The sequence below is a fragment of the Schistocerca cancellata genome, chromosome 9 (genome assembly GCF_023864275.1).
Source record: "Schistocerca cancellata isolate TAMUIC-IGC-003103 chromosome 9, iqSchCanc2.1, whole genome shotgun sequence".
NCBI classification, from domain to species: domain Eukaryota; kingdom Metazoa; phylum Arthropoda; class Insecta; order Orthoptera; family Acrididae; genus Schistocerca; species Schistocerca cancellata.
In genome coordinates, this window is record NC_064634.1 from 449,346,671 (window position 1) to 449,418,759 (window position 72,089).

The following is a 72,089-nucleotide window of genomic DNA, read 5'->3' on the forward strand; positions in this document are numbered from 1 at the left end:
GCCGGTGATAGATTTGAATTGTCTATCGCCCAATCATACTTTAACAAAACTGAACTCAGGTAAGGCCAACAATGTACAATAGTCAATTTTGGCTAATCATTTCAGTTCTTACTTGCAGTGAAACTTAACGTAAGTGCTGCCATCTACTATTATTGTGCTGTGTGTGATGTGACATAATTTAAAAATCAGGTTATATAAATGCACTTGGATTTGCCTACGTCGCCCAAAAATCGCGTTGATGAATAAAAATATCGCCGAAATGGCGATGGTGGCATTTTTAAAAATTATCCGAAATTCTACCGTTACTAGCCCAAATTGCAAAATATGGCATAATCTGGTCACACGTGGGCCGTACTCACTTATGATAACCATTTTTGATACAGCACGATGAGAAAGGGTTTATGGAGAGCGGAAGTGATATGTGATGACAGCACATTCTACAGTTCGTTGTCTGGAAAAGATTTTTTATTTTTCAGTGGGTTGCTTGATTCTGAAAAGACAGAATAAGAAAATAACTAACAGACAGAATAACTAAAATATATTTGATGTTACGGAAGAGCAAGGACGCCTAATTCATTTCCCCTTGTTCAAATGGTTCAAATGGCTCTGAGCACTATGGGACTTAACATCTATGGTCATCAGTCCCCTAGAACTTAGAACTACTTAAACCTAACTAACCTAAGGACATCACACAACACCCAGTCATCACGAGGCAGAGAAAACCCCCGATCCCGCCGGGAATCGAACCCGGGAACCCGGGCGTGGGAAGCGAGAACGCTACCGCACGACCACGAGCTGCGGACATTTCCCCTTGTCTTTATTTATGATGTTACATTCGCAATCTGAGCACACTTACTATCCATAACCACACTTCAGCGCCAAATCATAGTCACAGATATGCGAATACAACACATTGGCTTATACTTCAGGTATTTCGTTTCCCACGAACTGTTGGCAGACGATGCTGTGGCGTCTTCGGAGCGCGAGCTTCGCCGGTGCTATTTCAGCACATTAGCTGAGCGAACGTTTTCTTCCTGCTACTCGTGTAATGGACAATGGCAACACTGTAGAATACGTTTGACAACTATGTGACCATCGATTTACGTTCTTGAGTGGTTCATAATTATGTTAGTAAATCCACTCGATATTTTTATGTCCTTTAAATTATATTTGCTACATGATTCACACTGAAGATGTAGGAAATGTATGTTATTTGCTCTAGGAAGCACGTTCCTACAGAAATTGCTGCTTACATTGACATTTATGTTGCGAATTAGTCGTCTTATCCATCACATGGACAACGAGGATGCTCTGTTTCCCTGCAGTTGTTTCATAGCTTAGTGGTATTGTGTGTTGGTGGCGTTGCCAGTTTACATATTGCGCATGTAACACACAATAAAAGCGTTGGATGTTTACAGTGATTAGCCTACTTGAAAAACGTTTGTTGTCATCGTAATTTATGTAACTTGCGCTTCGACTGTCAATTTGACAATTTGTGGAATAACGTTTTACCTTGCTAGTCCCAGTTTCAAACATTGTCCGACTGAGAAAACGTAGGCATGAAGGAGTCAGTGAAAGCAATTATTCGCTGTTATACCAAACTTTTGAATCCACTGGACACGAATTCTCTATATTGATTCGGAGAGTTTTGTTATTCCTCTTGTTATTTACTGTCTCAATGCTCTTGTTATTTCCTGTCTCAATGCCATCCGTGAGAATAAAATTAAAGGCAGTGGGATTAGGTTCCTGATCTATATACTGTGTATTAATATTCTGCGCTGCTACATAAATGTTGAAGGTTATATTCTTTACGTAAAACAGAGTATCGGTTTCAGTCCTACGATCGACGATGAACTTCAGAAAAAAAAATTACAGAATAGTGGCATATCGATTATGGTTCCTCACCATCAACAATAGTTGTTACCCATAGTTTTGTATTTGCTACTTGACCTTCGTCACCGTTTAGAGACCAACCTGATCTTTCCACAATGCCATTTTTGACTTGCTTCTTAATATGTCATATAATTTGGGTTGTTATAGTAGTTCCCTAGTGGGTTTTCGGAGTTGCGCGGGGTTCGGTAGAATGCGGCCGCGAGTTCTCGAAATCTTTGTGTTAGCAGTTTCATTCCCGCGGCTTCGTGTGTGTCTGCCGTGGGTAATCGAGAGGGGACGTGTAATGCCCGTCGCAGTGCCCTATTCTGAGTTCTCTGCAGCCGCGCTATGTGCGACTTGGCTGCATATCCCCACACCGGACAGGCGTACTCGAATATCGGTGTTACTAACCAGCAGCAGAGCGTAGCTCCAGTTGTCGCTGCGAGGCTGCTGCTGCTGTTTAGCAGTGGATATAGCTCATTCAACCTGGCGCTTGCCTTATTGCGGAGATCGTTTTATGCGTTCTCCAGGCAAGGCGTTGGTCTAAAGTGACCCCCAGGTATTTTGCGGGTTTTTTCCACGGGATTTCACGCTGTGGAGCCTGAGTGTTGTGTTCTGTCTTAGACGGTTTGCAATGGATCGTTTGCCTTTTCTTTGGGTAATCATGATCGCTTGTATTTTATCGCTGTTTACTGTTATTCTCCATTTCTTGGCCCATGTTTCAGTGTTGTTGAGGAGGTTTTGTAGTCTTCGTGTAACAAGTGTCCTGTTGGTGCTGGTGGCAAAAAAGGCCGTGTCATCAGCATACTGGGCTGTGTGTGTGTGGGGGGGGGGGGCTGTCGGTGTATCGGCTATGTACAAGTTGTACATCACGGGGCCTAACACCGAGCCCTGTGGGACACCAGCTCATATGCCTCGTGTGCTCGACTTAGCAGTGTCTACTTTGACACAGAAGGTACGATTAGCTAGGTAGCTGCGCAGTAGCTTAACGACTTGGCCGGGGAACCCTAATGTGTAAAGTTTGTAGAGTAGTCCAGTGTGCCACAAGCTGTCAAATGCCTTGGCTACATCGAGTAGCACTAGGCCACAGTAACCTCTCCGGTTGAAGGCTTCTGTGGCGGCTTCGACTACTCTCATAAGATGTTGGGGTGCTGAGTGTTTGTTGCGAAATCCGAACTGGAATTGGGGGAGCATTTCTTCTCTACGTATGTATCGTTCGATGTGAACCCCAAAAGGAGGCACTCGTAAAGTTTACTGAGAGTTGCGAGTAAACTTATGGGACGGTGGTGCTGGGGAAAGAGGGGGTCTTTTCCAGGCTAAGCGATAGCGACCACTTCGGCGTGTTTCCACTGCTTCGGGAATTTTTGTGTTCGCGTGATCTCGTTGAATATTTTTGTGAGTTTTTCTATCGTAGGCTGGAGCAGGTGTTTTAGCAGTTCATTGGTGAGAAGGTCGTGCCTTGGGGCTTTCTTTGTGGGTAGAGATCTGATGGCTTTTGCTACCTCCTCGGTTGAGAAGGCAGGTACATCGTCAGCGACGTCATCTTCTGCTGCGAGAAATGCAGTTAGCTGTTCTCTCATGTTCTCGGTCTTGCGCCTCTGCTGGGGTGAATTGTTTCTCGAAGACGTCGGCGAGTGCGTTGGCTTTATATTGGGCGCTGAACACTAGTCCTCTCTCGCCATGCAGAGGCGGCATCCTAGCGCGTCTTTTGGTGAACTGCTTGGTGGCTTGCCAGAGGCTGTTGTCCTGCACTTTGAGAGCCGTGAGGCGGTTCGACCATTGCTGGTTTCTGTGCTCAGTGAGCGACGCCTTAAGCTCTCTTTGTAGGCGGTTGAACAGCCTCCTGGTTATCGGATTTCGCGTCAGTTTCCATTCCTTCGCGGTCCTGTTCTTGTGTCTAATCTGGGCAAGCAGCTGGGGTGGCAATCGCTGGGTGTGAGGTGGACTGGGAGAGGGGTTGGGTGTAGCGCCCTTTGCTGCTTGCAGGATCGCGTCGGTGAAATTTCTCAGCGTTTGTTCGATGTTGTCCAATGGGAGTGGGGTGTTTGTGAAGTCTACTGCTACTCTTTCTTTGAATTGTTCCCAAATGGTACTTCTGTGTGTGAGTAATCGCTCGGTAGGCGGCAGCCATCCGCCCATGTCGATTTCAAAGATTACAGGATTGTGGTCGGATGACATTTTGTTCAGTGAACTCGGGGCCACAAAACCTGCGAGACCTTTCGTAACAGCTATGTCGAAGACGTCCGCTCTGTTTCCGTTCAGGGGGAAATGTGTGGGTTCCTCAGGGCCCCACACATGAAGTTGGTGGATGCGCGCGATGCTTTTCAGTTGTCGACCCGCTCTGTTTGCACACATGGAATGCCAGTTTGTGTGTTTTGCGTTGAAGTCTCCCCCAACTACGAGCTTGCCCCTGATTTGCCCTAGTTTTACGATGTCGTCTTCTTCTAAGGTGTGGGTGGGAGGTCGGTATGCCGCAACCACAGTTACCGGACCTGTGGTTGTCGCTACCTCGATTGCTACTGTTTCCAACTGCTTCATGTCAGGTAGGTGTACTTGGTGGTGTGGAATCCCCCTTTTAATGTAGATTGCTACCCCGCCCCCTGCAGTTGGTCGGTCTCTTCTGTAGCTCAGGTAATTTGGTGCCTTTACTCGAACTCCTTGCTTGAGATGAGTTTCAGACACCATGCATACGTCGATGTTTTCGTCCGTCAGGAACTGCCTGAATTCCAGTGCCTGTTGGACGAGGCCGTTGGCGTTAAACGTACAAAATTTGAGTCCCTGCAGAGCTGGCGTAGCCATCGTGGGGTTTCGTGCTACCTGACTTCGCAGCTTGCTATGAGGGCCTAACTGCCGAACTGATTTCGGCAAACAGTTTTTCGAAGGTCTGTGTCATCTTTTGCATTTGTCTGTCTATGAGTATGATGACTTCGGTGAGGGCTGTGGTGAAGTGTGTCATGGGTGAATTTCCATCTACGTTAGCATGTGTTTTGGGAGCCTGTTTGGTTCTGGTGTTGTTTTTGTGGGGCTGGGTTGTGGTGTTAGTGCTTTTGCGTATGACTTGTGCCTGTCAGTTTGGGCTGTTTGTGAGTGTTTGTGTTTTGGCGCGTGGTCTGGTGACTGGAATGTTTTTTTTTTTAGTGTTTGTTCGGTGCTGCGGTGTCTGGGGTCGGTTAGTTTGTTGTGTTGCGTGTTTTTGTCCTGTTTTGGTTTCCTGTGGAGTTGTTGATTTTGCCTTGTCTTCTGTCCCATGCTCTTTTCTGGACGGGGCAGCCGTGGTAGCTGGCTGTGTGGCCGCCTCCACAGTTCGCACACATCAGTGGGTCTCCTGGTTGCCTAGTACAGTCCCTGGATGCGTGGTCCCCCGCACAGCGGACGCATTTCGGCGGCATTTCGCAGTCAGCGTTAACGTGCCCTATAACCTGGCAGTTAAAGCACTGCACTGCCCTTGCTTTCTGCTTCAATGTTTCGGGCGTGAGTGTGAGGGACATCAGGCGTCTTTCATGGAATAGTTTTCGATGTTGGGGCGTGTACATGAGTGTTGCTAGGTACAACGGGTTACGGACGCTTGACCCATGCTTCTGCACTGACCGCACGTCGTAGCCTTTTGTTGTTATAGCCTCTTTGATATCAGCAGGGTCTGTGCGGGCGGGGAAGCCTCTGAACACGCTTTTGAGGGTCTTTATTCCTCCTGTTGGGAATGTGTAGTGTGGTATTTTGTTGTTCTTGGGTGTCTCTTTGATTTTGGTGTAGTTGTCTAGTGTTTTAGTGGTGATTTTGTCACCTCCCGCTGATTTGGCTTCGAATTGGTTTTCTCCCACAGCGGTTGTGATGAGGTTGTACAGTTGTTTGTAGGTCTCTGTGAAGGTCGCTACTATGGGGGGTAGTTTCGTGTGTTTTTCTTGTTGTTTGTGTGTGTTTTGAGGTTGGGGGAGGTCTGGGGTTTCTTCTGCGTCTCCCAGTAGGGAGAATCTGTTCTCTGTGGCGCTTAGGCCGACCGGAGGCGGGGTCGCCGTGACGCGAGCGGTTTTCCGCGCGAGCTGGAATTCCCCGCCCTCGGTCAGCACCTCTGTGGCTTGTGTTGCGTGTTCGCGCTCTGTTTCGTGTTCTACCTTGTCTTGTGGTTTGGGGTCGTTGGGGGAGTCTACGTGTTCTGTAGTCGTGTGTGTGTGGCTGGTGTGTGTGTCTGTGTTTGCAGGGGGCTGCTTGGGCCTGGATTTGGCTTCGCAGTTTCTTCATTGTGGCTCACCTTGTAGCTGGGGCCTGCTACTGGGTGGTCTGTGGGACTTGTCGGCGCGTCTTGCGGCGTAAACAGGGGGAACAGAGGGGGCATTTCGGTCCCTCTGCTGCCCCTGGTCGCGAGTTTCGGTGATTTTGCGCGCCGTTTGGTTTTCGTGATTTTGTCAGTGGGTGGTTTCGGGAGGATTTTGCGTTCTCCCTTCCTTTTTGTCATCTGTTCTTGTCTGGCCCTTTCCCTCAGTTTCTCTGTGCGTATTACCCTAGCCATAATCTTCCTCTCCTCTGAAGGGCCTAAATGAGGGAGGACGTTCTGGATCAAAGGGTTGCTCAAAATCGAGCCAAGCCCTTGTGTGTCCATACGTTTTATGGTGAAGCCAGTCCCTTTGGTTCTGTTTACCTCTAACCTGACACTGCATCATTTTCCCGTTCGGACATGGACGACAAAGTCAAGAGCTGCCAGAGAGTGTCGGTCGTCACCTTCGTTGGCACCGTTATTCGTATCCGGTGCCGAACCGACCCTAACGCCTACCACGCGCGGGTATCTGGCCAGTGACCAGGCCCTGGCGTGTAAATGCCCTACACCTCGGGGAGAGCAGGTGGAGCACCTGCGGCAGCGATGGAGTACCCGAGCCAGCCGGAAAAACGGCCCGCGAGAGCAAGGAGAGGCGCACCAACCCACAACTCGCAAAACGCAGCGACAATTTTGCCCACAAGCCGCTGATAGATCAGCCACCTGTGTTACTGCAATCTTCTTGTAAGTCCGCTCCCGATTTGATAAAATCAGGAGCTCGGAAACCTCAGAGCGAGTAAATGTCCGGCAGGTCTGCGCGGACAAACAAGCAACTGATCCGGCAAGCGGGTTCCTGTCTTGGTACAGTACTGTATGCGCTCCTGCAGCCCAGCACGCAATCACCGCACAGTACGGCTGTCACCAAGCGACTGCCTGGCAGGCTGAGCGACAGGGAGGCGCTTAAGTACTCTATTGGGGACGCTGCTATTGTCTGCTGCAACCACGTGTTCCACTGTGGCGCCCTCACTCTAAATGCGGGCCAGGAGGCACGCGCCGCCTCAGCTTATGGCGCGTGCGGCCTCATGTCTTCTGGACTGGGTGTGGAATAGCCCAGTCTATGTGGAACGTAGGGTTTACCGAATGGGCATTTCGTACCACTGCTGTGGGTTGAGGTGGTGGTGGACATCTTTTGTGATAGCGTAAGTCTCAGAGAGGAGTCGTTGGTGGTGAAGCTTCGATGCTGACCTGACTATTCAATCAGGGCAACGGGCCGCCTATAGTGGTCGTGATTTTCATTTGGTCGTCCTATCTGCTGGACGAGTGGGTTGTCGAAAGAGCAGGTGGTATTATAGAACCGGCGCGCCGCTTCTTGAAATCGCTCCCTTACTAGGGGTTCTTCTGCTGCCTGGTGTGGGAGACGGTGAGGAAAATCGTTTGGTACATGGTAAATGCGTCACAACATCTTGTTTTGAAGTTGTAGCTTCTGAATGTGCGAGGGGGCAGCGCTGTCCCAGACTTCACATGCGTAGTCCATGACTAGACAGATGCAGGTGTGGTAGAGACGCAGTCCATTGTCGACTGGGAGCGAGGAGGTTGTGTTGAGCATGGGGTATAATGCCCAGCCCTCTGAGACGTCTTCTGGCGGACAGCGGTGATGTGAGCCTTCCAGGTTAGCTGGCAATTGAGGAGGACTCCAAGGTATGTGGCAGTCGTCGACCACCTGATGCGCAGCCACTGGTTCCTTGTAACCAGCCTATCTGGTGGGCGACGGCGAGTAAGGATCAGCCCCTGCGTTTTGGTGGCGTTGAAGCCGATCGTCTAGTCGGCAGCCCAACGCTCGAGGTCTTGCAGTGCGGTTTGTAGACGTCCTAGGACGGCATCAATGTTCCGATGTCGTGGGTAGAGGGCTGTGTCATCTGCGTAGATGGCGCGACAGACTCTCAGGGAAACTGGCAGGTCGGAGGTGTATAAGTTGTACAAGCTTGGGCCAAGAACGCTCCCTTGTGGTTCTCCAGCAAGGACTTGGCGAACAGAAGAAGTCTTGGTGCCAACCTGGACGACAAAAGTACGCCCCTCGATGTAGCTGGCAAGTAGGCGGACGAAGCACCATGGGATGCCAAGGTGAAACAGCTTGTAGAGTAGACTTTGCCATACAGTGTCAAAAGCTTTTGACACATCAAGCAGGACAAGGCCGCAAAACTCCCGGTTGTTAAAGGCGATTGTTGCCTCCTCGATGACGCGGAGTAACTGCTGAGTGGTTGAGTGATGCTGACGGAATCCAAACTGCTCCTGTGGGATGATGATGTCTTGGTGAAGCAGCCGGCCGAATCTGGAGAGTAGGATTCTCTCGAACACTTTGCTCAACATCGGGAGGAGGCTGATGGGGTGATAATTCGCCAGTAAGGTCCTGTTTTTCCCCAGCTTTGGGACCGCCACAATGACAGCCTTCTTCCAAGCTGCTGGGAACTGCATTTGTTCAAAGATGGCGTTGAAGAGAGCTACGACATACAAGATGGCTAGCCTGGGTAGCATGCGGAGGACTGGTTGTCGTGCCCTGGGGCCTTCTTCTGGGGCAGTCGTCTAATGTGTTCAGTGACCTCCCGTTCCGACGTCGGTACAATGGTGACGTCACCATGGTCTCCATCGAGGAAGGCAGCAAGTCTAGTCTCAACAGTTTTGGAACCAGTCAACCTGGAGAACGTCCAAAGTGGCCGGAAGTTTGCCTCAATAGTTGTCGCCAGGGCCTCTGCTTTAGGGGCAGGCATGTAGGCAGGTCCGTCTGTGGTTGTGAGTGGCGGCAGTTGTGGGCGATGCCGAGTGAGGGAGCGGACAATCTCCCACGGGTCAACCCCAGGATCAACTGAGGTGGGCAGCAGGTGCAGCCTTGATGGTGCGGCGTAGATGATTGATGCGACGCTTCAACTGAGGCTGGCATGTGTCATGCCAATCTCTGTTGAGGCGATTGCATTCCCGGATAAGATCCTGGATGTCTGCAGGGAGAGCTGGAGCTGCCACAGAGGAAGTCCTTGTAGGCAGAGTGGAGTCAACGACAGCTGTTGTAATAGCCGCGGTGAGGGTGTCGAGCGCAACATTGACATCTGTGTCTAGCGATGGTGGCTCTTCTGGAAGGTGATCCAGAACAAGCTGCTGGAAACGTGGCTGGTTGGTCTTCCTGTTGTCGAGCTTAGCTGCTTGAGGAAGTGGATTGACATGGAGTCGGAAGAGCATCGGCAGGTGGTCAGAGTTCATGGTATGGAGAACTTCGGTTGTGACAAACCAGTTTACAGCTTTGACAAGACAAATGTCCAAGACATCTGGAGCGTTGCTGTTTGGAGGATAGTGCGTCGGCTCGTCAGGTCCGTAGAGGAAAGCTCGTGCCATCTCAGCAGCATGATAAAGTCGCCTCCCACTGATGTTTCATGTCCGCGAATTCCAGATCTGGTGCTTAGCATTCATGTCTCCAGCGAGGAAGAGCTTGTCTCCAACGCAGAGAAGAGTGTCAGCGTCGTGAACGGCGAGGTGGCCTCTTGGTGGTCTGTACACTGCAATGGTCGTGGCTTCACAGGACTCCAGTCGCGATAGGGGGACTCGATAGTGCTGGAGTGTCCACTTAACAAATGTAGCTGTCCCACCGCCAGCCGTCGGCCTGTCATTGCGATAGCAGACATAATTAGGGGCGTTTGCTCGAAGGCCAGGCTTGAGGTGAGTCTCTGTGAGGAGACACATGTCCACGTTGTTGTCCCAGAGAAACTGCCGAAATTCGAGAAGCGCAGAGAATAATCCATTCGCATTCCACGTGACAGCTGTGAAGTTCTGGAGGCGTCTACAGTTGTGGTCCATGGCTCTAAATGGTTCAAATGGCTCTGAGCACTATGGGACTCAAGTTGTGGTCCATGTCCAGTGGTAGTGATCGCTGTGGTGGTGGGGAAGCTTCTGAGGGCTGCATGGACTGCAGCAGTGATTGCGTTCGGCAGCTGGGCCAGAGCAGCGGAGACAGCCACAAGGGTGGCCTGTACTTCTTTTAAGACCGTGATGAAGTCATCAGCTGCAGCAGGAGGAGCAGGTGTGTCTTCAGTGTGTCTCGTAGGCTGGGCAGCAGGGGCAGGAAGAAGGCGTTGTCCGGCCCCAGAGGACGTCTGCGTAGCCGAGGTCTGCCCTAGCAGCAAGCAGTCGCCGTTGGGCAGGTTGTCGCTGAGTAGCAGCAGGGGGTGCAAGTGATGGCGCAGCTCGCCGCCGCATCTGCTGGCCGTTGGAGCGTGACGTTTGGCGCAAGGGAGGTTAACCCTCGCTGGCGGCGGCTGGCCGCTTTGTGAACACCACAACCACGGTAGCTTGCAGGGTGAGCCCGCTTGCGCAGGTGGCCGGTTCTTCTCGTTTCCGCGTGCACTGCTGGCTGAGGTGATCGTTGCCGCATTTTACATATCGTGGCTTCATGCGACACAGGCGAGAAGTGTGGCCTGGCTCTTGACAATTAAAGCATTGTGTGCGGCCCTTTCGTGCACGTAATTTCTCGACAGACACCGAGAGGTCGGCAAACCGGGTGACCTGGTATATTTGCCTGTTGTCAGGTGTATCAGGCAACACTATCTCCATCAAAGGAATGGGTCGCTGCGTACCAGGCATCTTCATCCGTGTGGTAGCAGTAGCTGCAAAACCCATATTGATGAGTCCGTCCTTAAAGACATCAGCTGTCATCATCTTCAGTGGTATGCCTTTCATGGCAACCTTGAGAACCTTTGGGCGTGCAGTAGGGAAGGTGTAGTTGGGTATACCATGTGCACCAACCGTGACCATGACAGCCACGTAATCCTCAGTGGTGGTGACTGTTAGCTTCAAACGTTCTTCTCCACAGTGTTTGGCTGTAAAGGCATTCTTCAGGTTGTTTTTGAGCCATTCTCGATGCGTCATATAATCTTCGGGATATTCGCTGACAATTGGTGGCAGTTTAGGGCCAGAACCAAGGGCGTACCCAGGATCTGAACTGGGGGGAGGGGGGGGGCAGGTCATACTAGTCTCAATAAACAAGGACTCGAGACAACATACAGCACTTCTTATTAAATAAATTAAATAAAAAAATTAAATAAAACAGTAAACCAGTGAAAAACTGCTTTTAATAAATATTTTAAATACAAGAATGCACTTGTATTATCCGAGAAAACATGCAGCATTTCTTATTAAATAAAACAGTAAACTAGTAAAAAACTGCGAATATCTTCTGGGGGGGGCAGCTGCGCCTCCGCCCCTCCCCTGCCCCTCGCTTCGCTGGGTACGCCCATGGCCAGAACGTTGTGTATTGTCGTCTGTGGCCGTTGGTGTATGCTTATCTGCATCGTCGGAGTCGGCGCCATCTTGTAGTGCGGCGTACTGGTTAGCAGTAGGTACAGGTGCAGCGGTTGCGCGCTGTCGTCGAGCCGCCCTCTTCTTTGGCGGCGGTTTCTTAGGCGGGGGCCACACGAGCGGATTGTTTCCGCAACGGTCGACGGCCTGCGGCTAGACGCAGAGTCCTGTACCCATGCGGCTAGCTGCGGAATGTTCGTGCGGAGAGCCAAATATCTAGTCATTTATTTTGTCTCGAAAAAAATTGTTTCATGTAAACGAAGGAAAGCTACATCCGTCCATGTAGTTAGTTTCTCATTACAACTTATACTTTTCGTGTAAAAAATTAAAAACCACTGTTTTGGAATTCGTCTGTGTTCTGCGCTACGCAATCTCTCTCATTCGATTGTGAGGAAACTATTCGACGAAAAAAATTTATTTTTACGCGTGTTATAGCCTGATATCACAGCTTGATAACGAACTGGTTTTCTTTTCGCTGCTGCCCATGGTTATCGTGATACATCATAATTAAGTAAAATACAGCGCGTATTTTGAAAAGTTTGCAGTAAAAAATGTCGTCGCTGGCTACTTTGCGTTTGGTGCATTTGAGGTCGTATAATGCTGCGTACGAATTGTAGCTAAGATATCGAAATTGTTTTTAACATTGGAAGGAGAGCCATATCTCTTTCCAGTCTCGAGTAATCGAGTGATATATATTGGCGCTTGGCCGCAGCTGCCTACGGCGCGCCACGCTCGAGGGTATTCTCGCTCACAATGCAGAGTTGTGCCGCGTTTATTTTCCGCATGTCGTCTATGATTTGCTTTATGTGTCATTTTTTCTTGTCTACACTGTTTCATTCACGAAACATTAAATAACTATTATCAACACAATTTTTAAGAAAGTAAGTAAAGTCGACCCGGTAACTGTTTACCTTGCGATTAAATGACAATAGAGACGAGAAAAAAATACACTTTTCATTCTAGTACAGCGCGAAATGTTCTTAGAATGAAGATAGTTCCCTTCGTAGCCGCGAGGAGGCCAAGCAAATAGACTGAATTGTTCTCTCCTTCTTTTCTTTTTTTTAATCTGGTAGTCGCGATGGATGCTCGACACTGTGCAGTAGTGGCATACGTAGGGTTAAAAATACTGAAAAAGAGAAAAATACACCGAAAGTACTGGGTGCATCCAGTGGTGAGTAGTCGGTTGTTGCAAGGAGCGTTTCACGTTATATTTAACGATCTACGAGAGGATGAAATTAAATTTTTTAACTATTTCCGAATGTCTTTCTCAAGCTTCGATGAATTACATCACACGCTTAGAAACGCTTTACAGAAGCAAGACACGAACATGAGACTCGCTATACCTTCAGTGGAAATGCTTGCTATAACTTTAAGGTAAGTGAATTCTAATGTGTAGGTATCCTGTCTCAGCAAAAAATTATCTCAGCTAAAATTAAAGAAACCCAGTAATGTCTATCACTAGTTTTAACAACACTTTCACACTTTCATTTCAATTTAAAAAAATTATAATTATTAGGTCAATAAACGAACAAGTTTAATTCTCTTTTCTTTATTAATGAAATGTTAGATGTAAATCTGTCTTTTGAGGATAAGAAACATCAATTAACTTTAAATGAAGGTGACAAGAACCCCAGCTGGTCAGCGTACACGTATTTTAATATTCTTACTGCTTCTGAACCAGATTTCTTCACTTTCCTTACATATTTCCGATAATAGTCCCTAATGTTACGCCACTTTTGTTGTGCCTTCTGGCCTACAAAGGAGAAAAAAGGAAACGGAAATTTAACGTAACTTTAAAATCTTTAACATCATTAAATAATGACTAAATATTGAACGTAATTTTTATACATTTACATCTTTGGTTTTAGGTATTTGGCTACTGGTTGTCACTTAGTTGATCTGCACTATACATACAGAATAGGCAAGTCAACAGCCAGTGACATAGTGAGGAAAGTGTGCTGTGCGATTTGGGGCTGCCTGTGTGACAAGTGTCTGCCTCGGCCGACAGAGGAGGAGTGGAAGAATATTCCCAATGGATTCCAAATCCATTATTCTAAAAGTGGACGAAAAACTTACCAACGGATTTTTTCTCTGTGCTTGAATGATCTGCGAAATCATCGAATAATGCACAGCAGATTTCATGCCATGCTGCATCCTTCTTATGACTGTCTTTGTATTCCTCGGTCCTTACATCCCAAATACAAGGCCTTTTTTCCATTTCCATTATCAGAATCTCCATATCTATTTTCTCAATGTCTAGTGGGCACATCGTAGGAGTCACTTTGTAGTCACATGGAACGGAGCACGCAACTGCCTGCTGCAAATGGCCACTCTACTCCGCTCTCAGCACTGACTGCTGTCAGCTGGCCCTTCTGCGCACACCTGTCGCACCGCCCGTGTGAAATGCCCAATTGATTCTCATGGCCCATAGCGCTGCGTGTGCCGCAGCGGGTTTTCCGCCTCGCTATGGGCGATGCGGCTGGCAAGCGGCAAAATTCCGCAGACGTTCCGCCCCGTGTGGACTGCTGCATCTGCCCCATGCGCCATAGCGGTGCGGTCATTTACCGCGCGTCTGACGTTCCGCAGCTATTCCGCTCGTGTGGCCCCGGCCTTAACCCTAGCATTACCAACGTATTTTTTGTTACATGTAATACCAACGGGGGGGCCTCAAAGGCCCATAAAGAATACCACAATTTATTTTATCATAAATCAAGTTTATTTACTTCTGATACCTCTAATAACAATTCAAAATGCTTAGACATTGTTTTTGTATACTGGATAATAAAAGATGTTATTATAATAGGAATAAAATGAACAAATCACGAGATTCAGTTTATATATTTTTTGGAATAATGTTTCAAAATAGTGTTTTCTTATAAAAACGACTTTTTTAATTCGATACACTACATGAAGCAAACAAAATTTACTGTCTCATTCTGCAACGCATTTTTCACACAACACTGTCTTCCTGCAGTGTTTCCCACAGACGTGTTTGTGGCACTGAGAGCAGGTAACAGTTGACTTTCCCAGCTTGTTGTACTTGATCTTTTTAGATGCAGCTTCTTGGCAGCATAGGTGGCACCGTCCACGTGTTCCTGGTTCTGCTGTTGAGGATGATGGTTCTACAGAGCAGCTGAGCTTCCGTTGTGTGATGCTTTCCATTGCCATTATTACTGGCTTCTGAAGTCCATACAAATTTTGTGCCCGTTTATCTACTTGAGATCTTATTAGTTCGAGACCTAAGTTAGTGATAAAAACTCTTCTGCGGTTTAGCAAATTCTTTTTCCAATTCGGAAAGTTGAGGAGGAAGAGTGAATATGCATTTATTGCTGCTATGTCAATGAGTGTGTAGAAGAGGGACAAAGGCCATCTTCTTGTTCCTCTCTTTGTGCTGTAGTGTCTTGCCATCTGGTCTATGGTGTCCACGCCTCCCTTTGTAGAATTATAAAAAAGATTTATGTTAGTCTTTTTTGAGTCTTCATTCAACACCCCTTCTGAGTGATAAGTTGAAAGCATCAACAGCAGTCGTTTTGGCTTCTCGCGGACTAGCGTTGATGCAAGAGTAACTGGTGGCCTCTGTGTCTGACGATGGAAGAGTGTAAACTGCGGCCAGTTGTAGTCTTCAGCTCTTCAGGTATGTGTCGTCTGTTAGACTGTAGGGTGCCAACAAGTGTGAGGTGAAAATCATTCCATAGAGTCTCAGCAAGCTCCACTGAAGTATAGTACCGATCTGTGGTAACATTACGGCCTGATTTTTCAATAGGTTTTATTAGTCTCTTTACAATTTCCATCGGTCCATTTGAATGCTGTGTATTTCCTGACTTGCCTGTATAGATGTCCATGCTGATCACGTATCTAGTCTCAGAATCAGACAGCATTCGAATTAGAATGCCGTATTTTCCAGGTTTTTCTTTTAGACACACCTTGAATGGACAGCGACCACGGAACAAAGACATCTCATCCACTGTTGTATGTAGACCAGGAATGAAATACAATGGAAGTGAAGAATTGAAGCTTTCAAAAATTTCCCTCATTGGAGCAAACTTGTCAGTCTGGCGACGAATTTCTCTTGTGTTCTTATCATCAAACCTCAATATTTTAGTCAATTCGAAAAATCGGGTCCGACTCATTGATCCATAGTACACTTGTCGGCCCTGAAGCAAAGACCATAAATCTTGGACAGGTATCTTATTGTCATGATTTGAACCCATGATTAGCAAGAGTCCTATATAACAAAATAACTCATCTTCATCTGTGTGCTGAATACCTAGTCGAGAAGCCTCTTCATTTGAGTGTAGTTTTATTAGATTCATAATTTGAGGTGTAAAAAAGAGCTCTATAGCCTCTTTCGGAGACGCAATTCTTCCTTGTTGTCCTAGCCCCATTCTTTCTCGCACTATATTTTGTACAGAACGCCGATATTGTCGAGATGGCTTCGTAATATACTCTCGTCCACTTTTTGCAATGAATTTATCACATTCCATATCATTATCATCTGGTGGATTGGCTTCAACCTCATCTTCATTCTCAGACGATGAATCAGTTCTAATTTCTTCCACATCATCATCCACTTCACTTTCCTCTAAATCTGATTCGTTCAAAACTTCTTCTAGCACTCTTTCAATGGAACTATCACGTAAACGATGTCTACTCATGTTGCTGGTTCAACAGCAGCAGAAACACTGAAAATAACAATGGTCCGCTTCATAATAATATGTCTGAAGGCAACAATGCCAAAATTCGTTTCATGGTAAGAATTTGAAACGAGAGACTCAACCTCGTAAATCTTTCCTTGCTATTACCAACGGGTGGGCTTCTAAGGCCACAGAGAATTAAATCAAGTAAATGAATTTTAATTACATTTTTATTCCGAAATTCTGTAATGACTCAATAGTACATTCAATAACGAACAATTACCTTTGCTTTCAAGTTCATATATCAAAGGGTGTGGATACAACATAGAAAAACTGAGTCAGTGGGCCTACGAGCCTCCCCCCCCCCCCCCCCCCCCCCCGTTGGTAATGCTAGGGTTAAACCCAGCATCACTCGCAGCAGAAGTTTGGTGTTCGTCAGTGGCTGATGTGACAGCCGATCTCTTGCGTTGAAGCACCCTCTGCGGTGCACCGTCAGTGTATTCTTCACTAGGTGGGTCCGTAGTGTATTCCATTTCATCATCCTGTTCATGCGTGGTCGTCATATACTCGTTGTCCGCCTGGGATTGCTGGGTCGCCATAGGTGGAGCGTCTAATGGGCGCATGCGCCTCCGGACGGCGATCAGACTGCTCCGGCGCGGCGGTGGCAGCTGCCGCGGCCGCGCGCGCTCGATATACGTCATGCTTGCTCGCCATCTCTTAACTCGAATGCGTGCGTGCTTACGGCGCAATGGTACAGAGACCTCTGTGTGTCTTCGACGTCCATGACGTCTGGCGGGGATTCAAGCGGCGCGCGGTACCAGTAATTCTTTACATCTTGAAACTTACTACCGTTCACTTTCACTAAAGAAAAGATACATAACAATAAAATGAAATCATAGATTAGAATGTCAAAACATACTGTGAATGGTTAAAATGAAATGAACTAAAAATCATCTTCTTGTCTAAAATGCGTTACTGTTCCAGAGAACTTCGGCACCTCTCAAAAAATTTTTGCACCTCTGAAGTTTAGCCACATGTGGACTAATAGTGGGTCTCATGAAGCATCACTGTTTAGCCGTCACAGAATAAAGCCTCAAAAAACTGTAAATAAAACTATCCTTCTACTGTTGCTCCGAATAGCATATACCAACCGCCCTCTGCTGCGACAACGACTCGAAGTCTTTTGGGTATTTGACTTTTCTCTTCTTTTTCGGGCATCCTTACCTCCCCTTCTAGCCCAACCTTCGTTCTCCAATTACGCCTTCATCGGGGAGCTTCTCCTCAGTATTTTTCATTTGTGCTGATTTGCTTTTTACCCTTCTTGCATATACACGTGTGTCAAGTATTTTTAGAGACTGCGTGAATATAAAACGTATTTCTTCTTTTAGCAAATTAATTATTACATATCTTGTTGTGAATAAATTTCTTTGTCCAGATTCCACTTACTGCGTTTCCTTAAAATTATATAAAATATACGTCTGTAAAAAAAAATTAAAAAATTACTTTATAAGTCTCTTGCAGCTGATTGGTTAAGGGCTGGAAAAAAACACATCTGCTGATGATTCTTAGTATTGCGTATAGCCTCCTTCGGCTTCCACAACGGCTCGAAGGCTGTTAGGGCGCGTTTATGCTGCCATCTCGCTGCTCGCCGGCATGGCACGGCGATGATGAATCAAACCCAACTACGATCCCAGGCGATGATATCAAGCTGGTTTGTGTTTCGCGCTACGACCATCGCCGCCTGGGCTGAAACTTGTACTGTGATTGGCTGCTTCAAGGTCACTCTAGCAGAGCGCTGTTTGCTTTTTGCGCACGTGGTACTTTCGTGTCCCATCGCGCACAATATTCTTTGTTGGATGCAGTTTCTGTACAGGCCACAAACAATGAGTGAAGATTTGAAGCAAATGATTATTTCAGCCATTTTTGAACGGAACGCCATCTGGGACCAGAGGCATGCAGATCATCACAACCGTTTCATACTGGATAAACTGTGGAAAGAAGTTGCAATAAAAAGTGCAACACGTAAGTTGCATTTCAATTTAATTTCATTACACAATACTTTCTTCATTAAACGAACACTGAAACAGATTACTTACTTATGTAAAACATAATTAGCATATTGTCTGTTGCATTACACAATATTTTATTCATTAAAGAAACGCTTAAACAGATTCCTTATCTCGATAGCTTCAGCAGGAGCTGCATTGTTTCTTCTTGATGGCTGAACTCGAGGAAGTACGTCTCTGCACTCCACATTGTGGACAAAGAGAATGTACTGACAATCACATTATGTAAAACGCAGACAGCTTTCACAATCAGTTCTGCAGTCTCTACTTTCGTTTCAATTGGTTTGTTTAGTAATCGCCACTTTGCAGCCGTAATTCCAATGGCACATTCAACAGTTTTTCTAGTTCGTGAAAGAACTTTGTTGAACTTTTCGTTCGAGCAATCAAGATTTCTCCTGGCAAAAGGTTTCATCAGGTGTCTGAGAAGGGGGTACGTTTCATCCCCTATGAAGACAAAGGGGGCTTTAACAGCAGTAACTGGTAGAAAGTCGCCTTCAGGAATGTGAAGCATGCCTTTCACCATCCTATCGTACAAAACAAACATCCTGAAAGTGCCTCCGTCACTTTGTTTTCAAATGCTCCAACTTCAATAAAAGTAAATTTACAGCCTGTTTTCCAAATGCTCCAACTTCAATAAAAGTAAATTTACAGCCTGCATCACACAGTCTGCAGAACTATTGAAAAGTATTTTTTATAATTGAAAAACATACAACCAGGCCATTTAGGGCTTACAATTCGTATATGCTTCCCATCAATAGAACCTAGACAATTTGGAAACACCCACTTCTTGTAAAACATTTTAGCTATTTCTCTGAATTCTTCTTCCGTTGGTGGCATCATATGCAATGGTTGTAGTGTTTGCCACAACACTGATGAAACCTGTTTTACAATTTGAGAAACAGTAGTTATTCCTACTCTAAACTCTCCTGCTAGGCTTGCATACCAGTTCCCTGTTGCCCAGAACCTGAAATTTTTTTAAAAAAGGGGTGTTACTTTCCACTGTGTATTCATCTAACTTCATTATGTACTTAATAGAATTGGTTATTCTTTAATGTTTCTGCAAAGATATTTTTCCTCTTATTTCAGCAGTCTGCGATGTTAAGAAAAAATGGGTAAAGTCTTCGACAGCAGTTCAAAGAAAGGCTGAACACGCTTCCTAGACGCGCCTCAGGCGGTGCTGCTCACACGGCTCCAGTGCAGTAGCCGTATTTCGAGGCTGTGATGTTCTTACGGGATAATTTTGAACCTAGTGCGACTAGTGGGAATTTGGATCCCGTGGAAACCAGCGATACGACTGAACACAGCGAGTATAGTTCTCATAAGATGAAACTCATAGCCAACAAACAACATCTTTAGCATCACCACTTTCACCAGTGTCTTCTGATCGCACTGAGACACCACCAAACTCTACACCTGCTGAACGTAGGGCCTATAGGAAGAGACCACGACCTGTAGACCCAATTGCAATTCAGTTGATAGAAAATGAAAAAGAGAAGTCGTATGCGCAAAGAAAAACAGTCGCTGTTATCAGAAAAAAACGATGAAGATGTATCTTTCTTTATGTCTCTTCTTCGTCAGACACATGACACCTTTCGACAAAATGTCGTTCAGAATATATGTGCAGAAACTAGTTATGGAAAGAGTATACGGATCTTCAGATTGAAGTTACAGAGGATACGATGAAGCTTCGCAACGGTATATACATATTCATCCATCTACTTCAAATATTAGCACTGAGAATGGATCCATCGGATTTGCACTGGGAACAGCACTTAGTAACAAACATTACACAGTTAATGGTGTACAAACGTCAAGCCCAGGTGAGAAGTTAACTGGTAGTACAGACTACGATCGCTCAGGTGAAGCGGAAGTAAGTTTTGTGAATGTCATGGACCCGCATTACAACCGAGTTTAAAAAGGGGACTAAATAAGTCTTGTCACATTATAAAGCACTTTTGAAATGTAGTTAGTTTTATTTTATTTAACCAATTCTATCAGAAATGTATTTATTATTGTTTTTATTTGTAGCTATCGTGTTAGTCTTTCGTATCCCTGTAATTCAAAATCATGCAACAGAAAAATATTGTATAGGATCTGTCATTAGTAATTAGGTGTAATATTTTTTAAAGCTATAGTTACATCTAAGTTATAAATTTTACTATTAGGACAACCCTAAGCAGATGGCAGATGTAGTACATAAAGTCGACATAAATAAAATGTGACGAATATTACTTCAGAGTGAGTACCAGGCGCTCCTCCACAGAAATGGCATTAACAATGTTGGGCCGAATCTTCATCTGTTTAGCTAGTCCTGGTTCGATGAGATTTAGAATGTACTGGAAAGTTTCTTGCGACATTAGTAAATGTCTGAAAAAGCGATCTGGATAGTGTTTGAGCTGTTGGTAATACTTGTTAAAGTATGCGTAGTGAGGACGTACAGCATTCAAAGGGTGCACTCCATACTTCATCTTCCTTCTCCTTTCCAACAACCACATTTATGTAGCGAACGAATCACTGTCATTGTCGTCAGACGATGTGGAGAACATGTTTTACGTTTGACGTCACTGCAGTTCTGCACTTTCCTGTAATGTAAGAGCTTAAGGATGAATACACACGGCTCTCCGCCCGCTTCTTGAGGCTAATCTTCTAGTTGCATGGTGAAGGGTTTAACTTTCGGTATTTCCTACTACTTGAGAGATTTGTGTGAAGTTTTGTCATCCTTATCCGTAGTGTGGCTTGTGTGTGTGTGCGGACACGGGGTGAGGTCATGAGATGATAGGGAGCTAATTTTCTTTTATGGGCACTGTTTTTTCATCGATCAAGCAGTGCGATCGGCCGTAGATGTCTTTCTTGCGGATCAGGTGCTTCCCCCAGGTCTCTGATGAAGGGGTTCGTTGACATTCTTGCTTTGTGGTTAAAACGCCGTGCAATCTCTTGGTGCCGCTGGAGCTCTTCCTGTTCTTCAGTTGCTTAGTGCAGGTACTTGTGCCGCGATTGCGGATGAACGTGGAACACCCGTTTGAGGATTTTATTCTGCAGACCTGGAGTCGCTGGAGATGCGTTCTCGCTGCATTGCCCCAAACTTCACACACATAGTCGAGGAGTGGCCGATTGTACATGCGGTAAACGAGGAGGCCGTTAGCTACTGTACTGAAAGATCGGATCCCTCGTTGATGATGGGATACAGCGCTCCCAGTCGTTGTGCCACTTTGTTGCGGACATCTTCCACGTGCTGCTTCCAGGTTAACTTCTTGTCGAGGGTCACTCCGAGGTATCGCACCGTGTCTTGCCACTCCAGTTCTGTGTTATACAAGCGCAGGTGTCGTGTCGGCATGGTCCGTCTCTTCGTGATGACGATAGCTTGCGTCTTGGCCGGGTTAAGCGCTCTGGAGACGTGGCCGCATCGCGTCGCGCCAGCGGCTTCTGGTGAAGAGCAGCGTATCGCCTGCATAAATTGCTTTCTCGACCCTCGGTGGTGTGGGGAGATCAGAAGTATATAGAGTGTAAAGCACCGGTCCAAGTACCGGTCCTTGGGACACTACTGCACAGATTGGTCTTGCCGTGGAGAGTGCGTCGTCTACCCGAACTGCAAAGGCTAAGGTACGAGGCTACCAACTTGACGTAGGCTCGAGAGAGGCCGAGCGAGTCTCCAGATGAACCCCTGATGCCACACGCTATAAAAGGCTTTAGTGATGTCGAGGAGAACTGCTCCACAAAATTCCTTCTTGTTGAATGCAGTGGTGATGCCGTTGACAACTCGGAGAATTTGTTGACTGGTGGAATGTCCTTGACGAAACCCAATCTGTTCATGAGGTAAGATGTCTCTGAGAGTGATGATAGTTTGTTTGAGCGGCTCCTCCTCCAGAGACTACAATTTACTAACGTGTGGCAAGAGGCTGATCGGGCGGTAACTCGTCGGTAGGCGTCGATTCTTGCCAGGTTTGGATACAGGTACCACATCTGAGTGCTTCCACGCCGCCGGGTAAGTCGCAGTGGTCAGAATCCAGTTAAAGATGGTTGCTAATCGCACTACTGCAGTCCAAGGTAACTGTTTGAGGACCCGACCTGCTATGTCATCAGATCCCGGAGCCTTATTCGATGGTAATGCTCGTATCCCATGCTGCACTTCTTCTGGAGTGACAGGTGGTATGGGGTCACCGTGGACGTCATCATCTTGCCGGATCGCCTCCACCTCTCGTTCGATTATGCTTACTCGCTGTAGGTCCACTCCTTCAGTCAGCGGACGGAAATTCGCTTCGAAAGAGGCGGCCAGAAGGTTCGCCTTATCGATAGGACGGTATTCAGTCCGAGCATCTGTCTCAAGTGGCGGGATGCGTGTCCGGCGATTCGTAAAGAAACAGATAGCCTGCCAGGTGTAAACGATCGAAGCTTGGCCACCCACTGCTGGTTCCGGTGAGCATCGATGGCAGCCTTGCTGTCGCGGCGTAATTGGTTGATCCGCTTCTTGAGTTCGATGTTGCGAGTTAGGCGCCACTCCCTGCAGAGCCTGTTCCGTGTTCGAATGGTGTCCAGTATGTGCTGAGGCAATCCAGGCGACGAGAGATGCGGTGGCTTGGGTGGTGGTGTGGCCAGCTCCAAGGCATCAGTAATGGCGTCAGTAAGTGTCTCCACAGACTCGTCAGAGATGTCTTCATCGGCGTTGATGACGTCGACCGATAAGGCAACACACTCTTTAAAGTGGTCCCAGTTCGTGTTTTTGAGATTTAGGCGGCCGGGATATTGCTCCGGGGCAACTTGCAGATCGAACAGCACCGGCAGGTGGTCGGAGTTAAGAGCATGTAGTGGCACCGAATTCATGAATTGCGGAATGCCCTTCGTTATGGCCACGTCGATGAAATCGGGTCTGCCACGAGATGGGTCTCACGTGGGCTCGTCAGGGCGGCAGACATAAGCCTGTGCTCCTTCTACAGCCTGGAGAAGGAGACGGCCGCTCATGTTAGTGACCTGTGAGTTCCAGGCGGCGTGCTTGCAATTGAGATCGCTCGCAATGAAGAGCTTGCCAGGTGTGCGGAGCAGAAGTCGGGCGTCGTCAAGATCCAGGAGTCGGCGTGGGCTGCGGTAGGCCGCTATGAATGTCACTGGTCCAGTTCGGGTCTCCACTACAACCGCAGTCGTTTCGAAGGAACCAGTAGCAGGCGGCTGAACTTCATATATATGGCAGTGCCTCCCCCGTGTGTCAACCGATCCGTGCGGTAGTAGCAGTAGTTCGCTATATTGCTGCGAATACCGGGCTTTAGGAACGTCTCTGATACCGTGCAAATGCCCACGTTCTGGTCCGCAAGAAATTGCTGCAACTCTGGTACATCGTGCGTGAGGTTATTGGCGTTGTAGGCAACGATGTGTAGTTCTTCTAGCTGGAGTGCTCTGTTCATGGTGGCTAGCAATTGTTGCATCTCTCTGGGCCTGGAAGGCTCGACTGATGGTCGCCTCAACGGCGGCGGCGATGGTGGCGGGTAGTTGTGACATCGTCTTGTAGATCTCGGCGAGGGAGGCAGTGATTTGCGTGAGCAGGGCGTAGATTCCTTGCAGGTCCGGCTGGAGAGGCTGGGAAGCTGCTGGGAGCAGTTGTTCGTGTCGGCGTTGTGGCGCTGCAGCTCGCGGAGGGGCTGCAGGAGTGGTAGCTTGCTGCGTTGACTGTTTTAGAGCGACCGCAACTGTGAGGTCAGCTCGTATCTTGGCCGCCCGACGTTCCATTAGCGTGGGCCAAGCCTGGGCATGAGTGGGCTGTGGAGGCGGTGGCGGCGGTGGTGGCTGTTGGCGGCGTCTACCGGCAGTAGGAGTCTTCTTCGGTGGAACAGGAGGCAGGCCACGCTGGCGTCTACTCTCCTTGTTGTGTTTAATGCAAGATCTGAAGTTGGCGGGATGAGGTCCGCCGCAAAGTCCACATGTAGGAGGCTGTTCTCTGGTCTTGGTACAGGTTCTGCTGTCGTGTGGGCCGCCGCATTTCATGCATACCCAGTCCATAGTGCACAGGCGTGCTACGTGACGGAAACCTTGGCACCTGTAACACTGAACAGGGCCGCGCGTCCTCCGCAATCTCTCGACGGTGATAGAATGAGCGTAGAATCGGTCGAGCTTGAAGATATCGCGATGTGCTGGAATATCGGGTAATTTTATGAGGCGATGTCCAGTATGCTGGTTTGTACCAGGCATCCGATGGTGTTCAACGAGTGAGGCAGCGAACCCACGGTCCCGCGGCTGTTCTTTAACATCTTCATGAGTCAACGACATGGGTATGCCCTTGAAGAGCGTCTTGAGGCCGGTGGACGAACCGCCGGGAACGTATACATGGCGATGCCCGACCGCCCGAGCTTGTCGACTGTGAGCGTGTAGTCCTCTGTAGACAACTGCAGTTTCAGGGTGTCGCCTCCCGCTTGCTTTACCGTGAATGGCTGTTTGCAGTGTGTCTTCAACCATGTGTATTTATAGTATTCCTTGAAACGTAAGACGATTGGTGGCACCTTTCGATGTGGGGCCGACGCAGAGCCTGTGGGCGGTCCAGCGAAGACGGCTGTTGGTCATCCGTGGGGGGCGGGGCCTCTTCTCCCGCACGTTGTTGTACTGCACGGCGCTGCTGCTGATCCGCCAGGGACGCTGCGGCTTCATCGAGCGTCGCTCCCTCCCCCTGGAGAGGCTGGTAGCGGTTGGAAACATCTAGTTCTCTGGCAGCGATTCTCTGTGGCCGAGCTTGCTTCTTTAAGGGCGGCTGTAGGAAGCGAGTTTGACGCCGTCCAGATGCGCGATCGCGGCGAGTTCGTCAGTGTTGCGATGCCTTCTCGACGGTATTGGTGACGGATGCGTCGCCGGAGTCCGTGTAGTAATCCGTCTCTTCGTCCAGGGGCATCTCCGCGGCGAGGGTGCTGATACTTCCCCCCCCCCCCCCATCGCGGGTCCGGTCGTCATAGGTGTGTCGGCTGATGGCGAGGCAAGCCCCACCGAACCGCGGCCGGCCGACACGAGATCGCTCGCTTCGCACGCGCGCGCAGACCCTCCTTCCGTCACGTGCGACATCTCAGTCGCGACTGGAAATACACGCGGCGAGCAGCGTACATGCGACAAGGCTACCGGCGAGCAGCGAGGTGCCGTGTGCCAGTAGCGAGCTGCCAGCATAAACGTACCCGTAGGCATTGAGCCCACAACTCTAGCCACATAACTAGGAGACTCGAGTAACTCATTCCAAGCGTCACGAATAACATCAGAAAGCTGTCGACGGTGACTGTCCGTTTTCCCGCATTACTCTGTGACCATTTCTGCCCAAATATTCTCGATGGGACTCATCAGCTCCTTTAGGTGGCCTTTCCATTACAGTAATATTACTGTGGTCGTCGAACCACTTCTTAACCACACGTGCCATATGAATAGACGAGCGATCTTGTTGGCACATGATCTGATCATCGCCAAATCTTGCTGTCAGAGAAGGCAACATCACGTTCTCCAGAATTGATATGTAATTGCACGCATCGAGTCTTCCTTCCACTTCCCACAGGAGCCCACACCTTTCGGCCGATATCCATGCCCATACCGTTACCGACTCCCTTCGGCAACTGTAAATATATTTTGGATTATACGTGGCACCTTTTGACCGATAAACAAGCACTTTTCCGGTTGATGCCGTAGAGAGAACTTTTTCGTACGTGAAAATCACTCGCCTCCAAAACTGGAGAGGTTTGTCGACATATTCAGCAGCAAAAGCAAGGCGAGCTTCCCGGTGGGAAACAGTCAATGTCTCTTTCACAGCAGCGCTTCTTGCTCTCAGTCCACCTTCCCTTAGACGACGAGTGACGATTTTACTGCTAACATTGAGACCCAAAGTCTGCTGAATTTGTCGTGCGTTGACAAATGGGTGGTTCCCACTGAAACGGCGTATCTGTCGATTCTGAGCTGCTGCTGTTTTGAGCGACAGCCACGAGGCCTTCCATTCAGGTTACCACCCTCTTCCTTTCGTCTAATCCACCTGCTTACCGTCGACGAGTGAAGCCCCAAACTTCTTGCTGTATAGCCATTTGAAAATCCCTCTGCATGGAGTGCTATTATAGCGCCCTTGTCTGCCTCAGCCAGATGGGTCCATTTAGCATTGACTGAATGATTCGTCGCGGTTAATATCTGCTGCGAAAACAGAGCTAGTAGGAAACAGACTGTCTCGCAAGCCTGTACCCGTGTCATTACATAGTGGAGCAACTTAGAATCTGTAAATTTTCTCAGAAGGGACTGGTCTGCTCTTGTCATATCTTATTCTGATAAATATTACATGAAATGAAATGTTTACGTTTTGCATATACGGCAGGCCTAATGCAAGAAACATTTCTGAAATATCTGATGCAACCTGAAGAACACTCCGTGAATTTTAGCTGTAGAAGGTTGCCTTATAAGAAGGAAAACGTGTTTATCCTCGCTCGCCGTGTTTCCAAGTGGCGCAGTTTACTCTGAGGCATACATAGTTCTCGCCGGGCGTAAGAAACGACTCGACTAACGAGGAAAACTCGTCAGGTGCCATACGCTGATTGTCCGGAAACTTTGCTCAATGAAGGAGAGGACAAAATAAGCGAACATGTTTTTCGGCTTGTCTGCAGACATTCGACCGTTTCCGAGAAAACGACGGTCAAAGATATCACCTTTTGCGCCCGAGAATGCAATTGAAGCGGTGGCCCAGTGGCTACCGTCGTTCCTTCTTAACTTTGATTCCCGAGCTCGAGACCATATTGGTTTTTTTTATTATTTTTCCTCCCTCTCTATCAGAATTATCTACGAATGTTTTTTTCCCAATTTATGTTGAAATAATGTTGTCGTTATTCGTCAATTAAATTTCTGTGTAATTAATGAATTAAAAAAATAATAAGCGATTGAGAAAATAATGTGAAATATTTTTGAACCTCCTTACAACCTGTAAGGTTGCAAGGACATTCACAAATATTTCACATCATTTTCTCATTCGTTTATTTTTTTAACTTCTTTTATTACACAGTAAATTAATTGGCCAATAACGTCAGCATTGTTTCAACATAAATTGGAATAAACATTCGTAGATAATTCAGAGAGTGAGGGGGGAAAAAAGGCACAACAGGGTTTCGAACTCGCAGCGAAAAGTTCTGAAGTCGCGACGGTAGCTGCTGAGCCACTGCTTCAATTGAATCCTTACACAATAAAAAGTATCTACACTATAGCAACAGCGCATTGAAAACTTTGACCGTCATTTTCTCAGAAGCGGTCGAGTGTATGCAAATAAGCCGAGACATGTTTTCGCTTATTTTGTCCCCTCTTTCACTGAGCGAAGTTTCAGCAAGATCGGGGTATGACAGTTGGCGGGTCCCCTCGTAAGAGGCGTGCGTTGCGATTCAGTAGACAGGACGCGTCCACTTTCCTTCTTGTAGTGGCAGTTTGCATTATGAGGGTTGGTTTTCCTGATAATGATCTACTAATAGACTTTGCTTCTAATTTGCGTTACTGTGTAGAAGACCTCAGGAACGTACCTTCAGCGTTTGCTTGGAGGGGGGGGGGGGGGGTCCAAGACTATCATTTACGAAGGTAAACCTGTCTTCGCCCACCACATAAAAAGGTTTTGCTGTTAACGCCAATAGAGTCAATCAAGCATAAATTAAAAACCCACAAATACGTTAGAATCCATATTATATGCGGGTAAAACTGTAGAGTAACACTAATTGACCCAAGCGTCTTTTAATATAACATATGTATTGTAGCTGTTGAGGTATTTATTTATGAAAAAGCAGCTAATTGTAAGCTAACATTGGAGGTAATTATACAGGGTGTCCCAGCTATCTTGTCCACCCAAAATATCTCTGGAACAATAACACCTATTGGAAAACGACTTTCACCGGTATCAATGTAGGGCTGGGGCCCATGAATGTACATATTTGGAAACATTCTAAAACGAAAGCATATGTGGTTTTTAACACAAACTTATGTTTTTTTAAATGGACCTCCTATATTTTTTCTTCAGCAATCCATAGCCTGACAAAGCACATACACAATGGCGTTGATTGCATCGCAATATTCCCATTACATCCAGAGATATTGAGACGCGAAGTTGACGCTTGAAACACCCACCATGCGCTGCTAGCGCACGTCCTGAGGCTCAGGCGTGAACCCCATGCTGCCCCTAATCGCGATGTGATCGACATGCGTAATCACACTTCCATACTTATCAAGAGGTCCGAAACGAATAATACGGTCTGCTGCCATCCTGCATTAACGTCGTACATTCCAGCAGGTATTTATCCCATAGGCTAGGGGTGATGCGGTTCTGTAACATGTCTGTGTACCGCAACGTTAGTCACGAAGTTAACTTCGCTTATCGTTAATCCGTTACTAAAAAGGTAATGCCGTTCAACGTTAAAACTTTACTTTACTGTAGATCTAGCGCAAGTGACAGTTAAATCATTCACTCATAGTAGTAAAATTCATGTTGACGGTTTTAGTGAAACGAGCAAGTGGACTAAAAGTTTTACCGTTGTTTAGGTAAAAATGTTTTGATTTGGGAAGTTCAGGTAGGACATAGAAGATGAATGTAAACATGTTTAACCAATTAGTTTTATTATCACATAATTATCAATGTTATGTTTATCTAATGCGTTAAATGACAAATTGTTGCAAACAAATGTTTCTTAACATCACTGGGTAAAATGGCCCTTTGTAGAAACTTCCACTGTGATACCAGCACTACATACTAAACATAGCGTTCACATCTCATGCTCAAAGTGATGCCAATTGGCTTGCATACATAGGGTCACTCTGCGGATGAAGGATGCCCTACTTCGTGCTACTGTTTCGTCTTTGATGGCTGTACAAGCATCAATAATGCGTTGCTTCATGTCCTCTGATGTTGTTGGTTCATGTTGGTAAACAGCATCCTTCACTGCTCCCCAAAGCAAATAATCCAGCGGTGTAAGGTCCGGAGATCTGGCGGGCCACGTAACTGGGCCACCTCGTCCAATCCACCTACCAGGGAAAGGTTCAGAGGTACGGCGTCCAAGAGAACAGGAAGATTGTGTCGTATAAATCTGGAGTATTGTCTGCCATTTTGGATGCCATTTATAAAGAAAGGTCCGATAATGGTATCTCCAATAATCCCACACCAAACATTAACTTTCCACGGACGTTGATGCTCTACCTGACAAGACCATTTTGGATTGTCTGCGGACCAATAATGCATATTCCTCATATTGACAATTCCTTTCTTGGAGAATGATGCCTCATCGGTAAAGAGAACATCTGCAAAAAAATTTGGATTATTCAGAAGTTTTTGCTGAGCCCACCGACAAAATGTTACCCTATTGCGGAAGTCATTTCCATGAAGGTCCTGGTGTAAATGAACATGGTAAGGATGAAATTTATGACGTTTAAGAATACGCTGTGCACTTGATTTCGACACACCAACTTCACAATCAATTTGACGTGTGCTGATTTGAGTATTCACAGCTATGGTAGCGAGCACAGCAACTTCAGCACGTTCATCTGTGAGTGTTCTAGGACGATGGCGAGGTCTTGGATTTAAGCTTCCCGTTTCACGTAGACGAGATGTCAGACCACCAAACATCCGACGCGAAGGCGATGGCTTGTCAGGGAATGGTCTTCTGTACATCGTTCTGCCTGAACAGCATTTCGTCCACCTATAACAGGGTACAGTACAGGTATGTAGAGTAGGGTAGAAAACAGGCATATTAATTTAGTACTGTTTGCAAACATTATGATTATTATCAACAAACAAGCAATCTCATAACGTATTTCCCGTCAACGTACATTCTCCATAGATCAGCAGCTTTTCTACCATGGCTTCATGTGTGTACGTTATACTGTACAGTATAAGTTCCACAACACAACGTTTATTCACAATGTGTACTACCTCCGTGCCGTCACTAGATTACTCTGATGCACGACTACACTGGCAAGCGGTGTACTGCACGCCAAAGCAACAACAAATGGGATGCTCGGAGGGTGGTGGAGTACAGGAGTTTGCATGGGTCGCAAATCATAAACAAGGCGATGTAGTAACTGTGGCAGTAGTGGAAACTACGTTGGACACTTGACTAGGTAGAGCCAGGCCCTGCGCGACAAGCACAATGGGTCATATAACGCATTAGATAAACCGTATTTTGGGTGTGCAGAATAAATAAGACAACCTGACGGGTGTACACCGATCGGTGCTGGTTCATATTGTGTACGTAGATACGTAAAACGTGCAAGAGGGAAACCATTATGTGCTTATGAGAGTAGATGGCAGCAGACCGTATTATTCGTTCGGACCTCTTGATAAGTATGGAGTTGTGATTACACATGTCGATCACATCGCGATTACGGGCAGCATGGGGTTCACGCCTGAGCCTCAGGATGTGCGCTAGCAGCGCATGTCGGGTGTTTCAAGCGCCAACTTCGCGTCTCAATATCTCTGGATGTAATGGGAATATTGCGATGCAATCAACGCCATTGTGTATGTGCTTTGTCAGGCTATGGATTGCTGAAGAAAAAATATAGGAGGTCCATTTAAAAAAACAAAAGTTTGTGTTAAAAAACACATATGCTTTCGTTTTAGAATTTTTCCAAATATGTACATTCATGGGCCCCAGCCCTACATTGATACCGGTGAAAGTCGTTTTTCAATAGCTGTTATTGTTCCAGAGATATTTTGGGTGGACAAGATAGCTGGGACACCCTGTATATTTTTGAATATCACCGAGCGAGGTGGCGCAGTGGTTAGCACACTGGACTCGCATTCGGGAGGACGACGGTTCAATCCCGTCTCCGGCCATCCTGATTTAGGTTTTCCGTGATTTCCCTAAATCACTTCAGGCAAATGCCGGGATGGTTCCTTTGAAAGGGCACGGCCGATTTCCTTCCCCATCCTTCCCTCACCCGAGCTTGCGCTCCGTCTCTAATGACCTCGTTGTCGACGGGACGTTAAACACTAATCTCCTCCTCCTCCTCCTATTTTTGAATATCATTATTAATCATTTAAATTGTGACACTTTGGCATTTTGCTGTAACTTCAGGTCGTAAGTTAATTTAAAAACAAACATTAATTACTTTAATTTAAAGTATTATATTTAGCCTTTTACGTCTTGCTGCTGACTTACTAATAATTTCTGCACAATCTAGTTGCACCGCCAGATCACGATGAAAACTCATTAGAGCAAGACCAGTAAGCCTTTCACCTCCCATTTTATTCCTTATGTAAGTTTTTAGCGTCTTCGTAGTCGAAAAACATCTTTCAGGGGTCGCCGTTGACGCTGGGAGTGTGGCTAATATGATAAGAAGCTTTTTCAGCCGGCCGGAGTGGCCGTGCGGTTCTAGGCGCTACAGTCTGGAGCCGAGCGACCGCTACGGTCGCAGGTTCTAATCCTGCATCGGGCATGGATGTGAGTGATGTCCTTAGGTTTGTTAGGTTTAATTAGTTCGAAGTTCTAGGCGACTGATGACCTCAGACGTTAAGTCGCATAGTGCTCAGAGCCATTTGAACCAAGCTTTTTCATCGAAGGGAAAAACAGTTCATCACACTGATCAATAACTTCTATTGCAGTGACAGGTTTTTCCTCTACAGATTTCCAGTGATTTTTCCATATCTCGTATTCACTCAGGATTGTTGTGCCTACATTCTCACCAAGAAATATTTGCGCTATCTTCTTAAAATTTTCTTTTGTGCTGGAGTAATTATGGGTTTTCTCAGGCAGGAGCATCTGAATTCCTTCGATTGTTTCTTCGTGTGGTTTAAAACGAGCATCAAATTCTGTGATCACATGTTCAATAAAAGGGTAAAATACATTTCGACGATTATATATTTCAGCAGTTTCTCCTGGTACATTGCTGCGCTGGGTTTGCCTTCCAGTCGTTCTTGGAACAGTTATGTCACTTCAGCTCATCTGCTTTGCCTGCTCGAAAAGGACTAAGAACTCACTTTCATTCCGAATATTTTGTAGAGCAGTTTTAATTGTTTTCGCATAACTGCAAATGTTCATCAGGTGACCACTGACCTTCTGCATTGCTTTATTCAGGTTCGCTGTATATGAAAAAACTTTTCGTAATATAACAAGTGACATGATAAATTGGCTATTTTCCATGGCAGTCTGCAGTTGGTATGCTTCAGTGGCTACATCCCTACTAGCAGCGTCTTGAAGGGCCTCAAGTGTTGCGCGTACCACAGGAAGCATTTCTGCAAATCTCTCAACAACCACATGCTTTTCGGTCCACCACGTCTCAAAAAGGGAGGTCAGCGTTGAATGAGATGAATCTGTTTGATCTGAAATTTTCTTCAAAAGGTTGTCCCGAAGTGGAGATTGTCGAAAAAAGTTTACTATACTTTTTATTGTTCCAATGCAGTTCCGTATCATAAATATTTCACACGAATGCGCAAGAACTAAATTAAGGACATGTGCCACACAATGTACAAATTGCGCTCTCGGATATTGTTCTGCAATTATTGTTCTCACGCCTCGTAACCGGCCGCTCATTACTGCAGCGCCATCAAAGCCTTGCCCTACCAATTTGTCCATATCCAAGTTATAACATAATAAATGTGTTATGATCGTGTTTGCCAATGCTTACGCTGAAACATATCCCACGTAGATAAAGTCAAGAAAATCCTCCCTGATAATCGATTTTCCTGTACCTTTGTCATCAGAGATGGATTTACGTATAGGCCCACTAGGCACGGGCGTAAGGGCGGTAGCTTTAGAGGTCGGCATTTTTTTGCATCCTATTTAATACTTGATGTTTTAAAAATAACTGCTCTAACACATGACAAGAATGATAAATATTGAGAAATAACCGGGTAGTTTGAACAAGCCGTAACAACGACAATCGACAATACAAGTTTGAAATATTGTTAGTCTACTTGGCGACTCAATGGAAATTTAATCACTCATTTTCCGTCTGGAATCGAGTTTTGAAAAGTTAAAAGCCGACAGCATTGTGGCAGTAATAAGTTAACGTTCACTGAGAACAGAGAAAGAGGCGACAATGAAATCAAATTACTCTGCATTGTCATTCTTGTCTTAACGATTTTATCTCATAGCAGTTTGGTCAAGTAATCCAAGCTAGTCAGTTTATCACTGTTGTGTTTCAAGTAAAAAGCTTTCTGCTCGTGTACAGTGTGGTACGATTTTCAACTGGAACTTTGTAAATAAAAACTTTTTTTGTGCTGGTGTTGGTTGACAATTGCATAAGTGTCTTTAACGTGAATAAGAGTGACAAAAACAAACGTGTAAAATTAAGTGGGGCGCATATATTACGGTGTTTTTAGGGGTGCAAAAGTTTTTTATCCGCCGCTGTTTGTCACATTTACTTTTCAGCCAATGAACAGTCACCATTTATGCTGGCAGAGAAAAGCTACTTCAACATGGACAAAGTTGCAACCATTATTCAGTATTAAACTTAATAAAATTATATCACACTGTACAGTCTCAGTGATCGTAGTTTCAAGATTAGGTACCACAAAAAGAGAGCTCCAAAACAATCACACGCTTTCTATGTTTTTATTGGCCATGGAAAACTTATTGAACGTTTCTTATAATTTTTCTAAAATAAGTGATTGAATAATTCTGTCAGTTGAGATTTACACTGCCAATACATGCGCTTGTAATCACATGAAATTTCATTAACTTCAGACTAACACGTTTCAAGAGTTTTGAAGAGAGTAGTTCCTAGGGAAAACGCTCATAATCCAGGCAATTGTTACTATAAATATAAAAAGAAAATAGTTATTTAACATTATAACCAAATTCTCTCGCATAGTAGGCTAACGCAAAATTAAACTAGAAAAAATTGGTATAACGTATTTTGCGATAGGCCCATTTGTTCACTTTTAATTAAATGTTAAACTAGAAGGTTCTTCTTTATTTTGTACGAAACTGCGGCCCAAAATCAGATAACCCTTTTTTTTAATGGTAAATAGGAGACTCACCCTTCTTTACTTCACCCTGTTTTCCTGGATAGTCCCACTCTTCATGCTGGGATTCCGCATCACGTGGTGACATGCCACTCTCTTTCGAAACAAGTGCACCAGAATTCTGTGTCTCTTTTTTAGAAAAAAAAACAGAAGGGATATCTGTCTTGTCCGTTTCATAGGATTTTTTTTTCAAGCACGACTCTTTTTAACAACTAAACACACGCACGCACAGTTTAAGCTGGCTTAACACACGACGCCCGAAACTTCGTCGCTCTAATTCTGACTGGCCAAGGGGAAGCGACAGAACACACTGGATTGGTTCCGTTCAGTGTTGCCAGCCAAAAGTAAGTTAATTTCGCTAGGAGAACATCCAAATTCCACTTCAGTTTCAAATGTAATTTCTGATATAGTCTACATAATTCCTGAAGATATACAGGCTAAATAAATAATTTAAACTTTAAACAAATATATTCCATACCTTTCCAGCTGAGGCATTTAACGTTCGGCGACAGCTAGCACGACAGTGTGCAGTGATGGATCTGAATATCGTGCTTCATTCAAATAGTTGCTGTTAATATAGTAATTGTAGTTTGGTGAGACAGGTAACTTTCATCTTTATATGGAATCTGAACTGGCTAAGGCTAAGGAATTAATTTACAAGGTTTTTTTAGCATTGTGTGTGTCAAACGTTTCAATGTTTATTGAAATCACAATGAAATGCATGAATTTGTTGATGCAGCAATATTGTGATCATTTTCAGTTCTCAGATAATAATTGATACGTTTTTCAAACTTACGGAAATGTTCCTCCGTATTTGTGTACGAAATATAATAATGATCAATAACGGTTCTTGTGTTGGATGTCTAGTCATACTTTCAACAAACCACTTAACGTTTCTGCGAGTAGCTTAATAAGTCTTTTAGTTTTAATGTCTGTCATCATGGAGAAATATGCACGGGAATGCAGATACCGAACAGTCTATTACATGTTTTGCACTTGGCACTGAAAATTCACGTGGGTTTTACATTTCGCCAAAGAAAGTTGAATTCCGCTACATTTTTAACAATTTCAGAATTTCGCCGCTACCCCACGAAGGCCAGAAAACTCCAATACGCGTAGCGGAATTCCGCTACGGTTGGCAAGATTGCACTCACTTCCGTTGCACAACAGTGAGTGTGGGGGTAGACACCCCGCCGCAGGGCACAGCTATTTTTTGCAGCCTCATTCCTCCATGGCTTTGTCACTACGTCAACCAAGCGCAGTGCGCGACTGTTTTGTGGCACGGTTTTTCAAAAGCGTGTATTCTTCTAATATTGGCGTTTTTTGTGTATACTAAAGAAGGGGGAGGGCTGTCCAGACCCCCTGCCCCCCCCCCCCCTTATATACGTCCATGGTAGACCTACTGCAGCGATTTGAACCGGAAATGTTTTTTTTATTTTGATAGTCCGTTTCTTAGTTGCCATATTTTGTTATAATATTTTCCTTTGTTTCAAAACGGTAAGTTTAGATGACCACTGCAACTTGGTAACATTAGTAACACTTTAATACTTTGAAACAGTTACGTGGGGTGTACGAGGAGTGTACTCTGTTGATGACTCTTACATTAAACACGAAAGCTGCGTCTAGTAACAATAGTTAACTTTTGTCATGCAACCGAAACACAAGTCGAAATACTGTCAATTCATCTCAGTACCCAGTAAAACTGAAACAGGAAGGATCGCAAACATACTTTTATGGGGAAGGCAAACGAAAGACTGCGTTTTATTGGCCGCACACTAAGAATACGCAACAGTCTTCTGAAAACACTGCCTACACTACGTTTTTCCGTCCACTAAATAATAGTATTCGTGCGCGGTATGGGATCCTTGACAGACATGATCGACGGTGCACGCCAAAAACCCCCAAGGAACGTGTTTTTTTTTCCACAGTGTTGTTGAGCAGGCTTATCTGCTTCGCCGATTTTCCGTGTATTGATGTAGTTGTGTTTAGGTAGTGCTGTTGGGGCACCATTTATTCACTTTGGGGGTCAGGATTGTGATTTTTGAACTTAAAAGTTCACCAATCCGCCGCCCTTGGTGGGGTACTGCGCCTTGCAAGAAGGCTTGGTGTTTGATTCTCCTTCCTCTCCTCTTGGTCCGTGGTGTTTGTTGCGGCTGGGATGCCGCATTCTTCTTTGTCCATGGTGGTTCGGCGTCTGCTTGCCGCTAGATTGTGTCTCACAATACGATCTACTTGGTCTGGTTTAAGGTGGTTGGTGTGGTTGAAATTGCTTCTGACTGGGAGTTGGGGTGTATTTCCTGATTTAGTCTGTGATGGATCGTGGCACTCTCTGTTTGTGCCAGGCTTTAGGTCTTTGGGTGCCTACGTCTGTCAGGTGTCTGCAGCTATTTCTGATGTTGTCTATCTGTTGGAAAATTTTTGTAGTCTGTTTCCTAATTGTTTGATAAAGTGTGTCCATCTCCAGCTGTTCATGTAATTGCGATATTCTAGTCCAGTAGGGTGCTCCTAGGATCCACCTGAGCACCTTGTTCTGCACTACCTGCAGTTCATATTTCCTTGTTGGGCAAGCCACTGCCCATGATGAGCATCCATGTGTCATTGTGGGCAGCACCGTTGTCTTATATAGTGTCCGTTTTGTTTCAGTTTTTAAGTTCTTGCTCTTGAAGAGAGGGTAAAGTGCCTTGGCTAGGTTCAGGGCTTTTGTCTTCTTCTCTGTGATGTGATGGTGGTACAACAGCCTTCTGTCCAGCGTCACGCCAAGGTACTTGACCTCGTCCCTCCAGGGTAGCTCCTGGGCGTTGAGCCGCAGATGGTTTTGCAGGATTGGTCTCTTTCGGGTGAAGTAAATGGCGGTTGTTTTTGCGGCGTTTAGCTGAAGTTTGTTTGCTCTACACCAGTTTTCCACGCGATTGAGCTGTCGTTGTAGTCTGCCAATGAATACATGCTGCCGATGTTCACTGGTGTAGAACGCCGTGTCGTCAGCGAATTGGGCGATGTGGACTCCTGCCTCCAAGGGAGAGTCATTGACGTAGATGTTGAATAGAGTTGGCGAGAGGACAGACCCTTGGGGGATACCCGCCATCAGCTGGCGACGAGAGGAACGTTTGCCATCCACCTCAACCACGAAATGCCTCTCGTTTAAGTAACTGTCAAGTAGCTTGGCGTAGACGTCTGGGATAGATGTTTGATGTAGTATCTTCCAGATTGAGTTGTCATGCCACACCTCGTCGAAGGCTTTTTCCCAGTCAAGGAACACGGCTGCGGTAGACTTCTGCAGGTTCATGTTTGCTGCGATGTGTTCAGCGACACGGAGCACTTGGAGTTCTGCTGACACCTTCTTTTGGAAACCGAATTGCTCGGCTCTTAGTGTGTTATTGTCTGTCAGGGATGGTTGGAGACGCTGTGGTAAGATCCTCTCAAACAGCTTCCCCATGGTCTGTAGTAAGCTGATAGGTCTGTTGTTTGAAGGGATTTTTGGGTCTTTGCCGGCTTTCGGTATGGTGGTTAGTTTAGCTATTTTCCATGAGGAGGGAAAATACGACAGTTGCAAACATTTATTGAATATCCTGGTTAGGAGCACTATTGGCTTACGTGGAAGATTTTTTAGATGCATATGGGTTATTTTGTCGAGACCAGGTGCAGAACCCCCCTTTCTCTTTCGTATTTCCCTTCTGATCTCAGTTGGGGTGGTTAGCTGCGGTGTTGTGGAGGGTGGCGTATTCCTCAATGTGTCGATGGTCTGTTTAATTCTGTCTTCTTGGTCTTGGTCGTCGCGTGTCTGTACGTCGTGGGCTGGGAGGGTGTTTTGCTCTTCAAAGGTGTCAGCGAGTAACTCGGCCTTCGACAAGGCGTCGTAGATTGTGCCCTGATTGCCTGTCATGGCCCTTTTGGGTGGTTGGGCGTCTCTTATGTTTTTTACAACCTTCCATTCGTCGGTGGTTTGAAGGTTGAATGATTCCATTTTGTCCGCCCATACTTCCGCACGCAACTCCGTTAACCGTTTCTTTAGCGGTAGTACGGTCTCATGGGTCGCAAGTTTGTTGCCAGCGCCTTTTGGCTTCGTTTTTGATGTAACGGAGATCACGGAGGAGGGGTGGGAGTTAGAATTCAATGCTAGGTTGGTTGGTTATGGTTGTCGACTGGCGCGAAACTGTTTGGATCTGTGTTCAAAAATGGGTCAAATGGTTCTGAGCACTATGGGACTCAACTGCTGAGGTCATTAGTCCCCTAGAACTTAGAACTAGTTAAACCTAACTAACCTAAGGACATCACAAACATCCATGCCCGAGGCAGGATTCGAACCTGCGACCGTAGCGGTCTTGCGGTTCCAGACTGCAGCGCCTTTAACCGCACGACCACTTCGGCCGGCTTGGATCTGTGTGGTGAGTGATTCGATCGCTGAGTCGATCTCGTCCGTTGTTCTGAGCTGGATGTCTGGGCGGATGGTCGCTGTTAGGGAAGTTCGATATAAGTCCCAGTCGGTTTTGAATGTTTGGTGCTGTGGTGGCGGTGGTGGCATGAGTCTGTGGAAATTTACGAGTACAGGCTTGTGGTCAGAGGACAGGTCGTCCTGCACATCCAAGTGAATGTTGTCTGCTATTCCCTTGGTCACAACGATGTCCAGGACGTCAGGCCTCTCTTGTGGCAATAGCGGGACGTGGGTGGGGTCGTCAGGGCCCCAGACTGTGATCTGAACTGCTTCTTCTAGGCTTACTAGTTTGTTGCCCTTGGGGTTTGCCACTCGGGAGTTCCAGAATGGGTGTTTTGCATTTAAGTCTCCCCCGAGTAGCACCCTTGGATGGAGGTCAAATATCTGGCGTAGCTCATTTTCCCGAAGTTCTCTGTTTGGGGCTAGGTATGCAGCCCCAATCAGCAGAACTCCGAGGGTTGTGTTGATTTTTAACAGGGTGGCTTCTATTTCTTCTAGTGCAGAGGTTTCTACTATGTCGTGCGTAATGTTGTTTTTGATCAAAATCGCTGTGCCACCGCCTCTCTGGTGTTGTCTATCGGTTCTGTAAGTGGCCATGTTTCTGAGTCGCAAGGTGTCAGGTGGACGTAGGTGGGTTTCAGTTACGAGCATAATATCGATGTCGTTTTCAGTGATAAATGCTTGTACTTCAGTCTTTTTGCTTTTTATGCCATTGGCATTCCAGATGCATAATGTCATGTTCCGTTTGGGTGTTCTGCGACCTGCCATAACTACTCCATGATGGTGAATACTGCCTCCATCAGTATTAGCGCTTTGGTGGCCGTGTCATTTGTTTTTCGAAGTTTTTGAGCGGTGAATTTGACTGTGTTCAGCAGTCGCTGCTTGTCGAAGAGCTTGAGGGTGCTGAGTATTTCACCTATATCTGCTCCCAGTTCAGTTTGAAAGGGAGTTAGGCCTGGTTCTGTGTTTTGTGGTGGTGCTGGTTGTTCGCTATTTGGTGGTGATGCTGGTTGTTCGGTTTCTGGAGTGGCTGGTTGTTTAGTTTCTGGAGCAGTTGGCTGGTTGGGTACTGTTGTGGTTTCCGCTGGGTGGCTTTCTTGGAGGTGTGTAGCTTCTATTTGTGTTGGCTTAGTTGTTGATGGTGGCACTCGCTCGAGTTCGGTGGATTTTGGGCTGTGCCCTGGCTTCCTTGGCTTCGGGATTGGCACATGTTCCCTGGGCTTGGGGGTAGGCGGTGGTTTCGAGGGCCCTTGGATTGGCGTCTTGGTATTATCCCTGCTTTCCACCTGGGTGTGCACTGGTGTCAGTTGCTTCGGTGAGACTGCGCTTGCATATGTGCGGGCTGTTGCTTGATCGAGTTGCTGTTGAGTCCTACTGCTTTCTGGTTGTGGTGTTTGGGTGGTGATTTGCCTGGCCTCTTGGGTTCCTGTGGTTTCAGGTGCTCCTTGGCGCTGCACTGCATTTTGGAGCTGGCTAGCCCGCTTTGGTGGGTGTGTGTGTTGTACGGATCGTGTAGTTGGTAGGAAGGGTTTCAGCTTGCTTTGATAGACTTCACAGCCTTTGTAGTTTGCGGGGTGCGCTCCATTGCAGTTGGCGCACACTGGGCTGTCTGATCGCGGCTTAGTGCAATCTTTCGCCTCGTGTAGGCCCGCACAAATTAAGCACCTGGTGGGGAGAGTACAGTAGTTCGCCGTGTGGTCGAACCTTTGGCAGCGCCGGCACTACCTTGGTCCAATTCTGGGCTTGTATGATTCGATACGAATCTTCATCCCCAGGAGGAAGCGCTCATCATATAGGCGGTCGGCTTCGGGTCTGGGTGGTGTGTTTATTTGATAAGTTCCTTCGTGAATCAGTTCCCTCGTTTCATAATTCCTTTTCTTGTACTCAAACACTGATACTATTTCGTGGCCTTTTTCCTCAAGTGCAATTTTTACATCTTCCTCGGGCGTCCGCGGGGGGTGGCCCTTCATCACGAATCTCTTTTGTCTGTCTGCGGCCAGCTGGTGTGTGAAATGAGGAACATTTTCCTCTCTGAGGAATTTTTCCGCAGCGCGGAAATCTTCGGCAGAGTCAAAGTGATACTTGGTGTTATCCCCACGGAAGATTGCTTTTAGGGGAGCTTTTAGTTTGGTTTTCAGGATCTTGTTTAGTTTGATATAATCACACGGCTGGTGGACAATGATCGGTGCTATCGTGGGGAAGCGTGTGTGTTGATTTTGACTATTGTTCTCATGTGGTACCTCCTCTTGTGGTGCAGGTTTTGGTGACTCGTTCCCCTCTTTAGGCTCATTTTGTGTGGCTAGTGCGCCAGGGAGTTCTTCTATTAGGTCAAAGACCTGGTACAGGTTTTCCGTTTCGAAGGACAGGCACTCTGGCACCGGTTCCGGAGAGGATCTGGGTGATCGCCTACGCCTAGGTGATCTGGCATTTTGCCGGTCGCCTTCGGCCCCCTTCCTGTGATGGATCGTTACCGCTTGGGGATGGGGTTTCTGCGGTGTTGTATGGTGGTTTCTGAGTGGTCTGGTTGCTCCTAGTTTCTTCCATTACACGTGGTGGCATGTATTTAGGCATTACATTGAGGTGGTTGGTGGACCCTAACAGTGGAGATGGACACACCTGATCGCGAAAATCTTCACTAACCCTAATCTCTGGCCTGGCCTGGCAGAACGCGGTCTGACCCCGCCGCAGCAGGGGGCCCTGGCTCTACAGCGTACCCTAACACTAACCAGCCCTAAATTCCAGTTGTCCGGAATTACTAGACGCTATCCCTACTTGCGAGAGAGAAACCTAGCGACAATTTGCTTTTCCTTGAAGGCGGCGCACAGGGCGCGGCGCCGAAGGCAGCGGCGGTGGACGGCTGCCGGAGAAGCGGCAGCGGTACCTCCCCGCTAGACGGCAGCGACGGCGGCCGCAGCAGCGACGGCGGCAAGTTTGCTGTGAAGCAGCAGCGAGCCCCCTCGCCGAACACAACTTTGCCTCAAGCGTCTGCGCCACTGGCGAGCGAAGCGAGCGCTACGACTGCCAGCGTGAGACTGCAAGGAACGCTGCTGCTGCTGCCGCCTGACAGGGACAATGGAGCCCCTGTTGGCCGGTGGAGTCTAAGCCGGAAGGCTATTCCTCCAAGCTGACGGAGCGTGTGATGTGGCCTGACGTCATGTGTGTGGTCCTGTCAGTCTGCGGGGCGGTGGTCTGGACGTGCTGGCAACTCAGTGGTTGCGAAGCAGTTGGGGCCATCTGGTTGCGTTAAGACGCTGCACCCGGTGGCCCACGGCTCGAAGGAGCGGGTTTTCTGACTGCGCGGACTTCTCGTAAAAAAGCCGAGCAGCCTGATGAAACCGTTCTCGAACAGTAGGGATGTTGGAGATTCGGTTGAGGTCGTCCGACGGGAAGTCGCGAGGGAGGTGGAATGCCAGACGTAGAATCCGGTTCTGAAGGCGTTGTAGGCGATCGACGTGGGTCGCTGCAGCATTGCCCCAAACCACAGCGGCGTAGTCGATAAGCGGACGTATAAGCGTAAGATAGAGCACAACACCCAGTTCTGGCGGGAGCGCAGGTGTCGGATTGAGAAAGGGGTAGAGTTGAGTCAGTCTACCCCTGACCTTTTTGACGATGTCGTCGATATGGTGTCTCCACGTGAGCCCTCTATCCAGCGTCACACCCAGGTACTTGGCGGTAGTACCCCAAGGTACGGCGGTTCCCCTGATGGTGAGCTGCGGTAGGTCGGCTGGGATGTGCTTCTTGGTGATGAGGAGGGCTTGCGTCTTAGCCCCATTGAAGCTGAGGCGCCACCTCCTGGCCCACTGACTAAGTGTGTCGGCCGCTGCCTGCATGCGTCGTTGGAGCAGTGCTGCATTCATGCTGCGCGTGTACATCGCTGTATCATCCGCGTAGAGGGCGAGGTGGACCCTGTCCATTCGGGGCATGTCTGCGGTATACAGGATGTATAGTATGGGGCCGAGGACGGAGCCTTGGGGAACTCCAGCCCTAACCCTGCGGCGCGTCGACAGGTCCTCCGTGCGGACATGAAAGCTTCTGTCGGCGAGGTAAGATTGTAATAGACGGACATGCGGTAGGGGCACACCGAGGTCCAGGAGCTTGAAGAGAAGCCCCTCATGCCATACAGAATCGAACGCCCGTGAAACATCCAGGAAGATGGCTCCGAAATATTCCCGCCGTTCGATGGCATCAAGGGCCTCTTAAACGAGGCGAAGCAGTTGGTGCGTCGTTGCGTGTCCAGGGCGAAAACCACATTGTTCGTCCGGTAGGAGACGTTCTTCCCTGATGTGACGCAGGAGGCGGCATAGGTACAGCCTTTCAAAGACTTTGCTGACAGCTGGCAGCAAACTGATGGGCCTGTAGCTGCTTGGGAGACGAGGGTCCTTCCCAGGCTTGCAGATGGGGATGACCTCGGCGTGTTTCCACTCCTGAGGATAGCAGCCAGTGCGGAGGATGCTGTTGAAAAGGCGAGCCAGGTGTTCAGGGTTTGCCGGTGGCATTCTTCGTAGTATTTCATTTGTAATCTGGTCAGGGCCGCCTGCCTTGCGCATGTTGAGCCGTCGAAGTTGATTGGAGACTTCAGCAGCATCCACCTCGTCGATATGGTCGTCACCCATTGGGGCAGCGAGGAACACCAGGAGACGTTGAGCAACCAGGCGAACGTGATCCGGATCCATGGGGTCCATGACGGGCTGGAAGTTTTGTTCAAAAACGTCAGCAATGGCGTTGGCTTTGTCCACGGGGCTGCTGACGACGTTGCGACCAACTTGTAACGGCGGAATCGTCTGACGCCGGCGGAGGAAGAGCTGCGTGGCTTTCCAGGCGGTACCATCATCAACCCGAAGAGTGGCCAGGCGGTTGGACCATTCCTGATAGCGGTGGTTTGCAACGGCAACTTTTATGTCCCTCCGCATCCTGTTGAGAGCCCACTTCGTCGCAGCGTTGCGCGTCAGCTGCCATTCGCGAAAGAGGCGGTTTTTGGCAGTTATCGCCTCCATGAGATGCGGTAGTAGTTGCCGAGACCGGTCAGGGGGGCCAGATCGCGACCGCGGTGTGGCTCGGAATACCACATGTAGAGTACAGTCGTGGAGGAATCGGGCACAGCCATCAACCCCAACATCGTCTGCGTCAGGTGTGTCACGGAGACCTTCTTCCAACAGCGCCTGATACTGGTTCCAGTTGGTGTTCCTGGTCGGGATGCCTCTCCGCGTCACTGGCTGGGCATCGACGTCAATGTCAAAAATAACTGGGACGTGGTCCGAAGATAAGGCAGTGCGGGTGCTGGCGGAGATAACATAGGGCACACCCTTGGCCACCACAATGTCGAGCACGTCCGGAGGCCCACCATTGTTGGGAAAGTGGGTGGGTTCGTGAGGCCCAAGGATGACGGCGTTCCACCGCTGGGCTGCTCGGAGAAGTTTGCGTCCGTGGTTGTTGGTGACACGGGAATGCCAGTCGGTGTGCTTGGCGTTAAAGTCACCACCAGCAAAGATCCTTCCAGGTAATGCCAACAAAGCTTCAATGTCCGGGAGGAGTAACTGTCGGCCAGGCGGACGGTAGACAGCAACAAACGTGATGCGCCCATGCGAGGTGTTGACAGCGACAGCAGTGGCCTCCATCGCTTGGAGCTGCGGAAGAGGAACTTGATGGTGCACCAGAGAAGTCCGGACGTAGACTGCAGTGCCACCGCCATGAGTTGGCCTGTCGGTCCGGTAACACACGTAGTTGGCAGCCCGGACATGGACACCAGGCTTGAGAAAAGTCTCGGAAACCAGGCAAATGTCGACGGCCTCATCCTGCAGCAGCTGTCGAAATTCGCCATCTTCGGTGCGGATGCCCTGGGCATTCCACACGCAGACAGTGACGCCTCGTTGACTACGGGCCATGCTGTGATGTCTGTGGTCCGGTGGAGATTGCCTGAACGGCTGCACTGACAGCGGCAATGAGTTGCCGTGGGATATCTTTGAGAAGCTCCCGAAGTTCTTGCAGGAGGAGCTTCATTTCGGCCATGCTGGAATCGGCCGCCTGGGATGGGACAGTTGCAGCTCGTGAGTGTGGAGTCGGGGTCGGCACGACTTCAGCCTGTCGTCCCTGTTGGGAGTGGTCGTGTTGTCCCTGGTCTTCACCCTGCTGCTGTGCAGAGCGCCGCGCTGATGGTCGCGCCGCAGCCCGTGGACGGCGGTCTGTCTCGGGGGCAGGAGCTGGTGCAACAGTGGCCGAAGTCTGCGCAGGTACGGAGGCCTGCGGGGAGGAGCCAGAGGTAGCAGCTGCAGCAAAACTGACGCCAGGCCGAACTGGTGCAGGCCGCTTTATGGAGCCGGGTCGTTGACCACGGCTCCGTGCCGCAGCCCGTTGGAAGCTGGAACAGCCGCGGTAGGAGGCAACATGTTCCCCACCACATCCAGCGCATTTGGGCGGTCCATCGGTCCGCTGCCGTGTGCAGTCGCGACTAGCGTGCTCTCCCGCACACTTAACACAGCGGGGGGGGGGGGGGGGGGCAGCGAGCAGAACCGTGCCACATGCCCAACCATTTGGCAGTTGAAGCATTGCGGTTCGCCCCTCTTCGAGCGCAGCACCACAGTCTAATATATACAGTCGCGACACTCACTGCTGTGAAAGTTGTTACCATTTGACAGTTCAAGTGACAGTAGCGCCCCTAGCGGCCAGAAAGCTCGCCTTCCTTTGACGGCAGATGCGCTGTAAAAATAATGTTTGTTTTTAATTCGTTTTTTACGTAATTTACAAAATAGTTAGTATATTTTGCGTCATAAGTGTTAGAACAGCGAGAGACTTAAATGTTCGTGAAATATAAGTAAACAGATCACGAACTATTGAATGAAGTGACATAAGCCGCTACATATTCTTGAATAAATAATTAAGAAATAGCATACAATCGCACTTATTCCACTGAAAGTAAGAGAATACACACTGCATATCCCACATATGAAGTACATAGATGCTCTTCCTTGTGTAAAAATGAAGCGACACACCACTTTTCATTATGTTCTGCTTTGCAGGAAGCCTGCGTCCAAAAATACAATTTCCATCTTATTTTTTGTGGTATCAGGTTATCTCACTAAAAAGCATGACTGTTTTAAAACTTTGTTATATCCCATTGATACATTTAAGGAAAATAAAATTAAATGAATGAGTCAGTCCTAACACTTTAGCAACCCAAATGAGCCAGCTTCATCACTTTTTTATTTCTTCTCTTACATTATTAAATTCAGCAATCAAGAATTAGTCGGTAGGAGCAAAAGAGCCTCACTTCCACAAACAGTCTTATTAACAGCAGCTTGGTTTCAGCACAGCACCCAGGCGGAAAATTGGGGACGTCCATCAACATGTTCGCAAAGAAAGCACCACAATTACTTATGTGAGCATATTCATCAAAAGTAGAAGTCATATTAGTCTCACAATGAGGTAAAAATTCTTTGACCTCTTCTGTACAAATAAATAGGCTTCCAAAGTTGCCTTCATAACTTTCAAAATGGCAATAAACTCTGTCATTTGCATCTAAGTATTGGCTGCCGTCTACAAGTACTGTCCTACATTTTTAACAGTCATGAATAGTAAACAGTTTCTTTAATACATAACCAAACACGTACCTCATGCTGTTTGCCTCTCCGAGGTCTGTTTGGACTTCCACATTTGGTAGTCTGATCACTGAACTCGTGTCACTGATGTCCAACAGAGATGAAACAAGTAATTTGGACGCTGCTTTCATATCCACTATTGTCTGACCCCAGTTGATCCCCTCACAACTGGAGGTAGCTACACTGTGTGTGTTCATTAATTTGCTTAAAGCACAATTATTGAAAGCAACTCAAAACTTTCGTGTTGTGATGGGTTGCTACAAAAACCACCTTTATGCCTTATCACTGAGAAAACGTTTTCCAGTGGATCTTGATTAATTTTGCGTGTTAATAAATATAACTAGGTTCCATCCAAAACATCATCAACAAACATGTTCAAAGCGCTTATGTTGCCCAGAAGTTCTTTAACACACTTAATCCTAGATGAAAAATCTTTCCCATCAACATCTACAAATTTCCATGACTGTATCCATATCTTTAATATTTCCAAATGTCTTGAGGCACTTGTAATGCAGTTCCTTAAGGATACAGGCCCTTTAACACTATATGCATTAAATATGTCAAAAATATCGTTTACTTTTTGGCGAAAATCTGCAGTAGCAGTAGCAGATGATGATATGGTGTCACAAGTAACGAGATCGGGATTCAACGGTTTACGTTTATTCGCATAGTTCAGAAAAAACCTTACATAGTGGAAAAAAAGTGTCTCAATGCCTGCTGCTACTGTATGACTCAACAAACGAACTGCAGTGCTTACCTTCATTTTTGAAAATGCTGGCAGTTGGACAGCTCTTTTAGTGAGCTTGGGAGCCAACTTGTACTTCCTTTCACAATCACTTGAGTACAACTGACAAACGTCCTTCCATGAAGCACTGCCAATCCATTCTTCATCTGTTGTGTGGATAATGTTATACCTGAATAAATTATTAAGGATGCTTTTTATCAAGTGTGGGGTGTCATAAAAAGTGGATCTTACTCCCTTCATGTACTAAGCGTGGATTAACTGGTGTGATACCCAGTCTGTGCCTCCACTCCACAAAATTCGAGCCTTGGTCAGTCAAACATGTTTTTACAACCAAACCAATCTCTGTGAGTTTTTTGACAACTTCAAAAAATATGCGCATTAGATGGATGGCTCCTACTGGTCCTTTGGAGAAATACTAATGGCTGTTTAAAATTTGAGAAGATACCGTTAATCATTATAACTAATGCAGTATTGGCAACCACAGATGTACGTATGAAACCCATGTCTTCAAATCCAATAACACGATCCGCAGAGCTGTCATAGATCAAATTTTCCATTAGTGACATCTCATCCATAGACAAAATAACAATTATATCAGTTTCTGGTAACTGCTGCACTTTCTGCTTTAAAAGATGAAATATATTATTATTTATCCCACAATTTAATTGTATATCTTCCACATACCTTTGTAAGGTACGTACTGATGGAAGGCTAAAACATTGTGATAAAACAACTGTATGCCTGAAAAGTGCAAATAATTTAGTTTCATCTTTCCATCTCGCACCACGTTTTCCATTCAGTGGTATACTGATTTGTCATATCAATAAATTGAGAGCATCTTTTTGCAAGTACTTGGAACCAATACTTTTTAAAATGAGCTTTTCCTTTTGTACTTGTATCCTCTGAAGTTGTGGGTGCAGTTTATTCTTACGATGGGCACTTTCCTTGTAACGTAGTAATTTTGTACGAAGTCAAATGATTTGCACGTTTTTACATTTCACATGATTTTCCAACACGCGAATAATTTCACTTAATCTAAGCATTTCATCTTCAAAAGATGTTTGTGTTGCAGATTCCGTTTTTGTGATTTTATATATGTCTTTCGTGTAGGAACACTTGTGGTAGCTGTTTCTTCTGTGTGAGGAGCCAGTTTTACTGGTTTTGCAGTAACGCTTTCACGTTTGTATGGCAATTTTCTCTTCATCGTCACTAGTTGTGGCTTATTCGGCACGTCAAATAACGTAGGAACTGCATTCCATACCAATGTCTTCCTTTCCGCGCTCATGAACTGGTTTGACTCGAAATGTAACGCACGAAACTTCACGTTATTGTGCAAATAAAGGACATCTTTTTGCAGCAGGTCCTGTTTTCTACTATTCCAAGTATTTCTTGCTCCTAAAAAAGAAAAACAAATTCAGTAATTCAATGCAGTTTAGAAAAAATCGTAAATAAAGAGCGCTCTAATGTGATGTTTCATACCTCTCAGGGTCTTTAGGAAACCTGAAGAATGACAAATTTGGTGCTTTCTTCCTATTATTACTGCAATTGATTGCGCTACATACGCTGCCTTTCGTAAAAAACATGTTGAAAATTAAACGATACTGTTTACATTTACTGAATACCGTATTCAGCAGCGTAGCTTCTCCACCGCTTGGGGCGCTGTTGTCGCGGTGTATAACAAAAATCAGCGAGAGTGTCGCGACTGTATATATTAGACTGTGGTAGCACGATTTGTAATGTCACGATGTAGGGGAGAGAGAGTATCAGATTTGATAAGCGAGTTGGGGTGACATTCATGAAAACAAAAGCGTTTATCGTTTATTATTAACGAAATTATGTTGTAATTGCGAAATGTGAGATACATTTGATTTGAACATCGAAGTTGTTTGCTGTTTATTTATGTTTTGTGCATTATTTTCAGTCATAGACAACCACCTAGGCGCGTTAATTTGATACTGAAATACAGGGTCATGCATAGACCAATAACAATAAATTCTTAATTACATGTAATGGTACTGCAGTATCTGCCAGCGTCTTCAGAAGTGGATATCGCATACGACGTTCCTAGGGTGTTTAAAAGTGGATATTGCAGACGACTTAGATCATTCCAGCAAAATTTGAATGTAGCTTCGTAAAAGTTCAGTGATCAGAATTGCTGGCCAATAAAGTTTATCCTCACTAGACAGTATATTTTATCATTAAACATGAGGTCAAAAGGGTTTCGCCGGGTGCGGTAGCCGAGCGGCTCTAGGCGCTTCAGTCACGAACCGCGTCGCTGCTTCAGTCGCAGGTTGGAATCCTACCTCGGGTGTGGATGTGTGTGATATCCTTAGGTTAGGTAGGTTTAAGTGGTTATAGGTCTAGGGGACCGGTGACCTAAGCAGTTTGATCGCATAGTTCTTAGAGCCATTTTTTGACCTTTCCGGTAATTTTCTGTAGACCTTTCCGGTAATTTTCTTTAGATTGCGTTAACATATCTCACTTTTTTACACCACCAAGGGACCGTATACCGCAAGAAGTGCGATATATTTCTGCGTATTATGTCTACCCGTACTGGAGGTAAACTGGTTTCAAGGGTTAGAAACACGGTCAAGAAAGTAAGACTAGTAGGGTTCCATTTTTACCGAATTAGGTGACGGATTCCTAACAACGAAAATAGCTACGACAGTTATTGAAGATAAGGGCCGCATAAATAATTCCCCCTACTCTTTATTCTAAATGTTCTAGTTGCAGTCGATACAACAGCATATTAATCGTAGCTACGCTTTCTATCCAAATCACGTTTAAAGGAATGCAAATAAAACCCATTGCCTATACACGTGGTAATTCAGATCCCAGTATTAATGTCACTGCGTTTTAGAAGTGTGAGCATTCCCAACTTAAGAAACACTTCAATGAACGTTTTCTGGCTGTGGCGAGTCTAATAGAGAATTCGAAACATTGTAGAATACGTTTTGGCAGCTATGTCGCCGTTTCTTTCCTGGGGCGGTGCAGAATTATCCTACTAAATTTACTCGCTAATAACATGTTGCCGGCCGAAGTGGCCGTGCGGTTTTAGGCGCTACAGTCTGGAGCCGAACGACAACTACGGTCGCAGGTTCGAATCCTGCCTCGGGCATGGATGTGTGTTATGTCCTTAGAACGAATTAAACCTCACTAACCTAAGTTCTAGGCGACTGATGACCTCAGAAGTTAAGTCGCATAGTGCTCAGAGCCATTTGAACCATTTGAACAGCATGTTGTTATTTCGATAAACATCGCGAATGATTATCACATAAGCGGTGACATAAAGGCATAAAGATAGTAAATTAATGTTTTTGAGTCCAGAAAGCTCTATGCAACAGAAACTGCAGATCATTTTGCCATTTTCATTACGAAATTGCCGGCTTATTCGTGTCTGGGCTATTTGCCTGGGTTGTCTGTAAGCGTAGTGAAAGGTATATGCTACTGCAAGGGAAGTCTGTTTTGTTTTCGTTTCTAATCTCTATGGAGGCAGATAGACTATCAGTGAAGCAATTTTAAGAAATTCTCGCGCCCCCAATACGCTTTATTGCTACCTTTATTCTGTACCGGCGCCCTGTGGATGTCAATATGAAACTCTTGTAGCATGTCATACTTGTTAATGCCTGATTTTTCCTCTTCTGTCAATAATTGAATTGACTTAAGTGTGGCACTGAATGATTTTTAACTTAATTTCGTTATGAATCTTCACACATTGCTAAATTTGCACACTTTCATGGTAGGTTAGCAACGGTAATCCAGTATGACTGGTCTGAACGTTGACACAGACCGTTTCGCGGCCGAATGCGCATAATATTTTGCAAACGATCGGGGGTGCTTTGTCTTACTAAAACAGTTAAGATATCGCGATAAGCTGAAATTCAATTTTGATGGTACGGTTCATACTAATTAGCGTTTCTTCTTTCATTTATATCCTATATTTACGTATTGTGTTTAACACACTAATCAGCATTAATATTGTCTTACACGTGATTGAAAACAGCCTGACAAAGTTCGGATAGTGTTTCAATTTCACGCCTGTGCGTAGTATGTTGGTAGCACTTCGTCGCCTTGCCTGTTATGCTGTGTAGCAGACTTTAAAGCTGTGTGGATCAGCATAACGAAAAGGCCGGGGGGGGGGGGGGGATTTCACTTGTTTTGTCCACGACTGTACATGCTCCACAACTTTTTAATGGATAGTTCGCTTGACAGGTACTGGCGCTTTGAATGATCACGTCAGCGATGTTATTCATTGGGAGTCAGAGAGAATGGAAACAAACGGATGACGTAAAGAAATTCAATTTGGGAATTTCGAAATTTATGTTTCAGTGGCTTGGTAAAGAACAGATAAAACTGGGGTTATCAAAACAGAATGCGACACAAACGTATTTTAACACACTTGGAGTAATTCTCTTTTTCCAGAAATAAATTTGGGTATATGGTATCTCAGTGCGGGATCTATATTTTTATTTCTTGCAGTGACTGTTGGTCTTTTACAATATGGAATTTCTTTCTTTCCATAATGAGCAATGAATGAATCTCGGCGTCCTTCATTGTGAGATCGATAAAATGACTGGCGAAACCGTCAGATGTGTTGCATCCCAACATCACTGCATGTAAAGCCAAAGCCAAACCTTAGAGGGTGATTACAATTAGGTTTCTTTCGTAAAGATTTGGATGAGTGCCTGAAATAGTAAAAAATGCAGGAACACTTTTTAAATATTTAATACGATATACAAAAATTGCCGTGACGGATATACCTAGAGATTAAAAACGCAGAAAAGAGCAGCAAAAATAAAATTCTGTCAAGGTTAACTTATAGTTTCATGAAGATCCATGATATAATTTCAAAAATCGGAGGTTGTGCATAAAGTACAGGTAAACTGCGGGAATAAAACAACAAATGTTTCAGAACCCTTCTTACCTTGCTCGTTTCTCTTGGATTTTCTTCCATGTAGACACGTGTCGTTTCCGTTCGCTATTACATTCTGGATTCAGTGGCAGTAATAATACTTTCACAATCTCTAACACTAGCTTCCTTCCCATCCATTTCACTCTGCGGGATTAATGTTACTGCTCCCGATAATGTTGAATGTTATCCATTGAGCAACATCCAATGCAGAAGTGCATTGTTGTTCAAGTATTTGAACCGTTTATAGTGATTATTTTCAGATACTTAGTTTCTTTAATAATGTTTATAATCACATAAAAAACTGTTTCATCCGGCAGCATAATGTTAAATGCACACACTTTCTTTAAAGTGTTCTCAGAGTTAAACTTGATGAATCATTTGACAGTGTGTCATGTAACGACTTGCACGTATTATGTTTTAGAAAATAATAAAAAAACATAAAAGATAAACATTTCTTTCAGTAACTTAGTAATTAAAATTCGCACGGCATGTTGTGTTCCGAAACCTGAGGCATACTATAAAGAACAGGGCCCAGGACAGAATCCTGAGAACTCCTGCCTCGATTGTCTATTTCTACCTATATCTAAACCTACATAGAAGTTCCCGTCTTGAAGGAATGAGGCTACGACCGTGAGACTGTGGAGTGGACAGTCATAGTAGTGGAGCTTATAATCTGTCATGCCAGACTCACTCAAACGCCTTCTCGATATCGAGACTGTTTTGGGACGCTGATATTTTTGGTTTGTAGGAATGTTTGAAGTGAGTATAGGCTCAGGTGTTCCTTTTGCCTAGGAGCTCGAGTAATAATATAGGGCGGTAGTTTTGGGGGAAAGATTGGGTTTTTATTTAGCTTTATTACGGACACACAACACCGTGATTCCAATACAACATTAATTTATTTCTCTCCAAGGAACGTACATCATGGATTATAAAAGATTAATTCAAGGATAATCAATATTTCCAGAGTGTCTATAATTACAAATATCAACCCGCAACACCCTCCCCACCCTGGTCAACTTCTAGAGGAATGACCAGTTGAACGGGACGTGAGATTATGGATTCTTCTGAAGTTCGTAAGGTTACAGTTCGTATTTTCCCATCTCTTCCGTCATGAAGATCTTCTATCCGCGCCTTCCTCCACATGTGTCGTGGACGAACATCCTCCAGTAGAAGAACGACATCACCCATCTGGAGTCTTCCTGAACCTGGCCTCGGTTGATGAGTTTCATGGAAGTTTTTGAGCAGGATCAGATATTCTTTCTTTCACCTGTTCCAGAAGCGTTCTGCCATCTTCTGCAGCCGTTGAAATTCCTTAGACAAGTCCTTTCTAACTGGTGATTCTCGACCAGTAGGTAGTGTTGTGAGTCGATCACCTACAAGGAAATTTGCGGGCGTCAGTGGCTCAGATTCCTCTCCCCCTTGCGTAATTGGTCTAGAGTTTAGTGGTGCTTCTATGCTGACCAGGATTGTGTTGAGACCTTCTTCGTCCAATTGTGACTGCCCTAAAACTTTTCTCAGGCAGCGTTTGACAGATCCCACCATCCGTTCCCAGAATCCTCCCCAACAAGGCGCGTGCGGGGCGATGAATTTCCAAGCGATAGCTTGCTGGGCGAGGTACTTGTGCGTCTTGCTTGCCATGAGAGCCTGCCAGAGCACCTTCAGCTCTAAGTGCGTGGCATAGAAGGTAGTAGCATTATCAGTGTAAATTGTGCTGGGCACTCCTCGTCTTCCGACAAACCTTTCTAGGGCTTGAAGAAATCTGTCAGTTGACGTATCACAGCATAGTTCCAGGTGAGTGGCTCGTGTTGTTGCGCATGTGAATAGAGCAATATACGCTTTCTTCGTAATATGTTCTTGTCTGACATATAATGGACCAGCAAAGTCAATACATGTTACTGTAAATGGTTTCAGTGGTGAGACTCGTTCAGCTGGTAATGGAGCCTCAGTTTGTTGAACAACGTGAGTCCCGGCGGGGTCAGGGATTTTCTCTGCCTCGTGATGACTGGGTGTTGTGTGATGTCCTTAGGTTAGTTAGGTTCAAGTAGTTCTAAGTTCTAGGGGACTGATGACCATAGATGTTAAGTCCCAGAGTGCTCAGAGCCATTTGAACCATTTGAACAACGTGAGCTTTCACCATCTTACAAGGTAGGCAACGGTGTGGAACATGTTTAATTGCCTGTCGAGCTCTAACGATCCAGAATTCTGTTCTCAGTTCAGATAACACTATGTTTCACATTCGTTTGCATCACCTTGGAGTAGTCTGCTGGATCAGTAAACGTGTGAAATGATGATGTCCTTCAAGAAGAATCGGGTGGCGTTGATCTCTGGGTAATTCTGCAAACAGCAGCCGTCCACCGAGACGAATAAGACCATTATCCAAGAATGGGTTGTAGCGAACTATCTGAGAATTACGTGGTAGAGGCATGTTGTTGTATAGCAGTTCGAGCGCAAAATGTTGCTGTTGAACTACTTGAATCCAGTAAGTGCGTGCTTCGCACAAATCCGATGCTGTTAGTTCTCCAGATGTTCTGTTTTCTTTCAATAAGTGCTGTTTAAAGCGAAGTACTCATCCTGTAACTCTTAACAGCTTGAAGTAGCAACTGTACCGTGTAGCTGTTAAAATAGGAATCGTTGTTTGTACCATGAAGACTTGGTCTGTTAATTTCTTCTTTTCTGTCAAGGAGTGCTCTTCCGTCTGTAAAATTCGAGGCCACTGTGTTCTGTTCTTTGTTAACCAAGCAGGTCCATGGAACAATACAGAAGCATGGTGAAGTTTATCTGCTGTGGTACCTCTGGAGGTTAGATCAGCTGGATTTTTGTCACCAGGGCAGTGCCTCCACTGTGACGGGTTCGTTAGTCGTTGTATCTCCGTAACACGGTTTGACACAAAGGTTTTCCATCGATTAGGGTCATGTTGTATCCATGCTAAGGCTACAGTTGAGTCAGTCCACAATGTTGCACGACTTGCATTATATCTCGTGGCCTTACAGGAATAATGAAGTAGTCTTGGTCCAAGAAGTGTCGCTAGAATTTCCAGCCGTGGATGGGAGCTAGTCGGTTTTTACTGCAAACTAAATGGACTGATACCATATTTGTTGTGGTGCACCGTACATAAAGGACTGCTCCGTAGGCCTTTTGTGATGCGTCGCAAAAGACATGGATTTCTGGCTCAGTGTTTTCAGATACACCAACCATCGGGCCATTTTTATGTGTGAACATGATGGCAGTGTTGATACCCACATTCGCCAGCGTTTGCTAAGATCTAGGGGTAAAAGCTCATCCCATTCAATTCCTCTTGACCAAATTTCTTGAAAAATTATTTTTGCAGTGAGGGACACAGGCGACAACGGACCCGGTGGGTCATAGAATCTAGCATTGTTTCGTAGTACTTCTCGCTTAGTGGCAGGACGATTTATAACATTGTTGTGAACAACACTGAGCGTAGCAGTCTGTGTGTTCCAGTGGACTCCCAGTACCTCCGTATCTGTAGTCTTTATGACACCTTCTGATTGCCATATTCCAATCAGTTGGCTTGAATTTGTGGCCCACTTTGCCATTGGTAGACTGATGTGTCCCATGAGTGATGTAAGCTCATAATTTAAGTTAATTACGGCATTGTCATCTTTAGCACCTGTTACAAAATCATCCACGTACATAAAGTAAAGCAGCTTGCGGAAAATTCGTTTTGTGCATTACAGCAAGTTCTTTCAGCGTGGCTGCAAGAAGAAACGGACTGCAGGTAAGTCCGAAAAGTAGCCGGGTGAAGCGGTATGTAATCCTTTCGTCAGTTGTAATATAGTTTCCTTGTTGATCTACGATTACTTTGTACCCCAAAAAAAAAAAAAAAAAAAAAAAAAAAAAAAACTCGTGAGATCTCTATCTTTCCTGTGAAGAATTAACTGTAGAAATGCTTGTTTGATATCGAAAATTAAGAATTAAGGCGACTTGATGCAGACGATATCTCAGTAATATTGAAAGAATGTCAGGAAGTAAATTAGGACCTATTTCTAAAGAGTCATTCAATGAACGTGCATTCTGGTCGTGCGACGAACCATCAAATACAATCCTCCATTTGATGACACCTAACTTTTCTTTCTTTACTGAATGATCTGGCAGATAAAATGTGTCACGCAATTTCTGTCCAGAAGGGATGACTTCCACATGTTTCTTCTTGATGTGTTCTATCATTTGCGCCTCGTAAATTTGTTTCAGTTTCTTGCCCTTCGTAAATTTTTTCTCCAGTGAAGCAAATCTCTTCTCTGCTTGCTGAAGATTATTAGATAACATAACGTTGGGTTTTCTGGGGAAAGACACCACTCTTCTTTTGTCTTCGATGCAGTAGGATTTTGAGAAATCTTGCAATAACGCCAATCCCTTCTGATTCAGAGTTGTTGTTTCTATCTTCTGTGATTCCCATTGTTTCTAAATTCCAGAAACGTCGTAAAATATCGTCTGTTGTTGTTGCTGTCTCTAAACTGATGTAGTTTGCCGTCACGGTTAGCCGCGGTGCTTGATTTGCTTCCACTAAGAATCCAACCTAGAATGGAAGGTACCAGAACAACTGATGACGTTAGTCGAATCGGAGGGGAATCTTTAACGATTTTCCAATAGTAATCTGCTCCGATAAAAATCGGACTACCCTGTAGTGTGAATTCTACGACTCTACGATGCGTTGAAGTTACGGATGGCATTTCAAAGACGTTGACAGATAGATCACGATGTTCTATAGTTCTTAAACCTAGCTCATTAATCAGGAACTTGGAAATGAAGCTTGACTGACTACTGCTATCCAGAACGCAGCGAGTAAGTTAGCTCGAGTTCGGGCCAGCGGACCCGCAAGATTAAGCCGTCTGAAGATAAGTAAAACCTGCTGAACTTACGTCGATTCTCCCTACAGATGTAGAGCTAATTTGCTGAGAAGGTGAAGAAGAGGCAGCAATGTCAGTACAGATAGCTTTGTGATGACTTTTCTTGCACTTAGAACACGGGACCTTGCCCTTCTTACTGCAGTTTCTAGCATTATGACTTCGGTTAGTTTATCGATACGTTGTTGGCTGTCAGTTACTATGTTGCAGTCTTGGGGCCAATGAGAGCGAGCTTCGCAAAATACGCAATATGGTTGTACCGGTACTTCTCGTTTAGGCTTACGCGGATTTTTCGCTTGCTTTGAATTTATGTGAAGCGCTGCTGCAGTGGGCGTGAAGCTAGGAGATGACTGATATTCTGTACGAATCTTTTGTGCAGTGAGAGCACCACGAACTTCTTCTTCCAAAAAGTTAAGTTGTTTCAGTACATCTCCTTCCGCTACTTCCGTTCTTCTAGCATGAATGACCCATTTCTGGCACATTTCAGCGGGAAATGCACGCAGAATTTTCGGAGTGAGAATTTTACCGTATGCCACGACGTCTTCTGCTAAGGCACGCAGTGCTTGAATACGACGGTTACATTCCAGGAATGTACTATTCAGCGTTTCAGGTGTCGCTGACTGTACAGGCTTTAGCGCATCCTAATAATCGAGGTGCGCCTGTATAATGCGATTGCTATCTCCGTATCTATTCAATAAAATTTTCTTTGTTTCTTCATACGTGTTAGCCGTTATAGGTATTCCATCTAGAAGCAACTTCGGTTCGCCTGACAGATACCCTCGTAGGAAAACATATTTGTTTACTGTAGGAAGGGATGGGTCTTTATCAATGCTCGATTCAAATTGTTCCAAGAAGCGGGACCACATTTCGACATCTCCACAAAATGACTCAAGCTTAATTGCTGGTAGCTTGACAGAGTGGAATACAGTTGGTTGTGTGAGCACTGGTGGTGACGTGATATTCATCTGCGACGTTGTGGCTGAAAGCTTGTAATCAATTGCTTTTGTAGCCTTCTGTATAGCGCGTTTGACTTTGTCTATATATTCCTCACAGCTCAGCACGTCTGCATTGTATTCATCGTCAGAGAGAAAATTATGAATAGCGCCATCTAATGAAACGAGCTGCTCTAGAGTTTCTTGAAGACGTTCCCTGTAATGTTCAAAATCATCAAACGGCCTTTCTGTGGGAAGAGCATCAACAGCCGCACAAAACCGCGTAGCATTAGTCCTCTCTCTAGTTCACTTTCTTTTGTAGTTTGCTAACTGTATCTCTGATTCGTCCTGCATTATGACGTACTAAAGGCGGCTGTTGTAAGATTGTTTACGTGTGCGCTTGTGAATAGCTTAAACGTTTAACAAGCAGCGTATGCGCAAACGTAAGTGAACGAAAACCTTTTAACAAAACTAGCTACTCTGAGTGCAAGTTTCAGGCTTGCAATACAAAGCCGCAAAAATTGTTTTGAAGCAACCAGTTCATGCGATCATATTATATTGGAATGGACTTAGCTTGTGATGCGGTCCGACGTCGTCTCTTGTTTCCTACAGCGTGAAGTAAGCCGTTAATTGTTGAAATCACGCAGGAAATCGCAATTTCTTCCCGGGTTTTGGCACCAAAATATTACGGACACACAACACCGTGATTGCAATACAACATTAATTTATGTCTCTCCAAGGAACGTACATCATGGAATATAAAACATTAATTCAAGGATAATCAATATTTCCAGAGTGTCTATAATTACAAATATCAACCCGCAACAATCTTGGGAAGTGTGATAAAGTTTGCTGTTTTCCACACTTCAAGGAAATAGGCGAGATGGCGACAGGGGTTGCATATAGTTGTCAGAAACTGTGTTGCAGAGGGAGGTAGATACTTGAGCTGAAGTGGCAGTGAGTTATTATTGCTAGTTTGACATGGTCTTTTGTAGTAAACATGAATCCATAATTAATATGTTCTTCATTATTCAGTGAAAGTGGCTGCTGAAAGACCATTGTACACTCCTGGAAATGGAAAAAAGAACACATTGACACCGGTGTGTCAGACCCACCATACTTGCTCCGGACACTGCGAGAGGGCTGTACAAGCAATGATCACACGCACGGCACAGCGGACACACCAGGAACCGCGGTGTTGGCCGTCGAATGGCGCTAGCTGCGCAGCATTTGTGCACCGCCGCCGTCAGTGTCAGCCAGTTTGCCGTGGCATACGGAGCTCCATCGCAGTCTTTAACACTGGTAGCATGCCGCGACAGCGTGGACGTGAACCGTATATGCAGTTGACGGACTTTGAGCGAGGGCGTATAGTGGGCATGCGGGAGGCCGGATGGACGTACCGCCGAATTGCTCAACACGTGGGGCGTGAGGTCTCCACAGTACATCGATGTTGTCGCCAGTGGTCGGCGGAAGGTGCACGTGCCCGTCGACCTGGGACCGGACCGCAGCGACGCACGGATGCACGCCAAGACCGTAGGATCCTACGCAGTGCCGTAGGGGACCGCACCGCCACTTCCCAGCAAATTAGGGACACTGTTGCTCCTGGGGTATCGGCGAGGACCATTCGCAACCGTCTCCATGAAGCTGGGCTACGGTCCCGCACACCGTTAGGCCGTCTTCCGCTCACGCCCCAACATCGTGCAGCCCGCCTCCAGTGGTGTCGCGGCAGGCGTGAATGGAGGGACGAATGGAGACGTGTCGTCTTCAGCGATGAGAGTCGCTTCTGCCTTGGTGCCAATGATGGCCGTATGCGTGTTTGGCGCCGTGCAGGTGAGCGCCACAATCAGGACTGCATACGACCGAGGCACACAGGGCCAACACCCGGCATCATGGTGTGGGGAGCGATCTCCTACACTGGCCGTACACCACTGGTGATCGTCGAGGGGACACTGAATAGTACACGGTACATCCAAACCGTCATCGAACCCATCGTTCTACAATTCCTAGACCGGCAAGGGAACTTGCTGTTCCAACAGGACAATGCACGTCCGCATGTATCCCGTGCCACCCAACGTGCTCTAGAAGGTGTAAGTCAACTACCCTGGCCAGCAAGATCTCCGGATCTGTCCCCCATTGAGCATGTTTGGGACTGGATGAAGCGTCGTCTCACGCGGTCTGCACGTCCAGCACGAACGCTGGTCCAACTGAGGCGCCAGGTGGAAATGGCATGGCAAGCCGTTCCACAGGACTACATCTAGCATCTCTACGATCGTCTCCATGGGAGAATAACAGCCTGCATTGCTGCGAAAGGTGGATATACACTGTACTAGTGCCGACATTGTGCATGCTCTGTTGCCTGTGTCTATGTGCCTGTCGTTCTGTCAGTGTGATCATGTGATGTATCTGACCCCAGGAATGTGTCAATAAAGTTTCCCCTTCCTGGGACAATGAATTCACGGTGTTCTTATTTCAATTTCCAGGAGGGTATATTTTCACTAAATGCACGAAAGAAATAAACACACTGTTTACTTTTAAGATCACAACAGGCGTAATACTGAGTTAATAAGCCAGAGCACAGACTGAAAAAAAAATGAGCTGTCAACAGTAACTTGCTGACGCGCAAGGCAAAGCTGATGCACAGTCTCCCTGCCGAGCTGGGCGTGAGTTTGAAGAAAACAATTTGAGTTATATCTGCAGACTTCAGGCAGAAGAATCTTACCTAACCATCCTAACTCTGACAATTCATACTAGCTTTTATTGATCCAGTAGAGCTGGAACCTACACGTAGCGATTGCGGGATACTGTGTGGTGAAATGGTACCTGGATTGTGAAAATTCTTAGTGGCTAAGGGACGGAATCCTCGAAGTTTACTGGAGCTTATTCCCGAGCCGAGGAGCTCCATCAGATAGTGTAAACACACGAAGTTTTCACTGTCATGAAAGACAATTTTGCTTTCTTTTGAAGTGCACACGATCCCGCCTGCGAATCAAGACCAACGGCACAACCATTCGCTAGCTTGACTAATTAGGCAGTGTTGCGAAGACAAAGGGAGTGGTAGCAAGAGCTAACAGTTTCTCCGATCACACCTTCCCCACATAAGAGGAACGCCCGACCAGCACACTGGCGGAGTGGGAACTGTCTGACCTCATGAGGAACTTGTTGTCCTCTCCGTTGGCTTCACCCTTCGCTGAGTAGCTGTCGGAGTGATTGGACGCGTGTGCGGGGCTGCTCTAGCTCACTGCATCGCACGCTTACTCAGCCGTAGGAATCCGCTTGCGGAATTAGCCTTCGGAACACACGCCTCTGAAGCACAATATGTCCGAAACGACTAAGGCTTCCGAGCTCCTGACTTTTTAAAATCGGGAGTGAAGTTACAAGAAGATAGAGACACCAGGGTCTGTATTTACTACAGCCGTTGAGCGAATTGTCGCTGTCGATTGCGAGCTGTGGGTTGGCGCAGTTTGGTGCGCGCCTTCTTGCTGCCGCGGGCCGCTTTTTCAGGCGGTTCGAGCGCTTCAGCTGCGCCGGGTACTCCTGCTGCCACACAGACCAGCTCCGCCCCTCCCGAGCGTACGGCAATGCAGGCCAGGGCCTGGTCATTGATCAGATAGCCGCGCGGGTCAGTTCCGGTAGGGTCGGACACGCCTGCTGGATACCTAGCGGTGCCAACAGAAAGCAGCGACCGACGTCCTTTGGCAGCCAACCTCTCGGCGTCCGGACATGGAACAATCGCCGGTCACTCTCACAATCACACACAAAGAAAACGCTCCTGGATGCTATGACGTCAATAGGGCGGACCAAACGTACAGCCAGAGCGAGATCAGCTCGAACTCGCGACTGCTGCTACTCAGTGCAATCGTGGGTCTAACGGGGAAAGACCGCGGAAGATACGAAGAGAGACTTGACCGATCACATCCTATACAGCCCCTCCCTCTCCGACACCATCACCCAGTATTCAGTAGGTGACACCCTTACCAGCCCCCACCTACCCATCCTCTTCAGCACCACTGCCATCAATCCCCCTCCCCCAGCTCCCACTTCCCGAACGATAAAACTGTACAGCAAAGCTGACTGGGCAAAGTACAAGGAGACCATCAACAATAACCTACTAGCCCCACTAACCATTACCGACACCGACGACCTTAATCACATCCATGACAGAATAATAGACACCATCAAGACAGCCATCGACGCAGCCATCCCCACCAAAATCATCGCCTTCTTCAAACCGCACCTACCCCCAGAAATACTCAAACTGATCCGAGAAAAAAGAAAGCTCTACCGCGAAATCAACAAAGACAGAAACCCCGACCTTAAAACAATTTGGAACAGGCTGAATAACGAAATTAAGCGCCTCACCTCTGAACACCGACAAAAGCAATGGGACGGAACCTGCTGCAAACTTGACTACAGACAAGGACGCAAATTTTGGAACAAGTTCAAGACGCTCAGGGGACAAAACACTGACAGGACCTTCAAATTAAACGTAGACAACTCCCCTACCACCGACCCCACCCAAGTAGCAGAAGCCTTCAAAACCGTCTTAGAAGATACCCACAAATTTCCACAGGATCCCCTATTTAACGATACATTCTACCACACAGTCGCCACAGAACTCCCTCTCCTACTCGTCTCCCCCACGGCCTCCTCAGAAGAAGCCATTAAACTTCAGAATGCAATCACTGAAAGAGAAGTAAGAAAGGCCATCTTCGCAGGAAGGAATTCAGCCCTGGCGACAACGGAATACAGCGACTACACCTCCGCAACTGCCCCCTCAACACCATCACCCCGCTCCTCTCCCTCCTTTTCAACTTCTGCCTTTCCCGCAACACCATCCCCACAGCTTGGAAATCCGCCAAAGTCATCATGATCCCCAAACCAGGTAAACCCAAATCAGATCCCAAATCCTATCGCCCCATATCCCTCTTTGACATCCTCCGTAAGACCTTCGAGAGAATAACTACAGACGGACTCACACATTTTACTGACAAACTCCAACTCATCCCTCACCTCCAGTCCGGCTTCCGCAAACTCCACGCCACCAACGATCCCCTTCTCCGACTCACTTCAGACATCACAAGACACCAGAACCTGGGACAGTGCACGCTCGCTGTCTTCCTGGACATCGAGCGGGCATTTGACAAAATCCGGCATGACAGACTTTGATGTGGGATGCCTGTCTTTAGCAGTTTGTATAAGACAGTACGACTAATTCAAACCCTCTTACACGACAGACGCTGCCAAATCCACATCAACCAAACCACCTCATCTCCTTTCTGCCCCAAAGCAGGAGTAGCTCAGGGCGGGATTATCTCACCACTGCTCTACTCCCTTTATACCATCGACATCCCCACCCCGACAAGAACAACCGAACAACTCCAACTCTACCCAGACGACACAACATATTGGAACTCGGGACCCTCGACAAACACCATCGACAACCAGGCAGCGACCTACCTTACCAAACTAGAAGACTGGATGCAACAGTGGCGCATTAAACCCAACTCATCCTTTTCAAACACCGCAACATCCATAAAAAGACCAACCAAAACCCCGGCCCCATCTCCATCACGCTGTGGGGCACCCAGCTCCTCCCCTCCTCCAATGGAAAATAATACCTAGGCGTCCATCTAGACAAATACCTAAACCTGAGCAACCACGTAAAGGAGACCCTGAGCAAAGTCCGACAACGCCAATCCCTCATAAGGCGCATCCAAGGCAAATTCATAGGCTGTAACGATAAGACAGCTGTAAATACTTACAAAACGTTCGTCCGCCCACTATTCGAATATGTGGCAGCGCCTCTCGCCGGCATCTCCAGAACCCAAGCCGAAAGAATCTACCGCACTGAGAGACGAATTTTACGCAGCATCCTTCGACTCCCACCCTCCCTCCCAGACAAGAGGTCTTTGAGGAAACAAAAGTAACAGCCATTCAATCGATACTAGCCAACCTGAGAGCCCGCTATGGGAAAACCACCCTCACCTCCCGACCGGACCTTCACACAATATACACCCACAGAACCAGACACAGAAACAAACACAAATACACCTACCCACCCAGAACAATCATAAACAACACCCTCCACACCTTCCCTGACACAATACGCCAACACGAACATGCAAGACAACAACGACACTCCCACCCCTCCCCACCTCCAGGCGCGCTGAACCCCGACCGCCCACCACCATAAACCCACCCAAGTCGACTGTAACCAAAACAGTAGAACAACTCCGTTACCACTGTCGCCCTAGCAACAACGCAACAAAACCCATTACTCAACACGTACAGTGGCTTGAGCCCATATGAAAATGAAAAGTAAGTCATTGTAAAGTAGTAGCAAAGCAGTCCAATCACACAATTGTTAACCCAATCGCATCCCCACTCAGGCCAAGAGTACAAAGTAACTCTATAAGATACGATCAAAAATCAAAATTTCCATATTAAGTAAAATGCTACTAGCTTATAACATAGGGTAAAGTTCAATAAAAACGAAACTACTTATTAAAATCAGTAACTAGGTATCTACTTATCTCTTGAAAAATTGTAATTATTCTCTAAGTTAGCAAAACAATTATATAGTGCTAAAAGCCACACAAAAGCTATTTAAGAAAAACTGTAATTAGTATGTAAGTTAGCAATAAGTTCAATATAAACAAAGAAAAGCTAAAGAAATACCCTCATCTCTGGCCCCATTAGAGCAATAAGCTCTCCAGCGGCCCATCCGCCTCCCTTTAGGAGCGGAAATGAATAGTATATATATATATATATATATATATATATATATATATATATATATATATATATATATATATAATATAAAGCGTGTGCGCGGCAGAAGAAAACCGACGCTGCTGGCGCGGGCTCGCCGTTGCACGGGAGTGCTGGAACGGAAGACCCGCGGCGCGTTGTCGATGTGGGCGTTCAGGGGGGCGAGCAGCCAAGGAACAGCGCTGGGCGCAAGAACCGGATGACGGTGGATTCCAGCTGGCAAGAGAAACCGCCAGTCGATCCCCCGTCCTAGTCACGCCAGCCCCAGTCCGTTTGACGTAATGCGAGAACCTCTAGCCGATCAGGAACACGAGGTAAAGGATACTGAGGAGAGCTAGCAAACGAGAAGGCTCGGGATCCCCCCAATAGTCGTACAGCTCGATAACAACTATAAAGAACTGTACGACCTCATCAAGGACACATTGCGGGAGAATAGGTTCACCGCCAAAACAACTGGCGGCGACAAAATAAAAGTTACACTCGGAAACGTGGACGACTATAAGTCAGTGAAGAAGGCACTCCAGGATAGAAAACTGTGCTTTTACGCCTTCCCGCTGGTAGCAAGAAAGCCTATTAGACTCGTGTTCTGTGGGGTCCCAAATACCACAGGGACTGCAGCCATCAAAGAATACCTGCAGGAAGAACGGTTCGTCTTGACACGATCGAACCGACCCTCGCCCCCTAAACACACTTGCCCTCTCAGACTCCCCACAAAAACGGAAAATCTGTGAGGTCAAACTGATCCTGGCATTAATAGTGACGCCCGAGAAACTCAAAAAGAAATCCCGCCCAGGTCGCTGCTACAATTGCCAGGCCCATGGGCATATCTAACAGGACTGCACGATGCCAGTGGTGTGCCTCAGGTGTGCTGAGCAGCACACTTATGAGCAGTGCAAGTTACCAAAGGGGAGGGCAAGGGGAAGTGCGCGAACTGCAAGGGAGCGCATCACGCCAGTTAACTCGGATGTCCCGAATATAAAGCTCTAAGGGACAGACAAAGAGGCAAAAAAACAGCAGCAACACACAACAGAACAATGCCAGCACCCAAACCACCATCCCCACCACCTCAGAGAAGGCAAAACAACAACGCCGTCAAGACGAAGGTCTTTGCCTCGACCGCATATTCAAGAGCAGTTATCGGCAACCCATAAAAACACCCACCACTACCATCACCCCATTAGTAACCAGGTGTCTCTAACTGAAGAAAGCCCTAGGGAAGTCAGTCATCCCTGACCGTCACAGACCAGTCTGCAAGAAGCAGCAGAGTCTGTTACAACTGAACAACTCGCTTCGTCCATCCGACTGCTGCAGGCCCACATGACCCAGTTAGTAGGCATCCTCGCATCAATGACCCAGCTCCCCGTCGACCTCAGATCGGCAGCACAGCAGTTGCCTGTAGCAGCGACATCTTCAGAATGGTATGTCCCCTGCCATGGATAGAAGACCTAACACACAGGGTCTCAAAATATGCGCGCTTAACGCAGATAACCTCATTCGTCAACCCCTGGACTTCAGAAAATTCATGCAGGAGGAAGACATTGACATATCCCTAGTGGACGAAACATTCCTCAAACCAGAAATGAGTGTTTGTGTACCAAACTATAATTGCTACGGAAACGATCGACCGACCCACGGAGGTGGGGTCGCGGTATATTTCAAAAAGGGAATTAAACACCACCAAATACAGTAGAAATAGCTACAGTAACTGGCCGCCTAACAGTCGTTGCAATGTATCGCCCCTCTTCCCAAAGGCTAGAAAAGGACGATGTAGCTGCATTAAGTCGGATTAGAAGCAAATTGCTAATTACAGGGGACCTGAACGCCAAACACGCGCACTGGAACTCGAGACACCAAAATCAAGCTGGTCAACAACTGCAACGGCTCACACGCATACACCAGATACAGATATGTTCCTCGAGGAACTGACATACTTCCCAAAGCCGGCCGGTGTGGCCGAGCGGTTCTAGACGCTACAGTCTGGAACCGCGCGACCGCTACGGTCGGAGGTTCGAATCCTGCCTCAGGCATGGATGTGTGTGATGTCCTTAGGTTAGTTAGGTTTAAGCAATTCTAAGTTCTAGGGGACTGGTGACCTCAGAAGTTAAGTCCCATAGCACTTAGAGTCATTTTTGAACACTTCCCAAAGAATGGAGGAAGACCGGACGTCCTCGACATCGCCATAACAAAGAATCTGGTGGGCCTTGTCGCTGCGACATCTGTAAAAAGAATGTTGTCGGACACAGCCCCGCTCATTTTCGAGGTCGATATGGAAGAACGGCTCTCTATCCCACAGCGACGAGCGACGTACAAGCGCATCAGTAAGGGATAATTCAGCAACGCAGTAGCTGCTGAACTTGCCCAGACCCCTCCTCCAGCTGCAGAGACTGCGTCACAAATGTGATCCTACGAGCTGCTGAGGGAGCCACAGCGCTTCCTACGCCCTCGCCCCTCCTCCAGGCAACTCCCTCCGCACTTGCTTGCGCAAATATGGCACAAAAACAGGATCGCCAAAGAGTAGAAGCTCACAAGAAACAAGGCCACACAGAGGCTGCTCAATAGGTTACAGAGAGAGCTGAAAGAAGATCTCAATGAGTACTGCAACCAACAATGGTGTGCAAGGCTCTCAGCTCTCAAACTAGAAGATAAAAGTTTATGGCAAGCCACCAAGCAATTCACGAAAAGACGTGCGAAAATGCCGCCTCTGCGTGGCGAATGTGGACTACCGTTCAGCGCTATCGACAAAGCCAACCCACTAGCAGATGTGTTCGAAAAGCAGTTGAAACTACCACCAGCATAGGACACAGAACACCTCGCATCAGTCCGCCGAGAACTGGCAGTATTTCTCGAAGCAGACGACGAAGAGCACTGTACGCTGGTCCTCGGTACTGAGGACGCGGCGCGCTACATCAAATGTCTGCCGACCAGGAAGGCGACAGAACACCAGTGAACTACTGAAACTCCTCCCGCCTCTGGCGATCACCCATTTGACCGACACACTTAACGAACTGACGCGATCGCAAAATTTCCAGACGAAGTGGAAACACGCAGAAGTTACTACGATCGCGAAATCAGGACAGGACCCGGTGTTCCCGCAACACTACAGACCAGTTAGGCGACTGCCTACCCTCAGTAAACTTTACGAGCGCCTCCTACTCAGCCCCATACACAACAATATCAGAAGAGTGCTGGAAGCTGAATTGGAATTTCGGCTATATCTGCTAAGACACACCCCACCGCTGCCCCCCCCTCTCCCCCAGCAAACTATGAGGGTGGTTGAAGCAGCCACAGACAGCTTCAATTGAAAGGTGTACTGCGGGCTTGTCTTTTCAGACGTAGCAAACGCCTTTTACTCAGTCTGGCACAGAAGACTACTACACAAGATGTACACCATATGCTTCCCCAGAAAGATCCTCAAGACCGTAAAAAACTATCTCTCCAGTATAACTTTCTCAGTCGAGATCGATGGATCCCTGTCGACAAGGAGAAGAATCAGTGCAGGCGTGCCCCAAGGTTCAGTCCTGGGCCCGTCCTCTTCCATGTTTAGGTGTTGACATACCCACGACTCAGCATGTACACACTGCGCAATATGCGGATGACAGTGTCTTCTTCTCCTGTTCGACAAACATGAACCTCGTTAGCAAGCGTCTGAAAACCGCCCTAAACAGGATAGAAAACTGGGCTAAGCAGTGGCATATACCTATCAACTTGATAAAAAGCAAGCCATTGTGCTCACCAGGCGCTAGGGCAAACGCCGTGCACCGAGACAACCCTACCAACTACTGTAATTGCAGGGCCAAAACCTGCCATAGAGAAACTGTGCAAAGTACTTCGGTGTCACACTTGATAGGTGCGTAACATGAACGTGTCACATAGAGGAGCTTTGCAGAAAAGCTCACGCCAGGATGCAGGTTCTCTATCCTGTCCTGAAACAGAGCAGTTCCCTCGACCCCAGAACACGCGTAGCAGTCTACCGAAGTCGTATTTGACGATACTGGAATACGCGTGCCCTGTATGAGGTTACGCTACCAGACCGACGGTAGACTGCGTACAGAAAGTCCAAACAGAGCGCTAAGTCGAGCACTCGGCGTCCGCACGCGCTTCCCCACGACAGACTTACATGAGGCTGCAGATATCGAAAGATTAACAATGCGTTTCCATACCTTGCCAGAAGACTTTAATGCCATGGTATTCGCAGAACAAACTGATTGACACCCTTGGGCAATATGACCAAGAAAAAGATAAACATAAAAGACTAAAATCGCTACTCTTACAGTAGCAGAATAGACAAAAGGAGATAAACTCACGAAGAAAAACTAGTAACAAAAAGAACAGTCCATCAAACCTCAACAAAAGCAGAGAAGGAATGTCAAAGAGCGACAACAACCTTCACTACCACAACCTCTTGAGAAAGAGGAGAATACAAAAGAGAGAAGAGAGGGGGGGGGGGGGGGGTGGGCTTCACCAACTCACCCTCTTGCGGCCGCTAACCCCCCTGAGGAGCATGTGCAAATGGTTGGCATAACTGAGGTAGCAGTGGTTATCTAACACGGATCTAATACGTCACATCGTGTATGCTGAGGTAGCTGGGTAGCACCGCACACCTGTAACACATACCTCAGTAGGTACTTCGCCATAGGGAACCTGACTGAGAACCATACCCTACAGTCCACTCCATCAGGCACCGCCAGGTGCAGGGTGTGGCCAGAGTAAGAAGTGTCTTGCACTTGGTTTTACTTAAAACCCAGACGAGCTCTCGGTTCCAGCAAAAGTGGGCACAGTCGTCTTCAGTCACACTGCACTGCGCTTGAACTTGTTAGTTCAGAGAGCAGTGTTCTGGCGAATAGTCAGCAAGATGTCATTTTGCGATGTCAGTTGGGCACCACAGCTGCTTGCTACTGGCAGCAACGTGATATCTCGTTGTTCTCACATGCAGCTTTGCCGGCCGGATCTAGCGATTCAGCTACCACAGAGACTCCCTGTGCTCCTCCACAGGACAGGAACTCCATTTGCCAGGGCCTGGTCACTATGGTCACTGGCCAGCAACCTGCACATGTTGTGTTGTTAGGGCCAGGCTCGTGGTCGGGAAACATAATGGTGTCGCCAACGAAGGTTGTGACTGGCACTCCCCAGGCAGCCCTTCAGTTCGCCTCCCTCACTTGCCTCCGCACCTCGAGTGGGGAATATACCACAGAATGAGACATCTGACTTCCACCCACAAATGGGAGGATATCTTTAGCCACACTCGTTGTGTCTACAGGCCACGTACAATCGCTAGTCGACACCTTCAAATGTAATGTATCAGTTCATAAAAGTGATACGTTACTGCCTTATCTGTTACCGACCAATGACGACGGCCATTTGCGCATAGAAACTGCGCTAATGTATAATAAACGCAAATGTGCACATTGTCTGCAAATTCCTTGTCATGTGTATGAAATTGGTGGGAGGCTGGACATTGTGCTATTACAAGACGGGGCAGCTCTGACAGCTGTTTACCGACTTTCGTCACTTACTGGGTCGGCAGTTGCTCCGTGGAGGTGCGCATCTTCTCAGAGAGACGCAGTGCTGCAGAGAATACTGAAACTTGTGACAATAAGAAGGATGGTGTCAGGAGTACAGTGGAAGTTTAATTTTCTCTCTATCCCATGAAGTTGGTCAGTTAATGTAACGTCTGTTAATATATTAAAAGAAGTGTTCCCTGCTGTCTCAGATGACCATCCTATAGTTCCTGTACCCATTCAGCTCTCACTTTCAATCTAACTACAATTTGCTAAGGCAGAGCACGTGTAAAACTTTAGGCTGACTCCAAATATGGCCCCCCTTGCCATAGATAAGACTAGGGACAAAGGAAAAGCAGGCGAGACAGTGCTGCAAGAACTGGCACTGAGAGGGAAAGGTTCGAAGTGGTGGATAGAACCACCCGCCATCTTGCCCCCCCCCCCCCCCGCTCCAATGTGCAAGGGGAGTTGCAAACACAGCCAACAGGTACCTGTCTGTGTCTGATGAGGATGAGGCCATGCCTGCTATTGGTAAAGCGTCGCGTACCGAACCAGTGGCATGGAACTGACTACCGCCCATCATAGTGGGTATTAAAGATCAACTACGAATAGTTCTTCCACCTTTGATTGTTTGCCTAAAGCTGGGGGGGGGGGGCGCATACAAACTTAAATTCAGCGGTTTGAATCACTACACCACAGTCAAAGGAGTGCTTCCTGAAAACAAATTCTCCACTATACTAACTTTAGTAGCCGTTGTCTGGCAGTGGGAAATGTAATCAGCGTTTACCCACCAAATCGGCCCAGAAGCCATTAAAACAGACTCACACAGAAGGGGATATGACGTTAGCAGCGTCGCCCAAATGAAACAGAGTGGCTAGCCACTGTCACTGAATGGCTATCGTGAAACCTTCCTAACACTGCGCAGCACAGGAAACAGCCAATCAACAAAGTCCTTTGTGCCAGTCACTAACGATCAGTGGTGCAGAAGGCGTCATGCAAAGTGTAAACTGCCAACGCCCAGGACACACAGTGGGCCATTACAACATGCGAACCAAGTATATGAAGTGTGCTGAAGGTGACAAAGCCACCGATTGCAGCCTACCGAGATGTGACTCAAAAACCAAGGGTGCATTTTGTGGTGGAGTAGATGGTACCAACTACTAAGGCTACAAAAAAAAAAAAAAAAATTCCTCAGAGGCTGTCGATGGAAGAACGTGGGGTCCATCAGAAAGCCAGACGGCCGACCACCACAATTAAAGACCATGCAGTGCCAAGAACTATGCAAGCTTCACTGTGAGCAATGCAGACAGAAGCTAGCAAACAACACCCTCAATGCTACTCGCTGAGCAGCCTCACCTGACTACTGCTAATTGTGAAATATCAAGAGAAGCCTCCACCACCGACCACCCCCCTCCCCCCAACCAAAGAACAGTCTGCAGCGCGTTGTGACCGCTGAAAGTCTGTCTCGAGATTTTCAGCCTAGCACATCTGAAGAGAGTGCAGACATACTGCCATCAATCACATTCATAGTGCAAACGCTCAGCCTCCTTATGCAGCTGCTGCAGGAGATCAAATAACAAAACACCCACATTCTTAGCTCCATGAATATGGTGCTCAAATCGTCGCAACAGAATGAGGCAACCTCACAGGAATCCTCGCAGTGGCATGGATAGACGACCTCACATTAAACGATTAAAGTTGTGCGTCTTCAGCACAAACAGCATCATCAGCCAAACCAACAAATTCCACGAATTCTTACGGGACGAGAGTATCGACGTATGTATGGTAGCCAAACCACACCTCAAATCAGGTGTTACAGAATCGGTGCCTAAGCACGACTAGTACAGTAACGATCGGCCCACAGCGTGAGGTGGGGTAGCAATATAGGTGAAACGAACAGTTCTGCACCACTAAATCCACCCACCAGCAACCCAGCAAATAGAAGCAGTGCCCCTCACTGTCTTTGCAGCATACCGCCCCTTCTGCTCCACACTGCCCCTCATTTGGCTGAGGGTGGGGTGATCAAGCCTACAGACTGGCACTCTAAATACACCACCACAGCTGGTCATTAACTGCAACGACACTCGCACATCTACCAGTTCCACATGTGTCCCAGATGAGCCCATCTACTTCGCCAGAAGTGGGCGAAGGCGGACGTCCTCGATATAATCCTCATGCGAGGAATCACTGGATTCGTGACCACGCATTCAGTAAATAGAATGACATCCGAACATAGCTACGTGCTTCTAGAGGTCTATGTGGGAGACTGGGTACCTG